The 72,089-nt window shown below is 45.6% G+C and overlaps 1 protein-coding gene, 1 pseudogene and 1 gene segment (V, D, J or C); 2 read left to right on the top strand and 1 right to left on the bottom strand.

The window, feature by feature from the left end:
- The first annotated feature begins 21,201 nt into the window (after positions 1–21,201).
- On the top strand, positions 21,202–33,696 carry LOC118618486. The segment is given in 8 exon segments: positions 21,202–21,253; positions 21,356–21,488; positions 21,643–21,782; positions 23,804–24,115; positions 24,914–25,231; positions 28,410–28,724; positions 32,219–32,545; positions 33,590–33,696. Coding segments are annotated over 8 exon segments (1,704 nt in total).
- Positions 33,697–44,976: 11,280 nt separating this feature from the next.
- LOC118618679 (signal-regulatory protein beta-1-like) lies at positions 44,977–69,656 on the top strand. Its single transcript, XM_036245080.1, is given in 5 exon segments — positions 44,977–45,140; positions 63,563–63,913; positions 66,808–66,816; positions 66,819–67,127; positions 67,945–69,656. Coding segments are annotated over 5 exon segments (1,143 nt in total). The 5' UTR covers positions 44,977–45,058; the 3' UTR covers positions 68,337–69,656.
- On the bottom strand, positions 55,745–56,442 carry LOC118618680 (annotated as a pseudogene).
- Positions 69,657–72,089: the final 2,433 nt, after the last annotated feature.

Below are 72,089 nucleotides of genomic sequence, written 5' to 3'. Positions count from 1 at the left end.
ACCACGCCCCGCACAGTGCAGTGTAACCCCTGGGAAATCATTCAGGACCCAAGCTCCGGGGACCGAGTTATTTCATGGCCCAATCAGTGCAGGGGTATTCATCCACCTCCTCCGTCTTGCTCCCTTTCTCTCTTGGCTCAGGGTTTGGCTTACTCATTGGCCCTGTGCCTCCACATTGTCTTTGCATTATCTGATCTTGTTAGGTCTTTCAGCGTTAATGCATTGTATGTCCCAACTCCCTGTGATCCAAATTCAAACTGGCAGCCCTGATTGGTGATGATTAGTTTGGTTCATTGCACTCAGCCTTGCTGGGTGGAGCTTTTGCACCAGGCTATCTCATTGGCTGCTGTGGAGCCTATATCTTCACTGTCTTTGAGTCAGATGACCTCTACTCCAATCAGCTGTTGCAGCAGTTGTGGAGGTGTTATTGGTACAGAATATAAGGTCCACAATAGGAACGGGCAGCAGTAATAATGACAGCATGGTGTATTGATTAAGGTGGACTGAATCAGACAGCCAGGGCTCAGGTTCAAACCCAGCCTCCAGCACTTATTGTGACCTTGGATAGCTTATTCAACCTAAATGTACCTCCCTCTCTACCTCTCGAGGTGGAGAATAATAGTGAACTACATCTTAGGGTTGTGATGATGAGTATATAAGCTAATCAATGGAACAGTTATAGCACAGTATTTAATTAGGGCTCACAAAATGTTAATTCTTACTGTCCTAACTACCAGTTGGATAGTTCATCTCACTAAGTTACGTGCTTTAAAGAAACATTCTCATTCCGTTCTTCACAAAATGCTGATGAGATAGGTTGTCTTTTCAGTCGCATCATACGGATGGGAAAACGAAAGTACAGAGGTTACTTTGCTTGTCCAAGAACCCTCAGCTAGTGAGGGATGGAGTCAGGATTCAGGCACAGGTGTGTCTGGCTCCAGAACCATTGTTCTGAAACACTGTGTCCCTGACAGGGCACCGATGTGTAAATGCCCACCTTGGGCCGCTTCCTCTGTGAGGCTGTGGGCAGAAGCCCCCCTGAAGGTTCGGCAGTCTCCCTGGCCCTGCTCCCAGCTCTCTGTATCCTACAAGGGGTTAATGCCTAGTTTCCTAAATGCAATCTGCTCAAGCGGGACTGTGTGCCTCACCAGCTCTGGTCTGCAAGGCAGTTCCTCCCCTGTCCTGTGCAGTCAACACCTGGATAAGTGAGTGGAGTGTGGCTTATTCCTCCTATGTGACAGGCACAGAAACTGAGACTCCACGAAAAGATGGAACCAGGATCTGAATCCAGATATGTCTGTCCCTTTTCCCTCCTCCACCCACCCCCTTGCAGGCCAAAACTGAACCCCAGGGGATCTGGGAGCTCCTATAAGTCCTTAAACAGAGTGACGTAAAGGCCAGAAGAACCTGGGTTCAGATCAGAGAACCTCAGAGCTGGAAGGCACATCATTTACGGCCAGGAGGTCACTGGGCCTTACTCTGACCACTGCTGAGCAATGTCGCCAGTTCTGCAAAGTCGCCTACTCATGGCCTGAGGTTCATTCAGGGTTTAAAGGAAATGAAATGACATGAATTTCTGGCGCCAGTTTAATTTCATGGAATACACCTGTCTGATGCTGGGGCTTGATGCGGGCTTCCCGACGGAAGGGGCACAGGGAGGGCAGGGCACCTGCAGGGCACTTGCCTCTTCTGATACACATGCCATGCAGGGCCTTTCCCGTGCCCCAGGGTGGTTACCAGTTACAGTCCCTGGGCTTCGCCTGTGGGTGGCTCAATACATCTCTGGAATTTGACAGACAAGGATTTGAATCTTCACCTTATACCTACGCACTGTGTGGCTTGGGACAAGTGACTTAACCTCTCTGGGCTTCCGTTTCCTCATCTGTGATTCCCTTTGATGGAGTTACTGTGAGGATGGAGTAAGATATGCTGACGTAATGCTTGTTTCTGAGACTGGCATGTGGCAAATGCTACTATTGTTATTTTAGGCATTAAAATCCCATGGCCCCATATAAAAAACTTCACACACTTGCTGTTGGCATGGGAATGACTAAAATAATCACCTTTTAGGAACACAAAGAAGTAATTATAGCTCGGCTGGAGTGGCTCAGTGGATTGAGTGCCATCCCATGGACTAAGGTCCTGGTTTGATTCCCTGTCAGGGCACATGCCCAAGGTTGTGGGCCCCATCCCCAGTAGGGGGCATGCAGGAGGCAGCCGATAGATGTTTCTCACATCGATGTTTCTGTCTCTCTCTCTCTCAAAAAAAAAAATCAGTAAAAAATATTTTTAAAAAAGTAATTTTAAGGAAAGATTATTTTGGTGACAGTGTGGAGGATATATTAGGAGGCACATGATTGGAAATAAAACATGTTCATTAGGAATATGTTGGCTGTTAGTAGCAAAAAATCCAACCGTGGAACAGATTTCGAGTTGTTCCTTAATATCCACTCTCCTCTTCTTCCTTAGTCAATAGAACCGTTAAATTTCAGCTGCGTATATAGCAGCCAGGGTTGAAGATTATATATTCCCTCCCACATCCTGGGTATGGCCATGTGAGTTCTTGCCAATGAGAACTATTTTGCGTGACTTCTAGAAAATGTCTTAAAAGGGAGGGTATACACCTTACTCCTCTCTTTCACCTTGCTGGCTGGAACTGAGATGTGGTGACAGGATCTCAAGCAGCCATCTGGGAGCACGGGGTAAATGAAAGACAGATGTTGATTCTGTGACTCTTCATCCTTTGAGAGGAAGAGTCTATTTGAAAGAGTCCATTTCCCCTCCACTTGACTCTGGACTGGCCTGTGACTTCTTGCATCAACAGAGTGTAGTAAAAATAATGCTCTGCTGGCTCTGGGCCTAGCCCCTAAGAGGACTGGCAGCTCCTGCCAAGGCCTCTTGGATCCACGAGCTGCCATGGAAGAGGTCAAACCACACTATGGAGAGGCCCTGAGACTACATGGAGAGGGAGAGCAACCCCTTCGAGCTCAGCACTGCAGTCATCCCCACCAAAGCACCGGGCATCTTGATCCTTCAGATGAGCCCAGTCTGAACACAACCAAGTGACTGCTCAGTGCCTGCGGATCAATCAGAAGGTTGCCCAGCGGAGCCCTGTCCAAATCTCTGGTCTACAAAATTGTAGAAAATAATAAAATGGTTGTCGTTTTGGGGTACTTGGTTATGTAGCAATAAAGGACCAGAACCGACCATAAGGTAAAAGCTGTTTGCTGAGGATCTTGCAACAGTGACACTGGTTCTGATCTGGTCACGACCATGTTTCTCGTTACATAAGAAAGGGAGACACTATTTGTTTGAGCCTTGATGATACCTTGGGCTACCGCTCAGGGCCTCAGTTTCCCTACAATTGTTAAATGGACCATTAGCTCCTTTCCTACTACCCCCAAAGGGCCAGAGAGGACAGAGTAAGAATCAAGAAGAGGAGGCCTTTCTTATGTAATATAAAGAGTACTTGTACCCAAAGAGACCGAATGACATGCTCAAGCTGTTATAATATATTTAATGTGTTCATAATGGCTGTGAACTTGTCATGAGACAATTGTAAAGGATTTTGGAATCAGATACATTAAGGCTCAAGGCTCATCTCTGCTACTTTCTAATGTGACAAATTGGGTCAGTCACTAAATCTCTCCAAGCCTTAGTTTCCTCATCAATAAAACACAGGCGATGCTATTTCCCTTGAAGAGTCTGCGTGAAGATTAAATTAAATGAGATTAATTCATCTAAAAGCTAAATATTAAATATCTCTTATGTGCTTGACCAGACTCACTCCTGATATTGGTGGGACCTGGGGGCCACTCACTCCCAGATCTAAATACTTAAAAGCTGCAAATCAAGCTAATACACTGTTTTAAAAATGTCCTCTTTCTCCTCTATGAATATAACTTCAGAACAACCTGGAAAGCCAGGTTCAATTTTGAAACCTCAGACTCTTCAGACAGCTTTGCTGAAATGCAGTGAGGGAGAGCTGGCCTCATATCCCCTACCCCTGCCGCCTGCAGATGGCGGAGGGCCAGAGAGAGGCCCTTTAAAATGTGGGACAGGGCAGGATCCCCCTTGCCTGGATCTAAGGGTGGGCCTGGTCAGGCCTGTGCTGGGGGGGAAGTACATCAGTGAATAAAGCAAACACCATCTCTGTCCCCTGATTGCAAGGGACTCACTTCAGTCTGGATCTCAGTCTCACCCCAATCTTAGCTGATCTGATATCGCCAAATCTGTGTTGGAGACCAAGGGTTGGGACTTGGTGAATGTCAACATAAATTTCCTAGAGGCCAGGAGATCAGATGAGAGGGGGCATATTCAAGACCTGACTGACAACCTTTCTCCTCCGAGCCAAGCCTGGCAGAGCTGAAATGGCCTCCACCATCTTGTCCAACCCATTCATCCACACAGCCCCTTCAGCAGTTGTGACAACAAAGTGACTTCCTGTCACACCTGGAATAAAAAGCTCCTTGCCAAGACCTGCAAACTCTGCTCCATCAACCTCTGGTCATCGCCATTCTTCTCGCCCATCACTCCAGCCGTTGCTCCCTTGACCCTCCTTGTGTTTATGAAACACATAGAGTCTGTGCATGCTGCCCACCTCAAGGCCTCGCTCTTGCTGTTCCCTCTGCCTGGAGCACCCAACTCTTTGCATGTCTGGATCCTCTCCTCATTCAAGCCTCAGCTTAAATGGCCCCATGAGCCCTAGCCAGTTCGGGTCAGTGATTAGAGCATCGGCCTGTGGACCAAAGGGTCACAGGTTTGATTCCCAGTCAAGGTCACATACCTAGGTTGCAGGCTCGATCCCCGGCCCTGGTTGGCGTTGTGCAGGAGGCAACCAATCAATGTGTCTATCTTCCATTGATGTTTTTCTCTCTCTCTCCCTCACTTCCTTCCACTCTATCTAAAAATCAATGGAAAAATATCCTTGGGTGAGGATTAACAACAACAACCACCAAAAAAAAGGCCCCATGACATAGAGACGGTCACAGACACCCTCTTGGGAATGGCTCCCTTCTAGGCAGTGCTCTCTTTATAATGTCACCACTTGACATCCTTCTTAGCAGAAGTGGTAGAGTGGAGTGATTAAGAGGCCTCACTTGGAGCCCAAATGGCTAAGTCTAAATTTGGTCTCCTCCATCGACTGGACACTTGAGTAAATTCCTGTTTTACCAGGAATACAGATGCTCCTCGACTTACAATGGGGTTACATCCTGATAAACCCACCGTAAGTTGAAAGTATTGTAAGTCAAAAATGCATTTAATCCACCTGACCTATGGAACATCGTAGCTCAGCCTAGCCTACCTCAAACCTGCTCGGAACACTTCTGTTAGCCTACACTTGGACAATTGTGTTGAGGTTTTCATCTAATTGCCTTCTTCTTCTCACCAGAAGCAGGAGACACAGATGGGCATTTTATAGACATGATGGGATGTGAAAACAAAACACAATATTCCAAAAATGCTGTCTACATGGTAGTATCAGTTGTTTATCCACATGATCGGGTGGCTAACTGGGAGCAAATATTTATCACTGGCCTAGGAAAAGAAATCAAAATTCAAAATTCGAAGTATGGCTTCTAATGATTGTGCATCACTGGTGTACCGTGGTAAGTCAAGCCATCAGAACATAAGTGGGGACCGTCTGTATATTATTCAATTTCTCATTTCCCCTGAATAGATGCTTCAACTTCCATTTTCCCATCTGAGAAAAGGGGTGATAATTACTCTCTCTCATAGGTTTATTGTGAGATTAAAAGAGCCAATGAACATATTTATAGCATTTAGAACCTAGATGGGCACAGGCAGTACATTTTTTTGCCATTGTAGTACCACTTGTTATTTGAAATTATCTTGTCTGCTTATTTCTTTACTTTGTTGTGTCCTTTCTCTCTCTGAAAGGCAAACTCCCCACAGCAGCCTCTTTGTCTGCCTGCTCCCTGCTGCCTCCCACGGTGCCCGGAGAAACGGATTCCAGCAAGGAGCTGGCACTAGGCTGAGCCCTTATATACATATCCTCCGTGCAGACGGGGAAACCGAGGCAGGGGTGGAGGGGCCTGAGCTAGACGCCTGCAGGGCGCCCGGGGCCAACGCTTGGGGGGTGGGGGTGGGGGGCAGAGTCGCGCTGCAGCGCAGGCTCCCGCGGCCGGCGTTTTTGTCCCTGCGCGTTTGTCTCTCCAGGCCGGGCAGACGCCGAGGCGGCAAAGCAGCCCGCAGCCGGTGGCAGCTGCGACATCAGCCTCTTGGTCCGCTATGCGCGAACAGGCATTTGCACGAAAACAGGAACTCCGTTTGCAGGAAGGACCCGCTCGGGGGTGCATCATGCGCTTCAGCGCCCCACAGCTGTGCACCCCTCCCGGGCCCGGGAAGGCAGGGAACCCGCCGGCGGAAACAGCCGTCTGGGCGCGCGCTTCTGCCGACTCATCACACTGTTTACCGAGGCTTGGGAGCGGGGCCTCGGGACACCGGCCCCTCGGCGCGGGGCAGCGGAAGGAGCGGGGCAGCGGCGGCTCCGGGTCCCGGGCTCAGGTCCCAGCCCTCTCCTCCGCAGCCCAGGACCTCGACCTCCGCAGGTGGGGGTGGGGGACATAAATGTCACCAATGTCACCAGGCCTATCTCCACTGGAAAGCAGTTTCCCTGAGGGGTGCGTGCCGGCACGCAGAAGGGGCTCAGTGAATTTGGGCCCCGATTTTCCTCAGCCACCCCTCTTTTCGAATCCCTCCCAGCAGTTGTTGGAGGCAAGATAAACTACGTGGTAAGAGCAGCGGTTCAGGAGCCAGGGTAACCTGGATTCAAATCCTGTTCCACCACTTGCCAGCTGGTAGCCATGAGCAAGTGACTGCCTCTTGAGGCCTCAGCTCCCACATCTGCAAAACGGGGATGAAACAGCCCATACGGTGCTTTAGCTTCAATTTCACAAATCAAGTGCTTAGTTTATTCTTGCAATCGCCACTTCCAGTTTACAGATGTGAAACAGGCACACGGTAAGGAGCTTTTTCAAGGTTGCTCAGAGGGTCAATGACAAACCCTCCAGGTCTCCTGAGTATAAGGATTGTCAGTCTTCAGCAGCCTGAAGGGCAAGTTCACCAAATAGTTTTGTAGAGCCCAGTGGGGGCGAGGGGCAAGGAACTAATAGTCATCTCTCTCCTCTTCCTCCATGCTCCCCCACCCCACCCCTGGAAGATGCACAGGTTTTCCTGGGGACAGGAAAGGTAACAGCTGGTTGCTTTAGTGCCTGGAAGGGTTTTCTCCCAAGTTGAAACCCTTTATTATCATCATCATCATCATCATTATTATTATTATTTAAATTTTTTACCTTATTTTTTAATTGTTGAAAGGATTACAGATGTCCCCCCTTTTCCCTCATTGACCCCCCTCCCTCCTGCTCCATCTTAAAGTTTAATCTTTTACACTTTAATTTTAATTTTTAATACAGAAAAACCGGACCCTTTCCGCAGGAACCAGCCTGCTATTTAGGGCAGACATAATCTCTCTGCAGTTCTTTGCTGGGAAGGCAGCCTCACGCTGCCCTCCAGTGGCAGGCGAGGTTGTGCCGCTGCACAAGCTGAAAAACAAGGGAGCCGGAGAAGGGAGCTTCACTTAGCACCTGGTGGGGGCTGTCTGGCAGAGGGAGGGAGAAACCACAGCGTAGCCCCCCCACACCCAGTCCCCGCTATTCGTGGTGCAGGTGGATCTTGGGAATCATGGGAATCGAGAATAATAGACTGAATTTGAAAGGCACAGCAGTTTTTTCATTCTGCTTTTATTTATTTCTGAATAGATAACACATTTACATGATTCAAAAGATTAAAAAGGCGGTACAGTGAAAAGGAAGTCTCCCTTCCACCCTTATTCCCCAGCCACCCAGTTCCCCTTCCTAGACAGAGGCAGCCATTGTCATGTTTCTTGCACATCCTCCAGCAGAAAGTCTATGAGAATAAAAATGTTTTACAAGCTCAATATGGAATTCGTTCCATGTTGATTTACATCGAGCTGCCCCATTCTTTTGAACAGCTGCATAATATTCTATTGTACGAACCTCATAATCATTTGATCGGTCTTCTATTGATGAGCTTTTAGGTGGTTCCAAATCTTTTGTAATCATAATGTTACAACAAATAACCTTGTACATATAGTTATGCCCAGGTAGGAGTGATTCACTTAGCTATTGTTGTATAATGGAGAAAAGGCTTTAAACAAAAAGCTTTTATTATTGCTCATATGAATCACTGGTGGCCCTGTTGACAAGGGCCAGGCTGGGCTCATTTACTCTTGGCTCCTTGTGTCTGGATCGAGGGCAGGATATCTGGGGGTTGGCTTGTCAAGGAAGAATGGGTCAATCACATGTCTGGGAGTTGGCTGGCTACCATATGGAGTAGGAAGGGTGCCTGGGCCATGTCTCTCATCATCCCACAACTTGCAAGGCCACTTGAAATTCCATGACTGGCGCCATCTTTTATCACATTCTGTTGATCCAAGCCCAGATTCAAGAAGTGCCATTCCAAGGGAGCAAAGTCATCTTGCAAAGGGCATGACGCAGGGGACATGAACTATTGTGGTCATTAAAAAAATACATTTAAACAATGTTTTCATTTCATAATAATTAGTTTTACGGAAAAGTTTCAAAGACTGTACAGAGGTCCTATATACCTCTGTACCCAGTTTTCCTCATTGTTAATATTTTATATTACTGTGATACATTTGTCACAACTAAAGAACCAACAGTGATACATTACTGTCAGCTAAACTCCATACTTTATTCATTAGTTTTTCCTTAATGTCTTTTCTCTGTTCCAGGATCCCATCCAGAACACCACATTGCATTTAGTTATCAGGATCCCATCCAGAATACAATATATTACATTTAATCATCATAGCTCCTTAGGCTCCTCTTGGCTGTGACAGTTTCTTAATTACCTTGTTTTTTTTTTTTTTTTGACAACCTTGACAGATGACCAGCACTCCTCAAATAATCAAGTTTTCTGTAGAAAGCCCATCAATTTGAGTTTGTCCAGTGTTTTTCTCATGATTAGACTGGAGTTATGAGACTTGAGGAAGATCACAGAGGTAAAATGTCACTGTCAACATTCAAGAGGACATGCCATCAACAGCACTTATCATTAAGGATGCTACCCTTAATCAGCCAGCTAAGATGGAATTTGCCAGGTTTCTCCAGTGGAGTGTTACTTCTTTGTCCCCTTTCCATCGTGCTCTCTGTAAAAGGAAGTCACTGTGCATAGCCCACACTCAAGAGGTGGAGAGTTAGTTCTTCTCCACCTCCTTGAGGGGGAAGTATCTGCAAAAGTTATTTGGAATTCTTCTTTTTTTGTTGTTGTTTATTATATCATGTATTATATGAATGTGGACTCATGGCTATTTATTTTATATTTTGTGTCATCATCTACATACTATGTTATTTATTTTGTGGCCCAAATTGTTCCACTGGGATAAACGTTGGTTCCTGTGATATATTCTCACCATGTCCTTGCTTTCCAACACTTACAAGGTGCTCCAAGCTCATCTGGTATATTTTCTGCCCCTGCCCTGGATCAGCCATTTTCCCCTCACTCCTTTTCTTGGAGAATGGGATTAGAACCCAAGATCTGGGTGCTGGGTATGCTTGTTGCTACTGGGGTTCAGTCTCAGTGGACAGAACTAGGAGTTACACACATGTTTACTAGCTTGCGTATACACATGACTGTAATTATTTCTGTATCTATCCACTAATATCTGTATTAAGTGGAACATGAGTTTATGCTAATGCCTCCAGCTCAAAGGCATTCACATGGTTCATTGCTTCCTTCTCCCTTGCTGATCTGTAACCTCCCACTTCACCAGTGAGAACCTGACTCCCAGCATCAGCCATCCGCTACTTCCTTGGTCAGTTCTGGTTCACATGTACAGGAGTTTCAGAACTGTCAACCCACACACCTGTGGGTGGCAACTTGACCAGAGTACGGTGCTTATAGACAGTTCTTTTAGTCTTCAGTCTTACTGTTTCCAGTTCTTTCCAAAGTTATGTAGGTCCCCACACCTTTCAGTGAGATTACGTCATACATTTGTAATATAGTTAGATTCTTTTCTAAAATCTGCATACTTTAAGATTCAGTCTTTGTGCGGTAAAGATCTATGAGTTTTGACAAATGGGTAGTCATGTATCTGCCCCTATGGTGCCATGCAAAATAGCTTATGATTCTGAAGTAGCCTCTGTGCTTCATCTAGTCAACCACCTCTCTGTCTCTTCAAACCCCTGAACCCCACTGATCTGTTTTCATTTCCATTGTTGCACCTTTTTCTTAATCATATAAATGGAATCAAACGATATGCATTTAAGAGTCATCCATACTGTTGTGTGGATTCATGGTTTGTTCTTTTTGATCGCTGAATAGTATTCTATAGCATGGACCTAACATTATTTACTCATTCAGCTATGAAAGGACATCTTATTTGCTTGCAGCTTTATTAGAAATATAAAGAAAGTTGCTGTAAGTATTTGTGTGCATGCTTTTGTGTGGACATAATATTTCTAATCAGTTGGGTAAATACCTAGGAGCACAATTGCTGTGTTGTGTGGCAAATCTATTATTAGCTTTATAAGAAACTGCCAAACTGTTTTTCAAAGTAATTGTACCATTTTTTTTTTTTTTTTTCAGTTCCACCATCAATAAATAACAGTTCCTTTACCTCAGTGCCCTGGGCTTCAAATTCCTTTGTATCCTGGTTTCCTCCCCTCTGTTTGGCTCTGGAGCTTCCCGCGTACTGGTCCTTTGAGTCTGTGTGGGACACCTCTTTCAGCTGTAACCACTGTTAGTATACTGGAGCTTTATTGGTGTGGTGGTCGAGTGGGGTGGAGGGAGGGTGTTCTCTAATCTTCTCATTAAGTTTTAGGCTTTTAGTGGGCTTGCCTTTCGTCTCAGGGGTGTGGCCTTTTGGGAGTGTTTGTTCCTCCTCTACCCCCTCTTCTGGTCCCTTCTCCAGCTACAACACCCTGGCCTGTTTCCTCTACTGTCTGTGGCTCTTATTCTGCACCCGCCTTGGGTAAAACAGGAAGTCTGGAGAGGTTCCAGTTCCTTTGCCTGAGCTGTGATAATGTCTCGGAAGTGTCCTCTGGCCAAGTCCTATCTGCTGGAGTTTAGGGAGCAGGGTCTGGGAGGGCTTCACAATGCTCTGCTTTGCCTCTCTCTGCCAGTAACATGGGGAGCTCTGTCAGATCCTCCGCATCGGAACCCAGTGAGGTTCCTGGAGGAAACATCTGCAAAAGTATGAGGTCTGCCCCACTCCCCCATGACTGGGGACCCCAGGGGCTCCTGACTCTTATGCTAGTTTCCATTGGGCCCTCAGCAATTCGTAAGAATGATCACTTAGGTGTCCCCAGCGATTTATGGCATTGCTGCAGGGAAGCCAGTCTGGGGGGGTATCTCTTCGGGTGCATCTGACGCCCCCGATGTTTGGGCAGCAGTTTGCTCTGCAATCTCATTTCCCTGATGGAGTCAAGGAGAGTCACTGATTTTCAGTTTGTCCAACGTTCTCTGTTGTAAAAACAGGAGTAATGGCTTTCAACCTCTTTACATGTCGGAGTTGAAACCAGAAGTCCCTATTGTGACCATTTTTATATCAATCTACCACAGCGAGTAAGAAATATTAAGGGTCACAAAATCATAAGACTATAATCTTGGAATCATAGACTTTAGCACATAAACTCAGAGTTTTGCGACTGAGAAATGATAAATTCTAAGAGTAAAAATTCCCCAGATTGAAAATCTCCATGGACTCCCCACTTCTTCCAGGCTGACGTGACATTAAAGGTTTTTCATCTCTGTCCTGTTCCCCCTCTCCAGCCTTACTTTCACTGTCTAACTCACCCCCCACCAAATCCTGTCCCCCCACTTCCCCCTAGAAAACGAATTTGACATCACACTTGGGGTTCCAGCCAAGTATTGAACTAATTGGGATTCCCTGATGCACCGTGGACATCGCCTAGAACATGGCAAACCTCAACAATCACTTGTTAATCTAATTAGTGAATACAATTATAAAGCTCCTATCATAGCATGTAGCACCTAGAAGTATGAACAGGGGCCAATCTCCATCATGTACCTAATTGTGCCTGATACTCTTCTAAGTACTTCATTTGTGTTGATTTGTTTTATTTTCATCACTTTATATGTAGGTACTATTATTATTACCATTTTGAAGATGAGGAAACTGAGGTACAGAGAGGTTAGCGACTTGCCCAGGTTACCCAGGTGCTAAGTGTCAGAACTGGTCAAATGTAGGGAACCTGGCCAATGGGTTGTAACCCGAATGAAACTCACTCTGCCAGGCGCTGTGCTAAGGCAAGACGCCTGATGAACAGGATCTCTAATCTCATGGTAATTCCCATTTAACACGTGAAGAAACGGAGGTCCAGACAGGTTAGGTGAATTTCTCAGGGTCACACAGCGAATGAAAGCTGAAGCTGAAGCTCAGATCAGATCTGCTTGGTCCACACCCTCTCTTTTCAGCATGGCTTCTGGGCTGTCCCTTGAGGAAAGGAGAGCTCAGCCCCCATGTTGAGCCATCAACCCCATTCTTCCTCCAAGTCATAGGTCAAAGGTTCCTTCTGCTGTGATGCTTTCCCTGTCCTCTCCCTCACCCCACCCCGGCAGTCCCTTCCTGCTTGTGACTCCACCCCCACCTCTGCCTCAGGTGGTTTGGGTTCAATCAGGACTCTGCTGGGGGACCTTGGTGAACCCCTGTGTCACCATTTGAGCCATGATGGTGCTAAGAAAGTACCTGCCTCATAGGATTGGAAAGACACACCAATCGTAGCCACGTGCTTACGGAGCACTTACTACTCTGTATTGTAATTACCTGTTTACATGTCTGTCTCCAACACTTGACTGGAAGGCAAGAACTGATTCTGATCTATCTCTTTGCCCCCAGCACCCAGTATGGCTTAGAAGAGGTACTAAATAAATGTGAAGTAAAATAATAAAAAATAAATAAATGAATCTTAGACTCCTAGTCTCATAATTTCATACATAAAATCTAAGAACGTTGCCTCACATAACTGCAAAGTATGGAAGGATCTTAGAGATCAACTTCCCAAGGCTTTCAATCTTTTTGACAACCTCCCGCAGTTAGTAATACACTTTATATTGCCATGCAGTGTGAGCGCACACACGTACACACACACACACACACACACACACGCGCACACACACACACACTGAAAGTGTCAAAAAACGGCCTTTTCCCTTACTATGTGGGATAAATTCAGATCGCTTCTCTTTCTCCTCCCTTATCTTTTCCATTTTTAAAAGGGCTGGTTTAGTCTCTTGGCCATTTGTATGTCCCCTTTGGAGAATTCTCTATTCAGATCCTCTGTTCTTTTTTTTTTTAATCCTCACCCGAGGATATCTTTTCATTTATTTAGTACCTCTTCTAAGCCATGGGATGGGGAGAGAGAGAGAGAAACATCAGTGTGAGAGACACATAGACTGGCTGCCTCCTGCATGACCCCAACCAGGGCCAGGGACTGAAGTACAACCGAGGTACGTGCTTTTGACTGGAATTGAACTTAAGACTCTTTGGTCCTCAGGTCAATGTTCCAACCACTGAGCCAAACCAGCCAGGGTCTCTGCCTATTTTTTAATTGGACTGTTTGTCTTCCTTTTGTTGGGGTGTATGAATACTTTATATATTTTTTATTATTTAAAAAATTATTTTTCTTTATTGATTTTTTAGAAAGAGAGAAGAAGGGAGAGAGAAAGAGAAATAAAAACATTGATGAAAGAGAACATAAATTGGCCACCTCTTATGCACCCCCACTGGGAATCGACCCCACAACCTGGCATGTGCCCCGACTAGGAATCAAACTGGTGACCGCTTGGTGCATGGGTTGACGCTCAACCACTGAGCCATACTGGCCGGGCTACTTTATATATATTTTAAATTAACCCCTTATCACTATGTTTTCCCATACAGTGGGTTTTCTTTTCATTTTGATGCTGGTTTCTTTTGCTGTGCAGAAGCTTTTTAGTTTAATGTAGTCCCGCTTATTAATTTTTTCTTTGTTTCTCTAGCCCTTGACAATTATTGGTGAAAATTCAACAATGCGTGATGTCTGAGATTTTGCTGCCTATATTTTCTTCTAGGATTTTTATGGTTTCACAAATTACATTTAAGTCTTTTATCCATTTTGAGTTTAACATATGAAAAAATGCTCATCGTCACTAACATCAGAGAGGTGCAAATTAAAATGACTCTGAGGTATCACCTCACACCTGCCAGAATGGCTGCCATCAACAAATCATCAAAAAACAAGTGTTGGCAAGGGTGTGGAGAAAAGGGGACTCTAGTACACTGCTGGTGGGAATGCAGACTGGTGCAGCCACTATGGAAAACATTATGGTGTTTTCTCAAAAAACTAAAAATGGAACTGTCATTTGACCCAGTGATCCCACTTCTAGGAATATACCCTAAGAAGCCTGAAACACCAATCAGAAAGAATATATGTATCCCCATGTTTGTAGCAGCACTATTTACAATAGCTAAGATCTGGAAACAGCCCATCAGTAGATGAGTGGATAAAAAAGCTGTGGTACATTTACACAATGGAATACTATGCAGCTGTAAGAAAGATCTCTTACCCTTTGAGATGACATGGAGTATTATGCTAAGTGAAATAAGCCAGAAAGACAAGTTTCACATGATCTCACTTATTTGTGGAATCTAATGAACAAATTGAATTGATGAAAATAGATCCAGAGACATGGGAGTACGAAACAGACTGACAAACCTCAGATGGAAGTGGAGTAGGGGAGGGAAGAGATAAACCAAAGAACTTATATGCATATATGCACAACCAATGGACACAGACAACAGTGCAGTGAGGGGGTGGGGGTGAGGAAGAGTGTGTCAATGGGGAAAAAAGGAGGGACGTCTGTAAGACTTTCAACAATCAAGATAAATTTTTTAAAACATAAAATAATCAGCCCTGGCCGGTTTGGCTCAGCGGTTAGAGCGTCGGCATGTGGTCCAGAGAGACCCGGGTTCGGTTCCCGCTAAGGGCACGTACCTCGGTTGCAGTTTGTCCCTGGCCCTGGTTGGTCGTGTGGGTGGCAGCCACTCGATGTGTCCTTTTCAAGTAGATGTTTCTCTCCCTCTCTCTCTTCCTCTCTCTCCCTCCCATCTATCTGAACAAAAAATGGAAAAATGTCCTCGGGTGAGGATAAAAAAAATCAAATCAAATCAATCAATCAATCAAAAGGCTGATTTAGTTTCATTAAATTGATTTCATGACCCATGATTGTGTTCTATGCTTTGAAAATAACTTCTCTAGTCCAACTGTTCAGCCAGAATCTCTCTCAGCATTCCTGATAAGAGTGCTATACTTGCACACCCTGGGAGGAGAGTTCCCTGCTCAGAAAGTAGGAGGTTTCACTACTGGACAGCATTAATTGTTAGAAAGTCCTTTCTCTTAAGATGAAACAAGCTTCCCTGTGACTTCCCCATTGTCCCCTCTGGCTTGCTAGTCTCTGTGGCAGCATATTCCCAAGCTCACCTCACCTCACTGCCTTTCCCTTCTTCCTCCTGCTCCCCACACACCTGCCCACTGAGTGCACAGAACCCCGCTGTGGGCCTGGTCTTCACCCATCACCTATTATTGTACTTGTTTGCTTTGTGGGGATGAGCGTCACTGTAGCCAATCCATCCACAGTGACGGAAGTATTCAGCTCCTGAAACAGGGACATCTGTTGGGACTGGCTGGATATCAGAGTCCGGAGGGGTGGTAGGAGGGTGGTCCTACTGACATCGGGGACCCAGATGCCACAGAGGGGTTCAGCAAGGATTCTCCGTCCTGGCACACAGCAACCTGGGGGGCCTCCTGCCCACCCTCCCCGACAGGCTGCCAACTCATGTCTCTGCACGCATTTCCTCACCTCGGAAGGCCAAGGTGGCACCACAGACCACATAAACAGCAGTGTCCGGTGCAAACTCAGAATGCATGGCTTCTTGCTCAGTAGTGTGTCCAGACAGTGACTGGAGAGCAGTAGCTCAAGCATGCGTCCCTCTGAGTGAGGGTCTTTGCAGCTGCAGGGGTCATACGCTCGTGATGCCACCCTGGCACTTTGCAGACAGCAGGCTCAGTGGAGGTTGGGTGAGCGAGGCCTAGGCTGGGGCCCCAAGGCCAGGATATGAACCGAGGCTCATGAATATTCAAGGAAGAGGGTCTTTAGTGATCACCTGGCCCAAACCCCTGGAACTGCAGTTGTAGAATCTGAGGCCCAGAGAGATGACCCAGTGTCATCTGCAAACTGGTGGCTGAGTCAGATCACATCCCAGCCCAGGGGCCCTCCCTTTCTTTCCCCTCCATTCTTTCCTGAATTGGTCTCATCCGATGCAGAGTCTTTAGAAACCTTTCCTGTGCTGACAACTTGCAAATGTCTCTCTCTCCTCACCATCCCTGTCTCTCCCCCAACCTCCAGACTCCGGTGTCCAGCTGTCTAGAGCTGCAGTGACCTCTGGCTTCCTCTCCTCTCCCTGCTTCCTCTCTGACCCTCCTCCAAAGTCACCCCAGCCACCAGAGTATGAGTCTTTAATTTGCAGATTGGATCTGTCACACCTCTGTTCTCAGCCCACTGATGCATTGCACACAGATTGCAATCTAACCTCTTCCCCCAAGGCCTATAAGATCAGGCCCTGTGGTTTCTCCCATGATTGGCTGCCCCACTCCTTACGGTGCCCCCACAGTGACCTTGCTGTTGCTCAGACCACGCAGCTCACGCCTACCCTGTCTGCCGCATCCCTTCTCTGGAGCACTCTTCCCCAGACCCCCCATTCCTCCCCCCTCCATTCAGGGCTCAGTTCACCACCCTCCCCCACAGGTCTTCCTGAGCACCTCGTGCCAGACTCACCCCGTCGCTCTCTCCCCGGAGCCTTCTTGATCTGCCTTTGTACCAGTTAACCCTCCCTGAAATTATACTGCATATTTGTTTCTTTATTTCCTGGCCTCCCCTCTAGAAAGTAGCTCAGGTAGCTTCCTTGAGGGTAAGGACCTATCTTGCCCGCTGCTCAATGGCCCAGTGCCTTGAAAGGTGCTTGGCACGTACTGGCGCTCTCTCCTGACCAGTAAGCTGATAATGAAATGACTCCATTTAGCAAATGTGTTTGGAGGCTTTTCTGTGTCAGGTGCTGTGTTAGGCACCGAGGACTCAGACGTGGAGCAAGTGGACAAGCAAGGGTCCCTGCCCTCAAGGAGCTGGGTCACCGTTTTAGGGAGAGACAGAGCTTTGGAGAAGCAGCAGGGATGGCTTGTCCAAGCTGAGTCTGAGCCCCGTCTAAGAAGATGGGGTGAGTGTGAAAGATAATAGGTCCTTGCAACAAGTTGGATTTGAGATGGCAATTTGTCATTTAGGGGTCTTGACAGCCCACCCCCCCCAAGAAAGTCATGTTGGAGGAGTTAACAGGTGGAAGAAGTATGAAGGGGGGGTTGCATTTCTTGGGATAGAAACTCACATTTATTTAGCTCCATTTTTATGCTAGGACTTAAGACCTTAAATGCATAAGACTCAAACAGTCACAGGCAGATATCACTAGCCTCTTGCTGCAGATGAGGAAGCTAAGGGCCTGTGGCTGGTGCAACCACTTCATTGAACTGAGTACACTTTGCAGGGTTGTCAGCCTGGACTGGTTTTGCATTGATGTCCCTTTTCTGAAGAGCCTGGACCTCTCTGTCCCTCAGCCTCTCTGTCCCACAAGAGGCTCGTACTTGTGATGTGGGCTCTGGAGACCTGGGCACAGACAAAGCTGAGCGTGCAGACTGGGTGAGATCCACCCTGCTGACACTGGAATCAGGAAGAAGGCTGGCTTGGCTCCACCCAGAGAGGACCAAGCCTTACCCAGTGGGCATGTGGTCCAGCCTGGGTGAGCCCGGTGGGTACCTTGGCATTGAGACCACTTCCCAGGGAATTCCAATCTTCCCGCTTCTCTCTGGGTTTTCTGGCCTCACACAGCAGGTGAGCCATAGCAGCCTACCCGCTGCAGCCCACCCTGGAGGCCCCAGTCCCCCTCTGCTATGTAAACCGTCTGACTGAAGTTGCAGGGGCCCTGGAAGGCCCAGTCACCGCCTCCAGGAAGCCTTAGGAAGGCTTTCTCATTGGCAGGGCTTTCTCCTTTTCCTTACCCCCATAATCCTTCTTGCTTATTTATCCAAGCATCCATCCATCCAATCCACAAACATTCACCGGCACATACAATGTTCCTGGTACTTATTCACAGAACTGAGCAAGAACATGGTCCCTGCCCTCACAGAGCTTACTGTCTATTAAGGGACATTATGCACTAATTGCCAATTAAAATTAAATTGCAGACCTGGCCGGTTTGGCTCAGCGGTTAGAGCATCGGCCTGCGGACCAGAGAGTCCCGGGTTTGGTTCCCGCTAAGGGCACGTACCTCGGTTGCAGTTTGTCCCCGGCCCCAGTTGGGGTCATGTGGGCGGCAACCAGTCGATGTGTTTCTCTCACATGGATGTTTCTCTCTCTCTCTCCCTCCCTCCCGCTCTATATGAAGATGAATGCAAAAATGTTCTCAGGTGAGGATAAAAAATAATAATAATAAAATAAAATAAAATTGCAGCTGTGAACGTTGCTATGCAAGAAAGGTACCTGAACCTATGGGGGGCGTCAGGGTAGGAAAGACTTTCCTGAGGAAGGAACACTTCACCCAAGACCACGCTATCCAGTGCGACAACCGCCGGCCACGTGTGGCCACCGCGCCTTGAAGTGTGGCTAGGGCCACGGAGGAACCGAATTCAATAATGAATAATAATTTTATTTAATTTTAATTACTTGAAATTTAAATGTTAAAACTCAATCAGTATAAAAATATGTGTGTGCTTTGTTGGTAAACACAACCGTATTGCATTGTCGAGACACATTTCACGGCAACTATTGAAAATTTCAAAGGCTAAAGAGAAAAATAAGAGAAGCTATCACAATATAGCTATATTGTTTACATGTTGACATGATACCATTTCAGATTTTGGGTTAAACAAAATATATTAGTTAAAATTAATATCACTTTTTTTTTTTTTTTTTTTTATCCTCACCCGAGGACATTTTCCCATTTTTTTGTTCAGGTAGAGTGGGAGGGAGAGAGAGGAACAGAGAGAGAGAGAGAAACATCAATGTGAAAGGAACACATCAAGTGGCTGCCACCCGCACGACCGACCAGGGCCGGGGACAAACTGCAACCGAGGTACATACCCTTAGCGGGAACCGAACCCGGGTCTCTCAGGACCGCAGGCCAGCGCTCTAACCGCTGAGCCAAACCGGCCAGGGCAATATCACTTTTTTTCTTCTTACTTTTTCCGTGTGGATGCTAGAAAATCTAGACCTCTCTACGGGATTCACTCTATTTCTTTCTTTTTAATTTTTTTAATCCTCACCCAAGGACATTTTTCCATGTTTTATTCAGATAGAGTGGGAGGGAGAGAGAGGAAGAGAGAGAGAGAGAGAGAGACATTGACGTGAAAGGGACACATCGAGTGGCTGCCACCCACACGACCAACCAGGGCCAGGGACAAACTGCAACCGAGGTACGTGCCCTTAGCGGGAACCGAACCCGGGTCTCTCCGGACTGCAGGCCGACGCTCTAACCACTGAGCAAAACCGGTTAGGGCGGGCTCAGTCTATTTCTAAGACAGAACTTGACTAAGAGCAGAAAGCCCTCTCGGAGGAGTTAACAGGTGGGAGAAGCGGAAAGGGTATGGATGGGAAGTCGCATTTCTTAGAAAGGAAACGCATTTATTTAGCTCCATGGTTATGCTCAGACTTTAGACCTTACACGCATAACAAACACTCAAACATAACAGCCCCAGGCAGACATCACTCGCCTCTGGCTACAGATGAGGAAGCTGAGGGCCAGGTTTGACCAAGGTCCCTGGCTGGTGTGACCACTTCATTGAACTGTCTGCACTTCGCAGGGTGCCAACCTGAGCCGGTCTGATTTTTCTCTGAAAGGGCGGTTTCAGCTCAGCTCTGGATTCCTCCTGCCTGCCCCTCTCTGTTCCTACGGCAGAGTCTACCCCTCCGGACACTTCGGGAAAGGTGCCCTACAACTGTGCAGGAACGGATGAAGCTACTCTGTGTCAGGCTGTTTAAAGCCCAGGCTGGCCCTGGCCGGTTTGGCTCAGCGGTTAGAGCATCTGCCCGTAGACCAGAGAGTCTGGGTCAGTTCCTGCTAAGGGCACGTACCTTAGTTGCAGTATGTCCCCAGCCCTGGTTGGGGTCGTGTGGGTGGCAACCACTTGATGTGTCTCTCTCACATCGATGTTTCTCTCTCTCTCTTCCCCCCTCTCTCCCTCCGGCTCTATCTGAAGATAAGTGCAAAAATGTCCTCGGGTGAGGATTAAATAAATAAATAAATAAATAAAGCCCAGACGGAACCAGTTGGTTCCAAATGTCCCTGTCCCAGCATAGTGCCAACATCACACCCTCCCTCCCGCCACAGCTAACCCTCCCCCACCCCAGGTTCCTGCTGAGGGGTCTGGAAGGGGTGGCTACAAGTGGCCTTTTGTTCCTCCTTTCTCAGAATTGGGTCCCAGGTGCAGATCCTTGTGTGTGTGTGTGTGGGGGGGGGGTCCCTGTGCACATGTGCATGTGTGTAGGGGTGCCCTGGGCACAGCCCTCTCATGCATGCTCGGATCCAGCTCGGCCCCTGCAGTCCATGCAGCAGTCTGTTTCTTCAGGGGCTGCCAACAGGATGCTCTAAGCCTGGCCACTCTCCTCCGTGGGGCGGGGGCTCAGAGAACCTCTCCCCTGCAATTCTGCATGGGGGAAGTTCAGGCTGTTCCCCTGCCCCCCCCCCTTTCAGTTCCTTCTTCTCCTGCTCATAGCAGCCTGTCCACTGCCTGCCTCAGGAGACACTCGGAGAAGCCGCCCTCCTCTTCCTGCAGCCCCTCCCCCTCTCTAGGAGTTATCTTCTCGGGGTGCCTCGCTTGGCTGAGTGTACGGCAGTCTTCATTGGCAATCATTTTCCACGGGAAAACAAGTTATAGACCAACAGTATTTACGTCAGGGCTAGCAATTGGAAAGCCTAATAGAGTAGAAGGGTATGGGGGTTCGGGAGCAACCAAGGGGTGAAGCCAGGGACATGATTGTTGTGCTCACCGTCCGCCTCTCCGCAGCTTAGAGCCGAGTGGACAATTCTGGGCGATGGGACAGGTCCTGGTGACAACGTGGCAGCACGGGGAGGTGATGCGGCAGGGTTTGGCCCCTCAGTCTGTGCAGTATATTTGTTTTATTTGGTTGTAAGTGTCCGGGCTCCCTTCACCGGTCCTTCCCAGGCCACATCCCGTCCATCCTGCAGTCGCAAGAGCCATCGGGGCCAGGCCAGAGCAGGCCCTCGCGCAGGCCCAGCGGGAGGAGGCTCCCCCTCTGCAGCGCAAGCTTGAGGGAGCCGCCTTCCTGCTCCAGCTGGCGGCCGAGGCAGTCAGCACCAGGCTAAGGCAGCAGGTGCCTCCCCGCCGGAGACCTCAGACCTGAGGGTTTGGGGTTTGGAAGGAGCCTGGGCCACAGCAACCACTTCTCTCACTGCTCCAGGCCGGGGCGGGGTGTCTGGGAGCCACGGGCCCGCCCAGGCTGTCTGGAGACCAGGCAGCGGCTCCTGGGCTACTGTGGGCCACATCTGGGGCTTGGGGCCCGCACGGACCAGGGACGCCGTGAGCCTCCCGCCATGACCGCCACACTCGGGCAGGCCCTGGGCCTCCTGCCCGCCCTTCTGTTGGGACTCACAGGTGAGTTCGGAGTGCCGCCTGCAGGAATCCCCAGATCAGGCAGGGAGACCCTGGGGGCTCCACATCCAGCCACTTCGTGTAGGAGGGGTGAGGAGGGGGCTGAGACCCAGGGGACCAAGCTGAGCTTCGTTCCTGCCCCCAGGGTGCTGGTTTGCATCTTTCCCTCATGTGGACCTCGTGGGAAACAGCTGGCGGGCGCTCTGGGGGTCAAGAAGGGAAAGATGTGACACAGGGCGAGGAGCTGGGAGGAAAGTCAGGGGGTGAAAGAGGAGCCCACCTCTCACCCAGCTTCTTTGATGTCGGCTCTGGTCTAGGTGGCCACCAGGTCTAGGTCAGAGACGGTGTGAGGGTGGGAAAGCAGAGGGAGAGGGGAACCCCGAAGTGATGAAGCCTCTGGCATTGTGGGAAGAGAGCTGGACCCACATTCAGACAGACCTGCTTAACATCCCTCCGTAGCCACTCACAGGCTGTGTGATCTTGAGCAAGTCACTAGACCTCTCTGAGCCTGTTTCCTCTACTGGAAAGTGGGACAACAGTCCAGCATTCCTCAGTTGGGATATGGATGAAGGTGAGCACACACACCTGAAAGTTTCATAAACCACAGGGCGCTGTGTGCGGACGGGGTGATACTCATCATTAGGGTCTACTCAGAAGAGCACGATGCAGAAGGTACCACAGCTCATTGCTAAGAGGACATGCTCCTAAGGCCCGCGGAGCTGCCTTCCATCACCCTGTGTTGTCATTGCTGGTTTACTGGTCCCTTTCCACACACACCTGACCCGATGGGGGCAAGGGTCCTGTCCGACCCATCTCTGTGTCTCCAGCACCCAGCTCACATACGGACTCAGAGCAGAGGCTCAGGGGATGCAACAAAGACTTGGAGAGGTCTTGGCTCTCAGATCTCTGCAGACTGTCCTGGGGAGTGGGGCTGTCTAGTCCTGCAGTTGTCCTCAGACGACTCTAGGAGACAGACCCTAGGTTAGAAGTAGAAGTACTTTGTCTTAGTCCTGGCCTTGTGAGGATGGACGAAGCTGCCTCAGGTGGAGAGAGCTCCCTGTCACTGGAGGCAAGCAGGCAGAGGATGGATGCCCTTTGAGGCGGGTCCACTGTTTGCCTCAGGAGATTCCTGGAGGAGAAGGGCCAGGCATCCTTGCCCGCGGTCATTCCTCACTTCACACTCATGTCCAAAATGGAAATCTGATTCTTCACCATGCCTCTCCTAGTCTGACCTGGTCCAGTTTCTCCCTCTCAAAACCTAGAACCGCCATCCACCCAGATGCTCAAGAGAAACCTGGGAATCATTTATCCACAGTTCATTGTGTCTCTCATTTCCCAACCAGTCCATCACCAAGTCCTGTAGGCTCTATCTTCCAAATATGTCTCGGTTCCCTCCATTTCTCGGAATCCCAGCCTGGGCACTGTGACCTCACCTGATGTCTGCAGCAGCCTCCTCGCTGCCTCCCTGCTCCCAAATGCCACCTCCTGTCCGCTCTCCACACAGCCCCTGTTCTCATCAGTGAGACCACCTGTCAGTGAGCTCCTCTGCTTCAAATCTCCCATGGTGTCCCATCAGAGCAGGATCAAGAGTCACCATCACCCACAAGGGTCTTCTCCATTGGCACCTCTAGACCTCTTCAATTTTAAGCCCACCAAGCTCCTCCTGCTCGAGGTATTCTCACCTGCTCTTCCCACTTTCTAGAATGTTATTTCCCTGCCCTTTCGCATGGTTGGCTCCTATCCATTCCTCAGTTTCAGCTCAAAATGTCACCTTCACCCTTCAAGAATAAGTCCTCCCAGCATTTTTGATCTCTGTACTCTTTGGGTTCCCCTCAAGTCTCCGAGCCCCAGTTTCAATGATATATGTGCTTGTTTACTTGTTATCATCTGCTCTGTAAGCCCTGAGGCTAGAACTACACACAGTACACAGTAGGCCCACGAGGCCTCACAGGACAGGCGCCTCGGACGGGCTGGAGTGCGGGACGTGTCGCTCTCGGTGTGCAGACAAATGCTCCTTTTCACAGCGGGGCAGCCCTTCATCACGCTGGTGGGCCCGGCTCAGAGGACAGCCCCTGGGAACTCGGTGCCTTTCAACTGCACCGCTGGCGCCTTCAGGTCCCAGGACATCAATGTCACTTGGATGAAGGACGGAGATGAGCGTCCAGCCTCAGTTCAGCGCCTCGTGACTGATGACAAAGGCAATTACTCTGTCACCAGTAAGGTGTGGGTGACACTGGTGCGCCAAGATGTCTCATCAGAGATCACCTGTAAAGTCACCCACAGGGACCTGGCAGAGCCCCTGCACAAGACCATGAACCTCTCCCAAGTGCTACGAGGTGAGTGGGCATTAGGGTTGGGGACATCGTTTTTCCTGGCAGCATTGGCTTCCAAGTCTTCCACCTAAAGCCCCATTCACGAGTGGGAAGCTGAAGTTCCTCATTGGCACGGCTGAGCATGCAGTATAGCCCTTAAAGGCACAGGTTCCAGAGGCTGACCATCCAGGTTTAATCCTCTGCACTACTTCATGGCTTGTGCCTCTGCTTCCTCTTACAATGGAAGTAAAGTGAAAACCTACCTCCTAGGTTTCAGGTGAGGGTCAAATGGCTTATTCCTTATAAAGCACCTAGAATAGTACCTGGCACACAGTAAGTTGTTTATGGATGTTCATTATTATTATCTGGCCCAACTTTCCATTACAAACATATTTGTTCCATTAATATAATTGTTATTATTAATTTTAGATATTTATTATTCATTCAACAAATGAATATCGAGGACGGGCCAGGCACTGTCCTAGGTGCTGAGGCTACAACATGGATAAAATTAAGTCCATATCCTCCTGGGCATTATATCTTAGTAATTCTTAAAATTGTATTTCATGATATGAAATACTTCATGCATACAGAAAATAATATCCCAGACACCCATGTACCCCTACCCATATTTAATGACTATTAATATTTAGCTCCATTTGCCTTACATTGAGCATACAGGAAAAGAGATATTTCTTTTAAAAAAGTAACTAATGAAAGAGATCTTGTGGCTGGTTCCTAGGAGAGAGAAACACATGGGGCAGGCACGCAGGTGTCATTTTAACAGATGCTCTCTTTCCGCCCCTCCGCTCCTCGGTCTAGTTGTCCCCACTGTGAAGATCAGCAACCAGCGCTCGGAGGCATCTGTCTCCCATCAGAGAGTGAATCTCACTTGCCAAGCGAGCCACTTCTACCCCTCCCACCTGCATCTCACCTGGATGGAGAACAGGCACACGGTCCAGACCGTGCTGTCCCCCCAGGTCACGAGAAACTCAGACGGGACCTACTCCCTGGAGCACACGTGGCAGGCAGAGGCCACGCTGCAGGGGAGCGAGTTTGCCTGCTGGGTGGTCCAGGACGATCAGCCCCCAGTCCAGGCCAACATCACCCTGCGGGCTCGGCCACCCAGGACGGATAAAGGTGAGTGTAGCCTGCGGCCCAACCTCTCTGCGCAGCACGGCTGAGAGGGTCAGGTGTGAACACACGGGCCATCCGCCTGGGGTGCGGGCAGCGCTGTCAGGGACTCAGGGCGGCACCGAGAAGGAAGGAGGACACCCTGGGCTGGAGATGGAACTCTCAGGCATGCGCCGCTCCATTCCCTCCCTCCCTCCCTCTCCCACACCCTCACCAAGAAGGGATGGGACTTCCACTCTTCAGGTAGCAAGTTCTCTGCTTCCACACGTGACTGCAGGAAACAGCAGACATTTCTCTGCTGGGCGCCACAGACTGGTTCGGCTGGAAGTTTCTGGAAGTCAATTTTAATGCGAGGCAAGACAGTTCGCTTTCTCTTCTCCTGTCCTTGCTTCTTTTTGCCCCCTCTTCTTCCTCCTCCTCACCCCTCCTCCTCCTCTTCCAGCGCCTTCTCCCCGCGCCCCATCCGAACCCCCTTTCTCGTCTAGCTCACTCTTTATGTTCGCTGAGGACTTTCTCCACCAGGGGGCGGTGCCGGCTAGCGGACCAGACCCGGAGACCAGCGCGGCTTTCCTGGACAGCTTGCGGGAAAGATAGGTGGGCGGGGGTTGGGCAAAGAGGCGGGAGTGGAGAGAGGGAGTACTGTGATTGGCCAGGCTGGGCCGCGGGCTCAGCCGAGTGTGGACCGACAGCTCTCAGAGCCACAGGGAGAGCGGAAGGACAGCCCCCCCACCCCCCCGCCCCGGAAATCCGAGCGCCCGGCGGTGCGCGGTGTGACAGCCCGGCCGCTGCGGGGGCAGAGAGGCAGGTGCGGGTGGCCGCGCAGCGCCGTCTGGGCTGGGGCGCCGACCTGCGCTCCGTCTCCTCCTGACGGGATTCCCCTTATCTGCCTGCTGTAAGACTCCAGAGGGAACGAGCCCCCCACCCTTCCATTTCTACGTGCCCTGGTGTTTCCTGTCCAGCAGAAATACGAAAAACGTTTCCCAGAGGGAGATGCAGATTTGAGTGAAAAACTCCAGCCCGGTCCTTTCCGATCAGAAGCAAGTTACATTATTTCTTTATGGACTCACTCTGAGTTCGTTCCTGTCTTATTTTTCTCCTTCGCCTGCAAGCAGTGTATTTGGCCCACTGCTGCCAGTTAACCCCCTGAGAACATCACTTTGATTCCACCTCTGCCTTGTGCAGCTGCTCCAAGCGTCCTTTGGTCTGGAGAGGGGAAAGGCAATTTCCTTTCCTGGCGTTTGATGCTAGCATATCTTTGCAGCAAACCCCCCAGTCTGGCCCAGAAAACCCTTCTTCAGCAGCCCTCATGCATTCCCAGCTCTGTGCCCCTGTTCACATAGGGCTAACACCTGCAGAGCACTCACGCACCAGGTGTCCTCACTGTGCACCAGGTGTCCTCACATGCACCAGGTGTCCTCACATGTACCAGGTGTCCTCACTGTGTACAAGTGCCCTCACTGTGTACAAGTGTCCTCACACACACCAAGTGTCCTCACTGTGCACCAGGTGTCCTCACATGCACCGGGTGTCCTCACATGCACCAGGTGTCCTCACATGCACCAGGTGTCCTCATTGTGCACCAGGTGTCCTCACATGCACCAGGTGTCCTCATTGTGCACCAGGTGTCCTCATTGTGCACCAGGTGTCCTCACATGCACCAGGTGTCCTTATTGTGCACCAGGTGTCCTCACACACACCAGGTGTCCTCACATGCATCAGGTGTCCTCACATGCACCAGGTGTCCTCATGGTGCACCAGGTGTCCTCACATGCACCAGGTGTCCTCATGGTGCACCAGGTGTCCTTATTGTGCACCAGGTGTCCTCACTGTGTACAGGTGTCCTCACACACACCAGGTGTCCTCACATGCACCAGGTGTCCTTAGTGTGCACCAGGTGTCCTCACATGCCTCATGTGACGAACGGCAGCCAAGAAAGGCAGCAGACAGCTGTCTCAGGGATCTCAGAGCTGAAATCAGAAGGCAGGGCTGTCTCTTCACAAATTCAATGTGCTTTTCTGTATTTGTCTCTTCCATCCTGCTTGAGAACACAAATCCTGGTTGTCTCAAGTCTCTTCTCAAATCGACCTTAAATACCCTATTTTTAGTATTTATTTCTTCCACATCAGTCCATATCATTCCAGTCTCACAATTTCTTCTTAAACTATGGGTCTCCTGCAAGCCCTGATGGAGGTGTATCTGTTTCCATCTCTCCTCCATGATGAAACTCAACCCTTGAAGCAAACGCTGGCTCCTGGGTTTGGAGGTGGCCGAGGTGGGAGTCCAATGGATCAGTGTCACACCGCAGGGCTGCCACTGGCCATCTGTGACCTCAGGCAACGCCCTGCCCTTCCTGAGCGCAGTCTCTCTATCTCTTCAATGACAACTGTGGTGCCTGCTGGAGGTCTGTTTCCTGACCCCGGCTTGACCACGGGTGCTCTGTGATGCCTGTTTTGTGATCTCCATGGTGCGCAGCCCAGAGCTGGGCTAACAGTGGGAAAATGTTGTATGAGGATAGACCACTTCTAGGGTGATCAATATGTGCCACAGATTCTACACTACTGAATTTACCCATTAACTCTGAAAGTTAAGAATCATCCCCATTTTGCAGACAAGGAAACTGAGGCTTAGGGAGTTGAGTTGCCCAGGCTCACCCAGTGGAGGACCTGGGAGTGCAAACTTGGGTTGAGCGTAACACCAAAGCCCGTGACCCTAACCTCTTCTCTGTGCCACCTGCTTTCACATCATGGCCTGGCCTTAAGCAGTGAGGCGCCCCTCCCTTCCCCGGGACTGAGGGCAGAGCCGAGCAGTGGTCATGGGCAAGGACCCTGCAGAACCTCAGCTCTGCCACTGACCAGCTGTGGGCCCTGGGCAAGTTACCTAGCCTGTCCTCCTGTGGTTTTGGGGAGAACTTGGTGAGTTAGGCAGAGCCCATCAGCGGGGTCGTGTGACATGCGTGTTACTATGAGACGTGAGTGGCAGTTGGCCTTCTTACACAATGCTTGGGTCCTTCTGTAATTTCGTCTGGTTCTAATATCAGCCTCAGAAACAAAGTCTTTTTGGAATGCACCCTTTAGATGCCATGGAGAAGGAGGAAATGAGGCTTCTTGATAGAGATGCTGAGGATTTGTTCTCATTGGGATTTGGGCACCTTTGTGCTCTCTCACAGAAGGGTGTTTTCTTGCAGACAAGAGGAGCGGCGGCTCCTCTTACATCTTGCAAGGCCCGCTTCAGCGATCTGAGCCGGGCACAAGCATCCGACTGACGTTCATGTCCTCCGGATTCCCCACACAGCAGGTCATGGTGACCTGGCTTAAAAACAGCCTCAAGCTGCCAAACCCCCAGACCAGCGCCCACCTGGGTGGAGACACTTACAATGTGACCAGCAGCGTGCTCGTCACCCTGCAGGCTGACGACATGCTCTCCCACGTGCTCTGCCTCGTCCACTACAAGTCGAAACTGATTTGGCAGCAAGCAATCACCCTGGACCAGTACCTCCGTGGTAAGGAGTTTGTCTTTGTTCAGTTGGCTGGCTGGGTTGTGGGTGTCTCTGAGCCCCAGTTTCCTCATCTGAAAAATGGCCCATCCCTCACTTGCTTATGGCAAAGATTCAATCCAACTTACCTGCCGCACACATGCTTTGCTCATATTAACTACGCAGAAGTGGCAATTGCTGTTGTTATTTCTTCTTATTATTACTCTTCACACCACCTCTCAGAACTCTGTTTTCTCATCTGTAAAATGGAGACAAAATACCTTCCAGGAATAAACAATAAATTTTATTTTATTATTATTTTATATGAAGAGGATGTAAAGGGCTTTGACACTTCTAAATTTAATGTCTTCTGATCATTACTCATACCTGTTTAAGGGTCCAATTTTTCATGATATTTTTGGTCGGTTTTCCTGGCCTGAACCAATTTTGACAGGTGTGTAAATTCAGTGAGGTCATATATATCATGCCTGCCTGCAAGGAGTCTTAGTGATCGCCCCGTTGTTAATGGCAACCCTACAGCCTAGAGAAGGCAAGTGAGTGGTCCAAGGTTGCACAGCAGGAAAATCAACCCCTTACATGTATATAGGACTTTAAAGTGTACAAAATATTTATTTTGTGTGCTATCATCACGGAAGTAAACACACCATTTTACAGACTGTTGATACTAACGTCTCGAATGAGCACAACACGTGGTCAGAAGGCACATTCATGCGGGTGGCATTGAATGTGCACGGCTGCCCGGCACTGTGTGTCCCAGCGAGGTTTACGGAAAGAGCCGAGGGTCAAAGCAGTGAGGGCGTTCTGAGTTTGTACAGCTGGCGAGTGGGGGGCGTTTCCTGTGGACTCTGGCTTTTGACTGCTGCTCACCAGCGGTGGGATCTCCTGCTGGAGACCTGAATTCTCTCAGCTTCAGTAGTATCGTCTGTAAAGTAGGGAAATGATCTTTCAGGGGGTCCTCCTTAGCTGAGTATTTGTCCTATAATTCCATGCATTTAGGACAGTTGTGTAGAGAAGCAAATATAAAAATGCAAGTATTCAAAAATGAATTAATTACTTACAAAACGAGCCCCCACTCAAGACCCCTCCTTGCTCAACACCGCGTGCATCTCAGGTTGGGTTTCCCATCACAGAAGTGTCTTTGCGGGGTCTTTATTTGAGTTCCCCTGAAAGCAGAGCCTGCAACCAGGACTTGGGTGCAGGTGGAATAAGGGATGGGGAGATCGAGATAGGGAAGGCCAGACACCCAAGAAAATGGGGAGATATTGAACTGGGTGTCCTTATGGATGCCTGAGGCTCAGTGCCACTGAGGACTCTCTAAGGAACTGTGTGTTCTCAGGGTGGTCTCACAGAGGAGGAGAGGCCGGGATGGGCCTGGACGAGCCGGGGGTCATTTCGTGGTCAAGGAGGAGTCTCGAGGCAGGGAATCAGGGAGGTGTTTCAGGAAGTGGCACCAGCCAGCACCACTGCCAAGCCCTGAGGAGGTCGGTCGGTCGGCTGGCAGGGCCCTGTGGAGCCGGAAACCCTCTGCTCTAGGAGGCGGGTCTTGCCTTGATTGAAGTTGGCAAACGTCAGACCACACTGTGCACACAGAATCCACGTCCACTGAAAGTGAAATCAGATCTGGCCAACGTTATTTCAGAAAGTCGGTGCAGATGTTGTCAGGGAACTTCTGGGATCACAGGCAGAGCCTCTGAGTGGCTACAGACGGGGACATCTGATGACTCTGCGGGCATTCAACTGAACATATTCATTTAGAAGAGGCCACCGTGAAAACTGACAGAACACTCAAATAATTTTTCAACTTTTCCCGTCAATGATTGTGCCTGAGTGAGAGATTTAAAATGAAGGGCTGTTGGTGTTGTGGTACGTGATTCTGGGAAAAATCACGCCAAATTCCTTACACTCCCAGTACTTGTTCCTTCTAACAGTTGGTGCAGAATTTTTATTATATTCTATACCTAATTTAAAACATAGATTAATAAAATTATTTTTACGATTGAAGTATTTTTCAAGATAAAGTTTCAATCAATTCCGTTTTGACAGTTTCTATGACATTGGGCCCTGCTTTCGCATAGGTTTCTTCTAAGTGGCTTTTTGTTTTGTTCTGTTTCTGATAACAGTAGCTTTCTGTGCTTCGTGAGGATTGAATGAGACAGCACATGCACACTCCTCAAACACGTCCATTCAGTGCTGTGCCCAGGTCTCTATTCTTCACACACTGCCATGGACACCGGACAGCCAGTGGAACGCGCTGGTGGCTGCCATGGGCCGTCTGAGCATCTCCATCCTTGTATTGGTCCTTGCTTGGTGGTACCTTACCCTGGACTGTTCTCCATAGGTACCACCCCGGCCACCAGGCCTTCACCATCCTGGGTTTCTCCATCTCAGGGTCCTCTCTCGTGTGCTGAAGGGGAAAGACTGAGTATAGATTGTGGCCTTCTGGGGACGATGCTTGCTGTGGCTGTCCTACCCATTAGCATCATTATTGATAGAATTCAATGGGTCTGGGTGGGTTGAGTATGGAGAAGGGGTATTTTGGGGCCAGAGGCCCTCAGTTCCTTAAAATTGTACAACACAAGGAGTTACTCTCTCTACTCTAGGCCAAGAGCTAAAGTCTGTCTTCATTAGCCCGGTGAGAGCTGATCTCACTTTAGACAATTTCATAATTTAAGAGTCCTGAATACAGAGGGGAAGTGACTGTGCAAGGCCTGGCAGTGTGCTGTGGTGTCTGCGGGGACCGGAATCTGCACCTCCCATCCCTTGGAGTAGGGTTAGAACTACACCATGCCGTGTGCTCAGATGAAGTATACTGAGATATTTCATGGTTTATAGTATTTAAGAATCCTCCAAATTTTTCTCATTCTACTGCACAGCTGAAAGTCTGGTTGAAAAAAAGGTCTAGAAGTTGTTAGATCAAATTTTCAGAAGCCAGGAATCTTAAATTCTATAGTCTTGAAGTTTGGGTGTCGGAATAACATGTGGTAAAATATACTCTCTCTGCCATAATCCCAGCCACTTGTGATCTCATGCAAATTGTGACGGGCATGTTACTTAGCCTCTCCAAATCCATGCTTCCTCCTATGTAAAACCTTAGTATCTTTGAGTCATAAAGCTTTAGAGTGTATGAATCTTCAAATCTTAGCATTACCAAGTCACAGATTAGTCAGCTGGTTCATAGATTCTTAAATGGAATTCAGATTTCATCGTTTCATCTTTAATGCCTAAAATGGAAAAGAGAGGAAAGGTTAGGATGGCTTTCATCTTTCCCATTCATTCTTCCATCCATGCATTCCACCCACACATGCATGCATGCATCCATCCATCCAAATCTGCATTCACACTCTCATTAATCACGCATTTACTTATGCATGCGTCTGTTAACCTATATCCAACTCCTCCTCTGTGACAGGCCCTGGGAAGAACACCCATCTTCAAGGAGCTCTCAGGCTCCCACAGTAGATTTCCTAGAGTAATTGTCTGCTTTCTCTGGGTTGTATCAGTTTCTCCTGCAGTGACAGTATCCCAGGCTTCACACTTCTCAGACTTGGTGGCCATTACTTGCCACGTGCAGAGATTCTATCCACAAAGTGTAAACCTCACCTGGCTGGAGAACTGCAACAGGTTCAAGGGAGCTGAGCATTCCTCGCTCAAACAGAACAGCGACGGGACCTACTTCCTGGAAAGCTTGCAGTGGGTGAACGTGTCAATGCAAGGATCTGAGCGGGTGCTCACCTGTATGGTACAGCATGACACACAGCCTCCCATCCGGGCCAGCCACATACTGTTCCCAGCAGCCCACACCACGTACAAGCCCACTGAAAGCCCAGGTAAGCACACCGCTTCTCCTGTGAGCAGCTAGGTCACCTCTCTCTCCTGAGGGTTAGGATTCCAAAGGCATTGGCAGGGGAACTAATTGAAGTCTTGCCCAACTTAAAAGTCTGTGACTCCCTGAATAACCAGAATGGTTTCTGGCCTGCGTCTTCTTTGAGATGTGACCACCCTGAAAGGTTCTTCCATTTCTGAGGAAAGAACAATCTCCCAGCTCAGACTCCTTGAAAATTCCCGAGAGAGTTCAGCTCAGGATGCTCACCTACTAGTTACTCTGAAATGGTCTTTAACAATGATCTCTTGTTAAAATTGTGTCTTTGGTTTATATGAAGAGACGTGCCCATCAACCTTACCCTGTGAACCTCATGATGTCTACTCTAATGACAAAGCAGCCTTTTCACTTAATTCTTGTCCAGGTACCTAAGCTCTCCCTGCTCCAGCTTACTCATCTGTACATGAGTGTAATGTAGTGTCGATGGGTCAAAGGGAGGTTCCTAACTAATAGAGTTCTTGTGAGGATTAAATTAATTAATATATGTAAATGCTACATATATGTCTACAATAAATATTATTTGAATTCTAACAAAGTCATTGTAAAATTTAGTTTACAGTGATTATAGCTTTGTAAACTCAGGGAACTGAGTCAATTTTCCTCTCAGAGCCTCAGTTTATTCATCAATAAAGGCTGCTAATGATACCAACCTCCTAAGATTGCATAAAAGTTTAATTTAAATTACCGCATGGCCTTGAGGACACCGAGCTTTATACCTCTAGAGGTTGGTACCTCTAGACACTGACACATTAGCTGGTGTGTGACAGGTGTTCCAAATCAATGTTTGTTGAGTGAAATTTAAGGTGAGGCTAAAAGGTCAAGATTATCACTTATTTCCTGGAGGAAGCTGAGTGTAGAGAAAAGAACGTGGGCTTGGAATTGATAGAATTGGGTGCAGTTAGTGGTTCTGAAACTTCCTGGCAACATGACATCAGAGGTATTTAAACTCACAGAGCCCCAGAGATGTCTCCTTCTGCCCATTGTTATTTAGGTCCAGGGATGTCTGCCATCATTTTTGTGGCTCTCCTCCTGGGCCTCAAGGTGCTGCTGCTGACGGGTTTCACAGTCACCCACATCTGCAGGTGGTGTGACCTGTAACAGGTGAGTTGGGGGCGGGCCTTCGTCCTTAGGGAGGGAGTTTGGGGCCATTGTCAGGAGCTGGCAAGAGGAGTCCAGGGCATGCCCACAAAGTCACATGGTCCCCACAAGGGTGACGTAGCTTCAAGAAAAGTTTGTGAGCAGTGATTTCCTCCAAATGTCTCCTGGAATTCTAAGAGTTTTAATTCTCATACATTTGGTAGTGACCTGGAGTTTGAAGGTTTTCAAATTAAGTTCCTTGGGACCCCAGAGGCGAGAGATTCAAGGTGTAGAGGTGGGATGAAGGGCAAAGCTTTGAGATCCAAATTCCAAAGAGTCCCCCAATAAATTACTATATATTAATCCTCATCTGAGAATGATTTTCCATTTTATTTTCAGACAGAGTGGAAGGGAGGGAGGATGATAGAGAAAGAGAGAGAGAGAGAGAGAGAGAGAGAGAGAGAGAGAGAGAGAGAGAGAAGAAGAAGAAGAAGAGAGAGAAACATTGATGTGAGAGAGACATGTTGATTGGTTGCCTCTCGCATGACCCCGACCAGGGCCGGGGACTGAACCACAACTGAGGCACGACGTGCCCTTGACCAGAATTGAACCCACGACTCTTTGGTCTGCGGGCCAACGCTCCAACCACTGAGCCAAACCGGCCAGGGCAAGAAGGTATTGGCAATATCAACTAATAAAACCTATGTGAGGGATGCCGATGCTGCCTAGCGTCTGCGATGAATGTGGGTCCAGAAGGGAGTTCAGATCTCAGAAAGAAGTGTTGGGGTGTAGTTTTTAGGGGCTTCATTTCTGATGTGCACCATGAACCCAGGCCAAATAGAATGCCTGTCACTTAGCAGATGCTCAATAAATATTTGTGAAGCGAATGATTTTCCCTACAGCTTCTGTCTGCCCTCGGACACATTGCCTCCTGCCTTCTCCAAAGCGTTCCACTGGAGAGAAGCAGCAGCAAGGACCTGCAGGTTACCCGAGACCCCTCACCCTCACCCTGCCAGCCCCACCTGCACCAGGACCATGCTCCCTCCACACCCCCTGCGATGTTCCTTCTCTCTGATAATAAAGCGGAGTCAAGGATGGACTTTGGTCATGGAGACTCCAGATGTCTGGACCTTGATGCGTTGAGCTTTAAACTGGTCCTGCTCCTCCCCAAACAGAACCAAGCAGATGAAGAGAACAGGTTTCCATCCTTCCCTGGTCATAAGCAACTTTTAATATTCAGAGTAAATTTAAATTTTATCCAGAGCTTTTGCAAGTATAACTATATTTTAATAAACAGATATTTGAAATCATGACGTTGACTAAACATTTTACTATTCTGAAATATATAAAGAATATTTAAGGTATCCATGGACCTGTCGTCTGTCTTTGTAAAATATTCACATTGTTGCCATTATGTTCTCTGTTCCTTTTGAAAACAGTACTAAATTGCATGTTTATCATTTTCTGGCATAATTTTATACTTTTTTACAAGATATATGTAAACCCTTAAGCAATATTTAACATTACTTTGCATGTTTTAAATTCTATATAAATGCTATTATACTGTATACAACATTCTAGAACTTAATTTTTTAGGCTTAACACTTTTGTGTGTTTTAATACTGTTGATATATGTAGCTCTATTTTTTAATTTTCTACTGCTTTACAGTTTTTTATTGTAAGATATGCTATAATTTATCTATTCTTCTCTAGATGGAATCGAAGCTTTCTCTAATGTTTTGCTGGTGCAACTTTGCAATAAACATTATATTTTTGTCTCCTTGGCATGTGTGGAGAGCCCCTCCTGTCCTTGAGTGCACCCCAAGTCCCAGTGTTGGTATCATTTGGGAGCTTTTGTTTTACAAAGAAAAGTTTTGCGTTTTTTTTTTTTTTAATCAAATTTTACTCTTTCCATTTATGCCTTTGACCTAGCCATGTTTTTCTGGTGTGTGTGTCTATGGGTATTATTGGTGGTAGGGATCTTTTTCTTTTTCCATTATAGTTGATGTTAAATGTTATTTTATATTTGTTTCAGGTGTACATCATAGCGGTTAGACATTTATATAATTTAGAAAGTGATCCCCCCATAATTCTAGTACATACCTGACATCATTCATGGTTATTACAATATTATTGACTATATTATATTCCCTGAGCTGTACTTGACATCCCTGTGATCATTTTGTAACTGCCAATGTGTGCTTCTTACTCCCTTCACCTTTTTCGCCCAGTCCCCTGACTCCTCTCCTATTTGGCAACCATCAGTTCGTTCTTGTTTTTCCACAAGGATAACTTACCCAGCGCTCAATGTCCCACACGGCCACCTTTGCCATATGTCAAGTGTCCATAAATATGTGGTTTTCTTGATGAGCTCTCTGTTCCATTGAGCTACTTGCTCTCTCTCTCTGTCAGAATGAGCCTGTCTTAGTTAGGGCAGCTTTACAATAAGTTGGAGCCTCTTTGGGGAAAACCTTTCTACCTTTTCTTGTTGGGCTAGTCCTCACCCAAATGCATTTTAGAACGACTTTGTCAGGTTTCATGAAAAATCGTTTTAGAATTATTATCTAACTGCACTGAATATATACAGTATTAATTCAAGCAAATTGACATTTTCAATATTGAGTTTTCTCCATTCATGGTATACTATACCTCTATTTATTTAGTTTTTTTAAAGACTCATTTTTTTTCATAATTCACAGATTCTGTATTTGTAAATTTGCCTTCTTGGTAAAATTTACTTGTAAACTCCAAATCAATTCTGAAGGGACTTTCACAGTCATTCACAGACATCACAGGGTGGTGAAAATTTGAGTCTCCAGAAGCCAGAAGTGCACATTCCCAGCTGAAGTCAAACCAGGTGACACCGCTTCTAGTTTCAACTCTCCTGCTAGGAACAAGTGTCCTTTTCACAGTCTATTTAGTGCCACATTCCCCCATTTTGTGCTTTTTCTGTTGAAATGGCCCCCAGAGTGCTGAAGTGCTGTGTTGCATTGTGCAAGCGGGCTGTGATGTGCTTCATGGGGAATACATGTATCTTCAATAATCTTCATCCAGCATGAATTTCAGTGCCATTGACCACTGTGTGTTCTTCTGCATGTGCTTATGAACATTGGGGTCTTTCTGAGGTGGAGTCAGTCTGGCTGTGGCTGCTTCTTTAATTCTGTAATTGTAGGACTTCCATTCAGCTCTATTTCAGGCAGTTCTGAATGATGGTTGTTCTGTAGTTTAGTTGTAATTTTGATGTGTCTTTTTTTTTTTTTCCTTTCCTCCTTAATACCATTTTTGTTATTAATTAATTTTTGTTACAGATGTTTCTCCTTTTCCCCCCACTGATTCCCCCTCCCCTCCCCCTGCCCTATCCCTAGTTTGTTGTCCATCTCCACTGTTCATGCACACATGCATATAAGTTCATGGTTTATCTCTCCCCCACTAGCCCCTCTTTAGGGGATTGTCAGTCTGTACCCCACTTCTGCATCTCTGGGACTACCCCATTCCTCAGACTGTTATGTTCATTATATTCCAAAAATAAGTGAGATCATATGAAACATGTCTTCCTCTGTTTGGCTTGTTTCACTCAGGATGATACTTTCCAGGTCCCTCCATGTAGTCTCAAAGGATAAAAGATCTTTCTTTCTTACAGCTGCATAGTACTCCATCATGTATATGTACCACTGCTTTTTTTTATCCATTCGTCTACTGATGGGCACTTGGGCTGTTTCCAGATCTTAGCTATTGTAAATAGTGCTGCTACAAACATGGGGGTACATATATTCTTTCTGATTGGTGTTTCAGGCTTCTTAGGGTATATTCCTGGAAGTGGGATCACTGGGTCAAATGGAAGTTCAATATTTAATTTTTTGAGGTAACACCATATTGTTTTCCATAGTGGCTGCACCAGTCTGCATTCCCACCAGCAGTGCACTAGAGTTTCCTTTTCTCCACACCCTCGCCAACACTTGTTGTTTGATGATTTGTTGATGGCAGCCATTCTGACAGGTGTGAGGTGATACCTCATTGTTGTTTTAATTTGCACCTCTCTGGTGATTAGTGATGATGAGCATTTCTTCATATGTTTCTTAGCCATTTGTATGTCCTGTTTGGAGAGGTGTCTATATAGTTCCTCTGCCCATTTTTTAATTGGATTCTTTGTCTTCCTTTTGTGGAGTTGTATGAGCACTCTATATGTATTGGAAATTAACCCCTTATCTGATATATCATTGGCAATTATGCTCTCCCATACAGTGGGTAGCCTTTCCGTTTTGATGATTGTATCTTCCGTGAAGCTTTTGAGTTTGATGTAGTCACATGTGTTCATTTTCTCCTTTGTTTCTATTGCCTTAGGTGATATGTCAGTAAAAATTCTGCTGCGTATGATGTCTGAAATTTTGTTGCCTATAGTCTCTTCTAGGACTTTTATGGATTTATGAGTTACTTTTAAGTCTTTTATCCATTTTGAGTTTATTCTCGTGTAGGGTGTAAGTTGATGGTCTAGTTTCATTTTTCTGCAAGTAGCTGTCCAATTTTCTCAGCACGATTTATTAAAGAGGCTGTCCTTACTCCACTGTATGCTCTTGCCACCTTTGTCAAATATTAATTGAGAATATTGCCTTGGGTCCATTTCTGGGTTCTCTGTTCTGTTCCACTGGTCTATATGCCTGTTCTTGTGCCAGTACCAGGCTGTTTTGATTAGAGTGGCTTTGTAGTATAACCTGAAATCTGGTATTGTGATCCCTCCAACTTTGTTCTTCCTTTTCAAGATTGCTGTGGCTATTTGAGGCCCTTTTTTGGTTCCATATGAACTTTTGAAACAATTGTTCTAATTCTGTGAAGTATGCCGTTGTTATTTTGATGGGGATTGCGTTGAATCTATAGATTGCTTTGGGTAATATAAACATTTTAATGATGTTAATTCTCCCAATCCATGAACAGGATATGTGCTTCCACTTTTTTATATCTTCCTCTATTTCTTTTTTCAATGACCTGTAGTTTTCTGCGAATAGGTCCTTTATTTCTTTGGTTAAGTTTATTCCTAGGTATCTTAATTTTATTGCCGCAATGGTAAATGGGATTGTTTTCTTAGTTTCTTTTTCTGTGAGTTCGTCATTGGTGTATAAGAATGCCATCGATTTCTTGACGTTAATTTTGTATCCTGCTACTTTGCCAAATTCATTTATTAAGTCTAGTAAACTTTTGATGGAGTCTTTGGGGTTTTCTACGTATGGTATAATGTCATCTGCAAATAATGACAATTTCACTTCCTCTTTTCCAATTTGAATCCCTTTTATTTTTTCTTCCTGTCTGATTGCTGTGGCTAAGACTTCCAGTACTATGTTAAATAAGAGTGGAGAAAGTGGGCATCCTTGCCTTGTTCCTGTTCTTAAGGGAAATGCTTTTAGTTTTTGCACATTGAGTATGATGTTGCCTGTAGGTCTTTCATATATGGCCTTTATTATGTCTAGATATGATCCCTCTATTCCCACACTGCTGAGCGTTTTTATCAGAAATGGATGCTCAATTTTGTCGAAGGCTTTTTCAGCATCTATTGATATGATCATGTGGTTTTTATTCTTCATTTTATTTATGTGGTGTATCACATTTTGGATTTGCGAATATTGTACCAGACTTGCATCCCTGAGATGAATCCCACTTGGTCATGGTGGATAATTTTTTTGGTGTATTGCTGGATCTGATTTGCTAGTATTTTGTTTAGGATTTTGGCATCTATGTTCATCATGGATATTGGCCTATAGTTTTCTTTCTTTGTAGTGTCTTTTTCTGGTTTTGGAATTAGAATTATGCTGGCTTCATAAAATGAGTTTGGAAGTCTTCCTTCTTCTTGAAATTTTTGAAATAGTTCGAGGAGAATGGGTATTAGTTTTTCTTTGAATGTTCGGTAAAACTCCCCCGTGAAGCCATCCGGGCCTGGGCTTTTGTTTGCTGGGAGAGTCTTGATTACATCTTCAATTTCTTCTGTAGTTATTGGTCTGTTCAAGTTTTCTATCTCTTCCTGATCCAGTTTTGGAAGACTACGTATTTCTAGAAATTTGTCCATTTCGCTTAGATTGTCGAATTTGTTGCCATATAATTGTTCATAGTACTTGTTAACGATCTTTTGTATTACTGTGGTGTCAGTTGTTATCTCTTCTCTTTCATTTCTGATTTTGTGTATTTGGGTTCTCTCTCTTTGTTTCTTGGTGAGTCTATCTAAGGGTCCATCAATCTTGTTTATCTTTTCGAAAAAACAGATCTTTGTTTTATTGATCCTTTGAATTGTTTTTTTGGTCTCTATGTCATTTATTTCTGCTCTGATCTTTACTACTTCCTTCTACTTGCTCTGGGCTTTTCTTTTTGTTTGCTCTCTATTTCTTTATGTTGTGAGGTTAGATAGTCTATTAGAGATTTTTCTTGTTTTTTGAGGTAGGCTTGTAGTGCTATGAACTTCCCTCTCAGAACTGCTTTTGCTGCATCCCATAGATTTTGTGTCTTCATTTTCATTGGTTTCCAGGAAGTTTTTGATTTCTTCCCTGATCTCGTCAGTGACCCATTCATTGTTTAATAACATGCTATTTAGCTTCCATGTGTTCAAATGTCTTTGTATGTTCTTCTTGCAATTGATTTCCAGTTTCATGCCATTGTGATCTGAGAAGATGCTTGATATGATTTCAATCTTCTTGAATTTGTAGAGACTTAGTCTGTGCCCTAACATGTGGTCTATCTTTGAGAATGTCCCATGTGCACTTGAGAAGAATGTGAATTCTGTAGTTTTGGGGTGTAGTTCTCTGTAGATATCTATCAAATCCATTTGGTCTAGTGCTTCATTTAGAGTCTCTGTTTCCTTGCTAATTTTTTGTCTAGAGGATCTATCCAGTGATGTCAGCAGGGTGTTGAAGTCCCCTGCTATGATTGTATTGCTATCAATTTCTCCTTTGAAGTCCTCCAGAAGTTTTAAAATATATTTTGGTCCTCCTATATTGGGTGCATATATGTTTATCAAGGTTATATCTTCCTGTTGGATAGATCCTTTCAATATTATGTAGTGGCCTGCTTTGTCTCTAGTTATGGCCTTCATTCTGAAATCTATTTTATCAGATATGAGTATTGCTACCCCATCCTTTTTTTCTTTTTCGTTTGCTTGGAAGATTTTTTTCATCCCTTCACTTCCAATCTATGTGAGCCTTTTGCTGTGAGGTGGGTCTCTTGTAAACAACATATAGATGAGTCATGCTTTCTTATCCAATCAGCTACTCTGTGTCTTTTTATGGGAGCATTCAGTCCATTTACATTTAAGGTGATTATTGATATGTACTTATTTATTGCCATTTTTGTTTATTGTGGTTCTATTTTTCTTCCCATTTCTCCTGCTAATTACAGCAGTCCTTTTAACATTTCTTGCAGTGCTGGTTTGGTGCGAATGTATTCCCTTAGCTTTTTTTGTCTGGTAAGCTCTTTATTTGACCTTCTATTTTGAATGATAGCCTTGCGGGTAGAGTAGTCTTGGATTCAGATTCTTGTTTTTCATGACCTTGATTACTTCATGCCATTCCCTTCTGGCCTGTAGTGTTTCTTGTGAGAAGTCAGCTGAGAGCCTTATGGGGTTTCCTTTGTATGTAACCTGTTGCTTATCTCTTGCTGCTTTTAGGATTCTATCTTTGTCTTTAATTTTTGGCAGTTTGATTACTACGTGTCTTGGTGTGGGCCTGTTTGGGTTCTTTTTACTTGGTGCTCTCTGTGCTTCTTGAACTTGAATGCCTTCTTCCTTCACCAAATTACGGAAGTTTTCTGTCACTATTTCTTTGAATATATTCTCTAACCCTTACTTATTTTCTTCTTTTTCAGGGACTTCTATGATGCGAATATTATTACGTTTCCCATTGTCCCACAGTTCTCTTAAGCTGTCTTTCTGTTTTTTAATCGTTTTTTCCTTTTTGTTTTCTGATTGGTTGATTTTTTCTACCCTGTCTTCTAATTCACTGATTTGGTCCTCAGCTTCCCCTACTCTGCTTTTTAGACATTCCAATGTGTTTTTCATTTCTGATATGTCATTCTTCATTTCTTCCTGTTGGTTTTTAATTCCCAACTGGTTGATTTTTAATATTTGTATGTCTTTCCTCATGGCGCTCATATCATTATATGTGCTGTTGAGCTTCCTCAACATCATGGCTCTAAATTCTAGTTCTGTTAAATTGCTTAACTGCACCTCATTTATCTCATCTTCCTTAGAGGTCTCTTGTTCTTTCATTTGGCTTTTGTTTCTGTGTTTCACCATTTTGGCTTTCACAGTGGGCTTTGGAGCCTGCCAAATTTTTCCTGTGGGTGTTGGTGTTCTGCTCTTTGTGGCTCCCTCTCCTGGGTTTGGATGAGCCAGGGAGGACCCACTTCAAACACCACCGTCAAGTCTTAGCCTTTCTGGTTAGTGTTGCTAGCCCAGGGAATGGTAGTTATCCTCTAGCTTTTTTTTTGCCTGGAGGCTATTAGTAGAGGTCACCTGAAGACCCTTGGTTTCTGAGTTGCCTGAAAAACTCCCTCAGGTGCTCAGTGTAAGAGGATTTCCCTAGGGTGGGGCAGCTGCTGGTTGTTAATGGGCCTCAATTAGCATTTCAATGGCCACCAGGTGGGGTTGAATCTCTGAGGGAGGGGCCTCCGCCTCGCCTCTCCCCAGGGCCCTGGGAAGGAGTAAAATTACCACAGTCCTGTGTGGCTGCACTCAGCGAAAGCTCTTAGCACCCTCCAAAACCCCAATGTCCCCACACAGTTCCAGTCCAGTCTGCCTTCCCTCTGTCGGAGCCCAAGGTGAGTGGCTGCTGCCAATTTAGCCTCTGTCTAGACTCTGCGTCATGGAGCCGCCTGAGACTTTTAACCCGAGGGCGCTGCTTCCAGCCAAGGGCGGCCGCGGCCACAGCCGAGGGCGTTGCACTCAGCAGAAACCTCAGGACTAAGCCGTGGTAGCGGGACACTGCCGAGGTGGCAGCAGCTTCCAGCAGAGTCCCCTGGTCCCCGCGAGTCTGTGCAGCACCAGCTGATGGCTTAGCAGGCAGCAGAGTTTGCAGGACTCAGGCGGGGTCACAGCCGAGGTGGCAGCAGCACCTTCCCGCCGAGTCCCCTGGTCCCTGCCCAGGCCACTGGGGACCATGGGCTCCCAGCCCCTCTCGCATCCTCGAAAGCCTACCAGGATTGAGTCGGTGTCCCTGGTTATGTGGTCCTCCAAGGTGTCTTTCGGTTGCCCCTTTCTGAAGATTTGCGTTTATTTTTGTTGTAAATCCAGTTTGGTCCTGGGAGATGGTCTGTGTAGCTCCATTCACTCTGCTGCCATTTTTTTCTATTTGATGTGTCTTTTTTAAGACTTTTAATTCACAGTTTCATGTGATCCCCACCCCATAATGTCCTTATGCATCTCTAATTAGAGCTATCTTTAACACTTCCTAGTTTATAGAATCTTTTATAACCATAATTACTGTTTTCAGTCATTTTTTTACTGCCCTTTAGGATGATTATTGATTTTTTTTTGTTAATACTCATCAGAGCATATTTTTTCTATTTTTTTTTTTTTTTTAGAGAGAGTGGAAGGGTGGGGGGAGAGAGAGAGAGAAACATTGATGTGAGAGAGACACATCGATCAGAGACACCTCCATCATGCACCTCAACTGGGGCCAGGGATCAAACCTGCAACTCAGGTACATGTCTTTGACCAGGAATCAAAGCTGAGACCGTTTGGTGCATGGGCCAACGCTCTAACTACCAAGCCACACTGGCCAGGGCAGGTGGTAATTGATTTTTATCATCAATCTTATAAGCAGATTATAAAACTCTTACTGCCGTTAATAATAGTACAGACATTCTTTTTCTGTGTAACTCTTACCACATTAATCTAGTTACCTAGAGTTCGTTTCTACCTGTGTCAAAGTCACATATGCACACAGTTAGAGAGTGAACTAGTTCCACAGGTCTACACATGAAAATGGAGTCTCCCTAACCTCACATGATTTTCCCCCTCTCAGTGGCAACCATTTTCATCTCTTTAACTAATTATATTAGCATTTGCTGCCATACCTAATATAGCATGCTTCTATTTCACTTCTGAATTTCTCACTCCTAGGTGCTATTTATGGGCTTCCCACCAGGACATTGGGGACATAGGCTCTCTTACCCCCGACCTCGTGCACACATGACCGCTCTCTATCCCCATCACCCTACTATCACTACGGTAGAATTCTGAATGACTGAATAGTCAGCGTCTGTGTTATAATGACCATGAGATGGGTGTTGACAGCTGAACCTTGTAACATTCCCAGCTTTGCTATGTTGATCCCTGTATGTTTCTGTACCCACCACCATGACCAGGATGCAGAACAATTCCATGACCACAGAGTCCCCCTGTGCTGGCCCTTTCTAGTGACCCCACCCACTGTACCAGACCTCTCAAATGCCCATGTGCTCTCCACTCTGCAGTTTCCAGAATGTGATATGAGCGGAATCATACAGCATGTGACCTTTGAGATGGAATTTGTTCACCCAACATAACGCCTTCGAGAAACTTACAAATGGTTGACGTGTAAATAATTCTTTGTTTTTATTGACGAGTGGTATTTCCTTGTGTGGATGCACCATTTGTTGAACTGTTCTTTTATAGTGGACATTTTCATTATTTCCAGTTTTGCTATCACAGAGAAAGCTGCTATGAACACCACGCACAAATTTCCTTGTGGACATAACATTGCGTGTCTCTGAGAAAAACGCCTGGGGGTGTAACTAATGGGTCTTAGAACCCACTTCTTCTCCCCCAAAGAAGTCAGGAACATATACCTTTGGTTGGATGGAGGCACCTACCAGTTCTGAGGTGCACCTTACACTTGGGCTTTTACCTGTTAGAGCAACAAAGGGTTAAGCAGACCTGGTTCCATCCTGACGTTGACCAGCTCTGTGAACACACTTCCTCCAGCTGAGCAGCTCTTGCTGAGGCTGGTGTGGATGAGGCCACCAGCCAGATACATGCCAGGATCCCGGGCTTGGGAGCTTGGCACACAGCTCACAACCACGACCCTTCTTGTCCTGGGCCCCCGAGTGAGGATCTCACGGGCTGAAGGGCCCAGTGGAGAGCGGAGGCCCCAGGCTGGGGGAGGCACTATTTCCTGTCGGCCTGTCCAAGTCTGTCGGAGAACTAAGATGTGTAACTGATAACACTCTGGTTGCTTCCCTGACTGATTCTATTTCACAACCTACAAGCAGGAACTGTTTAGAATGTTGAGGTGGGCACAGAGCCACAGCCCTGTCACTCCATGCTGGGCGCTTCCTCTTATATCCTGTGAGGTGGGGCTTCTCTCCCCGCACAGAGCAGATCCGGGCTGCCCAGCACACGTTTGGACAGAGCAGCTCCTTGGCCTCCAGGATGCCCGTTCCTGCCTCCTGGCCGCGCCCTCCTCCTTGCCTGCTGCTGACTCTGCTGCTGACTCTGCTGCGGGGCCTCTCAGGTGAGCACCTCTTGGGGTAGAATCCCCTCTCTCTGTCCCTGGACCTTTTCCTGCCCCTGAACCTCCCCATGTCCCTGGACTTCTGGCACCTCCAGATAAATGAGTGGGACACCAGACCTGCCTCAGAAGGTCAAGGACAGGGTGATCCCCGAGAGCATGAAATCAGGGATCCGAGCGTTTTCCCGGTGGCTCCATCGCCTGCACCTGGTTACCAGAGGTGTCAGAACAGATGATGCTTCAGATCATAACAGCCAACTTAGTGTGTATTAACTCTTCTAATCCTCACAACATCCCAGTGTGAGAACTACTACTATTATCCCCGATTTACAGATGCGGAAACTGAGGCAGAGAGTAACTTGTCCAGCGTCACCTATGTAAGGCCGTGGAGCAGCTGAGATTCAAGTCCAGGCCACCAGCTCCAGGCTCATTCTTTTTTTGTTTTTTGTTTTGTTTTTATGGTACATGACCCTAGTGGGAACTGAACCTGGGAGTCTCTGGTCCGCAGGCCGATGCTCAACTGCTGAGCCAAACTGGCCGGGACCAGAGCTCATTCTTTTAACCACGTGACGCTGCTCAGCTTCTCAGTGGAACTAACTGCAGAGAAGTCAGAACACAGAGAGGGAGACAGAAGGAAGTTTTCGCTCCTCAGTCCACTCAGACACATCAGAGTTCAAATATTGTATGTTGCAAATGTTTGTGAATGATGTGTGCATGGTTCTGATGTGCCAAGTATGTTACCAAACATGTAACATGTTTTATAATTTCATTTAATCCTCAAAATAACCTGTATTCTATAATGCTGGGACACACTTTTATACATATTTGTCATGCATGGATCTCTGCTTGTGTGCACTTTCACACACACATACACACACACCCATTTTAGAAACGGTTTTTCTTATTGTTCTCTTCAAATCATTTTCAGTCTACCCAAATTAACAGGAATGGATGTTTAGTTTTCTCTCTCTCAGATACGCTCCCTTTTTTCTGCTTCTCCAAAGCTACTGCTTACCCTGCCACAAACTCTTACAATAAGCAAAGTTGTCTTAGTAAAATGAGTAGAAGTTTCTGCATTACTGTCTTAAGGTCCACTTCCACGTTACATAGGACTGAGGAAGAAAGAAAAAGACCCAAGTTAAAGCAATTCCTGCCTCTATGTGCTATGTCATAATCATATCCATGTCTCTACCTCTGTATCTATCTCTACATCTATATCATATCCTCTAACGGCAATTGAGTCCTCATGACCTCAAACAAATGGAATGAATAATGTTTTCAATTTCCTGAACACTCACCATGTACCAGACAGGGTTGGAAATGTCCACAGCTGTCATGTATGGGATTATTATAGCGAAGAAAATAACTTATACATATAAAAACAAGACACAGAGAGGCTCACTGTCACTCAATGCTAAATAGTGGAGCTATCATTTAAATGCAAGTCTGGCCCTGGCCCGTTTGGCTCAGCAGTTAGAACATTGGCCCGTGGACCAGAATCCCAGATCAGTCCACTCCTGCTAAGGGCACGTAGCTCAGTTGCAGTTTGTCCATGGCCCCTGTTGGTGTTGTGTGGGTTGACAGCCAGTCAATGTGGCTCTCTCACATCGATGTTTCTCTGTCTGTCTTCCTTTCTCTCTCCCTCCCACTCTATCTGAAGATAAATGTAAAAGTGTCCTCAGGTGAGGATTAAAAAAAATAAAAAATAATGCAAGTCTGATTCTAAAGCTTACAGTTGTAACGTAACCCACTTGCACCCCATGAGATGAGAAGTTTCTGCCGCTGGGTGGGGAGGGCATGTGTGGGAAGAAGGTTTGGGGTTTTCTGCTCCTGGGCTCTTCTCCTTCCTGCATATATGCAAGTTTTGCTTTTTAAAATTTCCCCAAGTCATCACATGAGAAATTCAATTTCTGACATAACTTTCACAATTTACCCACCTAAATAGTCTTCAAGTTCTCAGTGAGGGTGGCACTGGACCATTCCCACAACAGACAAGTATAGACCAGGAACGGTTATAGCAACTCGAGTGAATACCACTAAGTGAATAAAAGAGAAGAAGTCGTTCCCCTCATGGAGCTCACGCCCTCGAGGGGAAATAACAGGAAACAATAGCCATAACCAATAAATAATACAGCTCATTGGAAAGTGACAAGTGTTAAAGGGAAAATGAAAGCGCAGCTGAGTAAGAGAACTGGGGGACTCTGTGAGGTGAGATGTGCTTACACAGGGTGTCTGGGTGGGCACCCCGAGGACAGGAGGTCTGAGCCAACATTAACAGGAGGTTGGGAGTGAGCCGTGCAGTCATCTGGGGGAAGAGCCTCCTGACCAGAAACAGCACATGCAAAGGCTCTGAGAGTTGAAACTTTCTGTTCAAAGACTTGGGTCTTTGGAATGAGTAAAGTGGTTGCTATTTTAAGGTTTGAAAAGAGATATGACATGATCTGACATGAGATTTAAATTAGTCTAGCATGTGGTTGACAATAACTACAAAGGGGCTTGAATAGAAGCAACTAGAGCATTTCAGAGGTCTTTGTTTTCATGCAAAGAAGAAACAGTCACTAAACAACAGACTTCCCACTAATCATCAGAAAAAATGCAAATGAAAACCACAGTGAGATATGACCTCACACCTGACAGGATGGCTAACATCAATAAATCAACGAAGGACATGTGTCCCTCCAAGATTCATTCCTGCTTTACACATTATGGTCTGAGCTGTTCCGCTCAGGCGAGGATGTAGAGAACCTCATGCACTGGTGGTGGGATTGCAAACTGCTGCAGCCACAATGGGAAACTGTATGGAGGTTCCTCAAAAAATAAAAGATCGGACTACCAGATGTGACCCAGCAATACACTTCTGGGTATTTACCCAAACAAATCCAAAACACTAATTCAAAAAGATATTTGCACTCCTATGTTTATTGCAGCATTACCCATACTAGCCAAGATATGGAAGCCACCTAACTGTCCATCGACAGATAAAGAAGATGTGGTACATGTATACAACAGAATATTACTCAGTCAGAAAAAGAAAATAAAATCTTACCCTTTGGGACAACATTTCATGCTAAGTGAAATAAGTCAGACAGAGAAAGACAAATGTCATATGATTTCACACTGCATTTGAAAATAAACAAAACAAAAAAGGAACAAACTCAGATACAGGGAACAACCTGGTTTGCCAGATGGAAGGGACTGGGTGAGAAAGAAGGGATTGAGGAGTACAAATTGCCGATTACAAAGTAGTCACAGAAATGTAAATGGCAGCACAGGGAATCAGGTCAATAATATTATAACTATGTATGGTGCCCAGTGCATACTAGACTTATGGGGGGATTGCTTTGTAGATGTCTAACCTCTATGCTGCCCACCTGCAACTAATATACTATTGAATATCAAATGTCAGTGAAAAAAAATTTTTTAAATTAAATATGAAAAGAAGTGACTCACACCAGGTCAGTAGCCAGGAGAGACGGGAAAGATGGGGAAACTGGGTGCACGCTGAAGGGGAGCCACAGGATTTCTGATGCACAGGATTCGGGGTGGGAGAGAAAGACGCCACGTGTTTGGAACCTGAGCATCTGGAGCGATCAAGGTGCCTCGGGGGAGACACAGAGGGCTGGTTGTCCGGGGGAGGCTCGGAGTTCAGATTGGACTTGTTTCCTGTGAGATGTTTATTTCCATCCAAGGAACATGTCGAGTGACAGTTGGACAGACAGACAGAGTTCAGGGGAGAGGCCTGGACAGAGATGAACGTGAGATGTATAGACGCACAGAAGGCAGAGCTTTGGTCATTCTCTGCTCCTCTCCAAGCTCTGACCCCTCCTCTCTCTTCCCTCCTCTTCTGCCTCCAAGATCCATTCCTGTTTTACACACTTTTGTCTCAGCTGTTCAGCTCCCCCCACCCTGTCTTCTTCTCCAGACTTAAAACTCAAACCACTGATGTTCTTGGCACCAAAGGACCTGCCCGGTGACAGCACGTGGCCTCCTTAGAGGCGTGTGTGGCTACAGACAGTGCTGAGTGGGGGGTTCCACCAGCTCACACTCTGCAAAGGCGACCCCCAACTTTTCCCTGACGAGGAGAAGCTAAGAAATGGACACAGGGCTCATCTGAGGCGCCACAGCCGCCTCCCCGCTGATTTAAATCTCGGCCACCGGAACCCAGGCCTGTTTTCAGGTCTTCAATTAAGAAGGACATGTTTTGTTTTTTTTCAGTGTGTCCAGAAATTGGCTAGTCACTGAGGCAGTAAAATCAAAATGGGAAATTTTGCACCTGCAGTTAAATGATTGACCCCAAGGAAGGAAACTCGCGTCCCTTCAACTCACCACTCATTGTCCAAAGTCATCCACGCCCCCCCATTCCTTCGAAACACAAACGTAAAACTCTGCCTTTCCTTTTCTTCTTCTTCTTCTTCAAACTTCTACACAGAGTGATATACTTGTTTAAACCCATATATTTTTGTGGTGAAATATACATAACATAAAATTTATCATTTTAACCATTTTTAATGATACAAATCGGTGACATTAAGTACACTTGCAAAGTTTGGAAACCATCACCACTCTAAATTCCTAGAATGTTTTCAACATATTAGCAGAAACTCTGGACCTATTAAAAAATAACTCCCCAGCCCTGGCTGGTATGGCTCAGTTGGTTGGAGCATCATCCTGTACACCGAGAGGTGGTGGGTTCAATTCAAGTTCAGGGCACATGCCCAGGTTGTGGGTTCAAACCGCAGTCAGGGCAGGTGCAGAAGGTAACCGACCAATGTCTCTCTCTCTCTCTTCCTCCCTTTCTCCTGTCTGTCTGTCTGTCTATCTATCTATCTATCTATCTATCTATCTATCTATCTATCTATCTCTCCCTCTCTCTCAAATCTATTTTTAAAAATTGAAAAAAATATAACATAACTCTCCATTTGTTTCCTCTCCCACCTCAGCCCTTGTAACTTTTATTCTACTTTTTATACCAATTAAGTTGCCTTTTCTAGGTTGTTCATATAAATAAAATCATATATTTGTTCATTTATATTTGAGGTTTTTCACTTAGCATAATATTTTCAAGGTTCATTGAGTTATAGGACCTATCACATCATTGATTTCTCCGGCTGAATAATATTCCACTGTATGTTTATTTGCCCCACACTGTGTTTACCCATTCACCTGTTGATAGATATTTGGGTTGTTTCTACATTGCCTATTCTGAATGATGCTGCTACGAACATGGATGCACAAGTGTCTGTTTGAGCCCCTGCTTTAATTGTGGGAAGCATATACCTAAGGTGGAATTGTTCGAAAATTTATATGTTTCAATTTTTAGGAGCCCACCACTGTTTTCCACAGTGGCTGCATCATTTTTATATCTTTACCAGCAATGAACAAGGGTTTAAATTTCTGTACATCTTTGCCAACATTTATTTTCTGTTTTTATTTTTATTTCTGTTTTGTTTTGGTAATAGCCATCCTAAAAAATGAGAAGGGGAGTTTCACTGTGATTTTGATTTACATTTTTCTAACAACCAATGATGTGAGCATCTATTTGTGTGCTTACTGATCATTTGTGTATCTTCTTTGGAGAAATTCTATTCAAGTCCTTTGTCCATGTTTCAGTTGGGTTGTTAGATATTTCTGTTGAATTGTAAGGGCTCTTTATATATGCTGGATAGAATCCCTTTGTGTAGGCTTTGCAAATATTCTTTTCCCATTCCTTGAGGCGCTATTTTGCTCTTTTGATAGTGTCCTCTGATGTACAAAAGCTGTTAACTTGATGAAGTCCCATGTATGTATTTTTTCTTTTGTTTCCTGTGCTTTTGATCCAAGAAATCATCAACAAATCTACTGTCATGAAGAGTTTCACTCATGTTTTTTTCTAGAAACTTTATAGTTTTAGATCTTACATTTAGGTCTCTGATTCATTCTGAGTTCACTTTTTTTTATAAGATGTAAGATAAGGGTCCAATCCTATTCTTCTACATGTGGCTATGTTAGACTAGCATCATGTGTTGAAAAACTGTCCTTTTCCATTGTATGGTCTTGGCATCCTTGTGGAAAATTGTTAGACCATGTATGTGAGGGTTTATTTCTAGGCCTGCTGTTTAGTTCATTGCCTTAAACATCTATAATTAATGTCTGTGCCACACTGCTTTGACTGCTGTAGCTTTGTAGTAAATTTTTAAATCAGGAAGGGTGAGTCCTCCAACTATGTTATTTTTCAAGATTTTTTTTCATTATTTGGAGTCTCTGAGATTTCAGATGAGTTTTAAAATCAGCTTTTCTATTTTGGCCAAACAAAAAATAGGAATTTGATAAAAACTTATTAAATTTGTAGATTGCTTTTGTTATATTGGCATCTTACCAATATTAAGTCTTTCAATGGATGAACATGGGTTGTTTTTCTATTTATCAATGTCTTTTTACATTTCAGCAATGTTTTCCATGTTTCATTGTACATGTCATTCACCTCAATGGTTAAATTCAATCCTAAATATTTTATACTTTTTTTTAATCCTCACCGAGGATAATTTTCCATTGCTTTTTAGAGAGAATGGAAGGAATGGAGGCATGGGGTGATAGCGAGAGAGAAACATCGATGTGAGAGAGACAAATTGATTGGTTGCCTCCCACATGCTCCACACCGGGGCTGGGTATGAACTCGCAACCCAGATATGTGCTCTTGACCGGCAATCAAATCCACATCCTTTCAGTGCACAGGCTGACTCTCTAACCACTGAGCCACATCAGCCAGGGCATATTTTATACTTTCTGATGCTATTGTAAATGGATTTGTTTGCTTAATTTCCCTTTTGGATTGTTCATTACCAGTGTATAAAAATGCAACTAGTTTATGTGTTGATTAGTATTCCACAAGTTTGCTGAAGTCATTTATTTGCTTTAACAGAGTTGTATGCATGTGTGTGTAATCCATAGAGTTGCTTCCAATAAAATCATGTCATGGGCAAACAGAGATAGTTTTACTTCTTTTCCAATTTGTATGCTTTCTATCTTATTTATTTTTTTGTCTAATTGCTTTTTCTGAAACTTTCATTTGAAGAGTTGTGGCAGAGGTGGGCATGCCAGTCTTTTTCATTATCTAATGGAAAAGCTTGCATTCTTTCATATCAGCTGTGGGTTTTTCATACATAATTTTTATCATTTCATGGAAGTTTCATCGATGCCTTGTTTACTGATCATTTTTATCATGAAAATTGTGGACCCCCATTAAATGCATTTTTTTATCCAATGAGATGATCATGTGAGTTTTATTCTCTTCATTCTATTAATGTGGTATATTACATTGTTTGATTTTCATATGTTGAACCATCCTTACATTCCAGAAATAAATCCCAGTTGCTCATGGTGTATAATTCTTTTAGTATGCTAAAGGAAGTTGGTTTGCTAATGTTCTATTGAGGATTGTAGCATCAGTATTCAAGAGATATTCATCCATAGTTTCCTTATAGTGCTTTTGTCTGGAATTTGTATCAAGATAATAGTGCCCTGAGAATTAGTCTCAAGATGACTCTGAATAAGGTAAGAAATCTTCCTTCCTCTTGATTTTATTTTGGTAGAGTTTTAATAGGATTCGTGTAAGTTCTTTTTTAAATGCTTGGTAAGCCCTTGCCAGATTGGCTCAGCAGTTGGAGCGTAAGCCCGCGGACCAATGAGTCGTGGGTTAGATTTCGGTATACGGCACATACCTTGGTAGTGATTTATCCTCAGCCCTTGTTGGTGTTGTGTGGGGGGCAGCCACTCGATGTGTTCCTTTCACGTAGATGTTTCTCTCTTTCTCTCTCTCCCTCCTACTTTATCTGAGCAAAAATGGAAAAAATGTCTTCGGGTGAGAATAAAAATGAATGAATGAATGAATGAATGAATGAATGAATGAATAAATATGTTTGGTAGACAAAATTAACAAGTGAAACCAAGTGGTCCTGGGCTTTGCTTGTTTTTGTTTGTTTGTTTTTATCATCACCTGAGGACATTTTTCCATTATTTGTTCAGATAGAGTGGGTAGGGGGGGAGAGAGAGAGAGAGAGAGAGAGAGAGAGAGAGAGAGAGAGAGAAACAAACATCAATGTGAAAGAGACACCAGGGCTGGGGACAAACTTCAACAGAGGTACATGTACTTAGTGGGAACAAAACCTAGGTCTCTCTGGTCCACTGGCCAACGCTCTAACCGCTAAGTAAAACTGGCCAGGATCTGGGCTTTGCTTTTTTGGGAGATTTTTTTTTTATCATTGATTTGATCTCTTTACTAGTTATAGATTTATTTAGATTTTCAATTTCTTCACAATTCGATCTTGGTAAGTAATGTGTTTCTAGAAATTTGTTAACTTTATCTGGGTCATCTAATTTATTGGTGTATAATTAATTATAGTGCTCTATTATAATCCTTTATATTTGTATGAAATTGTTAAGAATGATCCTTTTTTTCTTTCTGATATTTGTTAATTGGGTTTTCTCTCTTTTTCTTTGTCAATATAGCTAAGGTTTGGTCAATGGTGTTCATGTTATTGAAAAACAACTCTTGACTTAATTATTTCTTAATTTTTTTATTTTATTAATTTATTTTTGTTACAGATGTTTCTCCTTTTATTACCCATTGACACCCTCCTCCCTATCCTCCCAAATTCATCCCCAGCTTTGTTGTTTGTGTCCATCTGTCATGTGTACATGCATATAAGTTTTGTGATTTATCTCCTCCCTCCTCCCCACCCCCTCTTCTGAGGGTTGTCAGTCTGTACCTTACTTCAGTGTTTCTGGGTTTACCCTGTTCCTCAGACTGTTATGTTCATTATATTCCACAAATAGGTGAGATCATATGATATTTGTCTTTCTCTGCTTGGCTTATTTCGTTTAGGGCAATACTCTCCTGGTCCCTCTATGTTGTCTCAAAGAATAAGAGATCTTTCTATCTTACAGCTGCATAGTACTCCATTGTGTATATGTACCACTGTTTTTTTTTTTTTTTATCTTCACCAGAGGACATTTTTTCATTTTTTGTTCAGATAGAATGGAAGGGAGAGAGAGGAAGAGAGAGAGAGAAAAACATTGACATGAAAGGGACACATCGAGTGGCTGCCACCCGCATGACCAACCAGGGCCAGGGACAAACTGCAACCGAGGTACGTGCCCTTAGCGGGAACACAACCCCGGTGTCTCCGGACCACAGACCAACACTCTAACCGCTGAGCCAAAGCGGCTAGGGTATGTGCCACTGCTTTTTTATCCACTCATCTACTGATGGACACTTGGACTGTTTCCAGACCTTAGCTATTGTAAATAGTGCTGCTATGAACATGAAGGACATATATTCCTTCTGATTGGTGTTTCAGGCTTCTTAGGGTATATTCCTAAAAGTGGGATCACTGGGTCAAATGGCACTGCAATTTGTAATTTTTTGAGGTAACAACATATTGTTTTCCATAGTGGCTGCACCAGTCTGCATTCCTACCAGCAGTGTACTAGAGACCCCTTTTCTCCCCACCCTCACCAGCACTTGTTTGATGATTTGTTGATGGCGGCTATTCTGACAGGTGTGAGGTGATACCTCCTTGTTTTAATTTGCGTCTCTCCGATGATTAGTGATGTTGAGCATTTCTTCATATGTCTCTTGGTCATTTGTATTTCCTGTTTGGAGAGGTGTCTATTTAGCTCTTCTGCCCATTTTTCTTTTCTTTTTTTTTTTAAAAGACAATTCACTGTACACATTTTATTTACAGTTTTGTACACTGTCTTAATATGAATGGGACCGCTTTTCTACTTGAGCCATTTTTAACCAAAGCAAAATAACCTAAGTAATACAAAGTGTTAAAATACAGCACAAAGATACAAAAACAGACATACTAATTCTAATTAGGAATGTAATTATGATGTTACATTTTTTTATAACTCACAATTATGTTTAGGAAATCACACAAACATCGATCACTGATTTGAATGAAATGTATAAATTTATAGCAAGCTTTGTAGTTACAAAAAAACAAAAAATTACCAAGAGAATGCCCAAAATTAATATTTATTCCACCTTTGTGTCATATTCCTGGATCCTTTGCCAATATTACATGAGAACAAAAGCAAAACAAATGAAAAAGTGAAATCAGAATCACTAATGTCATCAAGTAGGGGAACAAATAAATTAAAATCTAGCAGCCATCAAGAGTACAGCAAAGTCAATGCTGTAAAAAGAAACAAAGAAAATCGCTAGAAAACTGTATGCATCATACTCTTTCAAACCAGCAAAATATGCTCCCGCATACAATGGGACATAAACAGAATTCTTTTCCTGTAAGGTAAAGAAATGCAAGTTCTTTTTTTAACATTGTGGATGGGCAAAATGTGTTTGTAGTTGTAATTCTTCTAAGCTATTAAAGAGTGGGCCAGAAAGCACATTTATGGATTCTGGTACTGTAATTCTTTGATTGGGTAAGTGGACACTCTAGCAAAAAAAAAAAAAAAGAAAATGAACACAGAAGTACAAGACAAAGGCGAATGAGACTTCTCTTTTATCTTTGCAACATTTAGATGGAAATCAAATTTAAATGCAGTCCACTCTGCTTTTGAAGAGGCTTTGGTTCAGCTCCCAAATCTTGATTGCTTGACGCAGTCTCCTATGAGAATTTTCAGAAGGTGTCTTCTTAAACAACAAACCTATTTTTAGTGGTGGAGCCGCTCTTAGTAGCTGTGTCTGCATGGGACTGATAACCAATCACTATCTTTGGAGGAAGTCCTAACCTTTCCTTGTATACCCTCCCTATATGTGTAACAGCTTCTCTGTTTTCACATTCAGTAGTCCATATTGCTATCTTATCACCTTTAGCTCTAACATTAACAACAGCTCCACATACATCATTGCTGTAGTCATCAAAAGATTCTCCAATAAGGCACAGCAGCTTAAAAACAAAACTGTCTCTAGCCAAAAGCGATCGAGGTCACTTCGTCTCTGCTGTTTGTTTAATGTAATTAGCCATCTTCCTCCTCGTTTGTTTTTCTCATCTTCCCACATAGGTTTAATACCATCCTTGAAGAGTGAGTAGTCCCAGCCAGGCATTAAATTACTAGACAACTGGATATGGTTGTACAGAGCCCAAAAGTCTTCAACAGTATCAAACTCAGAGATCAGCCGAAGGTTTGCTTGCCAAGTATTGCTTTTATCATTTTAAAAAAACCAGAGTGCCCATCTGTTCTGTAAAGGATATTTAATATAATGTTCTGGGTTAGCAACCTCCTGGTTAGTTTCTGTTTTCTCTTCTTCTGTAGGCGGGGGATTAGGAGTAGGGGTGGTTTCCGGTTCCACAGTCACCATCTTAGATCGATGTGATCGCACAACCGCTCCTGAAGGGGGGGGTCTTCTGCCCATTTTTCAATTGGATTCTTTGTCTTCCTTTTGTTGAGTTGTATGAATAATCTCTATATTTTGGAAATTAACCTCTTATCTGATGAATCATGGGCAATTATGCTTTCCCATACGGTGGGTTCCTATGCATTTCAATGGTTGTTTCTTTTGCTGTGCAGAAGCTTTTTAGTTTAATATAGTCCCATGTGTTCATTTTCTCCTTTGTTTCTGTTGCCTTAGGTGATGTATCATTAAAAATTCTGCTGCATATGATGTATGAAGTTTTGTTGCCTATATTTTCTTCTAGGATTTTTATGGATTCACGGGTCACATTTCAGTCTTTTCTTTATTTTGAGTTTATTCTTGTGTATGGTGTAAGTTGATAGTATAGTTTTATTTTTTTGCATGTAGCTTTCCAATTTTCCCAACACCATCTACTAGAGGCTGTCTTTATACCATTGTATGCTCTTGCCACCTTTGTGAAATATTAATTGAGCATAATATCTGGGGTACATTTCTGAGTTGTCTGTTCTGTTCCACTGGTCTATATGCCTGTTCTTGTGCCAGTACCAATCTATTTTGATTACAGTAACTTTGTAGTATAACATGATATGCGGTATTGTGATCCCACCTACTTTGTTCTTCTTTTTCAAGATTGCTGTGGCTATTATTCAGGGTCTTTTTCGCTTCCATGTGAACTTTTAAAGCATTCTAATTCTGTGAAATATGTCATTGGTATTTTGATGGGGATTGCAATGAATTATAGATTGCTTTAGGTAGTACGGACATTTTAATGATGCTAATTCTTCCAATTCATGAACAAGGTATGTGCTTCCACTTTTTTATATCTTCCTCTACTTCTTTTTTCAATGTCCTGTAGTTTTCTGCAAATAGGTCCTTTACTTCTTTGGTTAAGTTTATGCCTAGGTATCTTAATATTTTTGCCACAATGGTAAATGGGATTGTATTTTTAGTTTCTATTTATGTGGGTTCATCATTGGCATATAAGAATGACGTTGATTTCTCATTAATTTTGTATTCTGCTACTTTGCCAAATTCATTTCTTAAGTCTAGTACATTTTTGATCAAGTCTTTAGGGTTTTCTGTGAATAATATTGTGTCATCTACAAATAATGACAGTTTCACTTCCTCCTTCCCAATATAGAACCCTTTTATTTTTTCTTGATGTCTGCTTGCTGTGGCTAAGACTTCTAGTACAATGTTAAATAAGAGTGGTAAAAGTGGGCATCCCTGTCTTCTTTCTGTTTTTAAGGGAAATGCTTTCAGTTTTTTCCCATTGAATATGATGTTGGCTGTAGGTCTTTGAATCATGGCCTTTATTATGTCAAGATATGATCCCTCTATTCCCACATTGCTGAGCATTTTTATCAGAAATGGGTGCTGGATTTTGTCAAATGCTTTTTCAGCATCTATATATATATGATCATGTAGCTTTTATAATTCATTTTGTTTATGTGGTGTGTCACAATTTTTGATTTACAAATATTGTACCAGCCTTGCATCCCTGGGATGAATCCCACTTGGTCGTGGTGAATAATTTTTTTGGTGTATTGCTGGATCCGATTTGCTAGTAATTTGTTAAGGTTTTGGCATTTATGTTCATCATGGATATTGGCCTGCCGTTTTTTTGTTTTTTTTTTTCTTTGTAGTGTCTTTTTCTGGTTTTGGAATTAGAATTATGCTGGCCTCATAAAATGAGTTTGGAAGTCTTCCTTCTTCTTGAATTTTTTGAAATAGTTTGAATGTTCAGGAAAACTCCCCCATGAAGCCATCCGAGGATGGGCTTTTGTTTGCTGGGAGAGTCTTGATTACCTCTTCAATTTCCTTAGTTGTCATTGGTCTGTTCATGTTTTCTATCTCTTCCCGGTCCATTTTTGGGACACTATGCATTTCTAGAAATTTGTCCATTTCGCTTAGATTTTTGAATTTGTTGCCATATAATTGTTCACAGTATTTCTTAACAATCCTTTATATTTCTGTGGTGTCAGTTGTTACTTCTCCTCTTTCATTTCTTTTTTTTTTTTACTTTCCTTTTTTTAAATTTAATTAATTAATTAATTTTTGTTACAGATGTTTCTCTTCTCCTCCCTCCCCCCACTGATTCCTCCTCCTCTTTATTTCTGATTTTGTGAAGTTAGGTTCCCTTTCTTTGATTCTGGTGAGTCTAGATAAGGATCCATCAATCTTGTTTATTGTTTCGAAAAACCAGCTCTTTGTTTCATTGATTCTTTGAATTGTTTTTTTCTTTTCGTCTCTTTATCATTTACTTCTCCTTTGATATTTAATATTTCCTTCCTTCTACTTGCTCTGGGGGTTTTTGTTTGTTTGTTTGCTTTTTAGTTCTTTAAGTTGTGAGGTTAGATAGCCTATTAGAAATTTTTCTTGTTTCTTGAAGTAGGCCTGTGGTGTTATGAACTTCCCTCTCAGAATTGCTTTCACTGAATCCCCAAAATTTTGTGTTGTTGTGTGCTCATTTTCATTGGTTTCCAGAATGTTTTTAATTTCTTCCTTGATCTTCTCAGTAATCCATTCATTGTTTAATCACATGCTGTTTAACCTCTACCATGTGTTCAAATGTCTTTGCATGTTCTTGTAATTGATTTCTAGTTTCATGCCATTGTGATCTGAAAAGATGCTTGATATGATTTCAATCTTCTTGAACTTGTAGAGACTTAGTTTGTGCCCTAACATGTGGTCTATCTTTGAGAATGTTCCATGTGCACTTGAGAAGAATGTGAATTCTGCAGTTTTGGGGTGTAATTCTCTCTTGATATTTATTAAATCCATTTGAACTAGTGCATCAGTTAGAGTCTCTGTTTCCTTGCTAATTTTTGGTCTAGAGGATGTATCCACTGATGTCAGTGGGGTGTTGAAGTCCCCTGCTATGATTGTATTGTTGTCAATTTCTCCTTTGAAGTCCTCCAGATGATTTTTAATATATTTTGGTCCTCCTATATTGGGTGCATATATGTTGACCAAGGTTATATCTTCCTGTTGGATAGATCCTTTCAATATTATGTAGTGGCCTTCTTTGTCTCTAGGTATGGCCTTCATTTTGAAATCTACTTTATCAGATATGAGTATTGCTACCTGCGCTTTTTTTTCCTTTCTGTTTGCTTGGAAGACTTTTTTCCATCCCTTCACTTTCAATCTATGTGAGTCATTTGGTGTGAGGTGAGTCTCTTGTAAACAACATATATATGAGTCAGGTTTTCTCTCTCTCTCTCTTTTTTATCCTCGCCCTAGGACATTTTTCAATATTTTGTTCAGATAGAGTGGGAGGGAGAAAGAGAGAGAAAAACATCGATGTGAAAGGGACACATTGAGTGGTTGTCACCAACACAACCCATCCAGGGCCGGGGACAAACCGTAACCGAGGCACGGGCCCTTAGCAGGAACCGAACCCGGGTCTCTATGGACTGCAGGCCGACGTTCTAACCACTGAGTCAAACCAGCCAGGGCGTATTTGAGTCGTGTTTTCTTATCCAATCAGCTATTCGGTGTCTTTTTATCAGAGCCTTCAATCCATTTACATTAAAGGCGATTGTTGATATGTACTTATTTATTGCCATTTTTGTTTAGGGTCATAATATTTTTCTTCCCATTTCTTCTACTAATTACAGCAGTCCTTTTAACCTTTCTTGTAGTGCTGGTTTGGTGCTAATGTATTCCTTTAGCCTTTTTTTTTTTTTTTTTGTCTGGGAGGCTTTTTATTTGACCTTCTATTTTGAATGACAGCCTTGCTGGGTAGAGTAATCTTGGATTCTGATCCTTGTTTTTCATGACCTTGATTACTTCATGCCCTTCCATTCTGGGCTGTAGTGTTTCTGTTCAGAAGTCAGCTGATAGCCTTATGGGGGTTTCTTTGTAGGTAACCTGTTGCTTATCTCTTGCTGCCTTTAGGATTCTCTCTTTGTCTTTAATTTTAGCATTGTAATTACAGTGTGTCTTGGTGTGGGCCTGTTTGGGTTCTTCTTAGTTGGGGCTCTCTGTGCTTTTTGAACTTGAATGCCTTCTGCTTCACCAAATTAGGGAAGTTTTCTGTCACTATTTCTTCAAACATATTCTCTAACCCTTGCTCATTTACTTATTTGGGGACACCAATGATGCGAATATTATTGCATTTTTTGTTGTCTTACAGTTCTCTTAAGCTATCTTCCAGTTCTTTAATTTTTTTTTCCTTTTGGTTTTCTGATTGGTTGATTCTTTTCTACCCTGTCTTCTAATTCACTGTTCTCGTCCTCAGCTTCCCCTACTCTGCTGTTTAGTCTTTCCAATGTGTTCTTTATTTCTGCTATGTCATTCTTCATTTCTTCTTGGTGGTTTTTCATTTCCAGTTGGTTGAATTTCCGTGTTTCTATGTCTTTACTCATGGTGTTGATGTCCTTACTCATGCTGTTGAGCTTCCTCAAGATCATGGCCACAGTCCTGCAGGACCAAAACTCAGCAAAAGCTCTGAGTGCCCTCCAAATCCCGAGTGTCCTCATACAGTTCCAGTCCAGTCTGCCCTCCCTCTGCCAGAGTCCAGGGTGAGTGGCTGTGGCAATTTTAGCCTCTGTCCTGGCTCTCTGAGCTGTGGAGCTGCTTTGGAGTTTAATCCCGAGTGCACTGATCACAGCTAAGACCACTGTTGTCTGTGGGCTCTCAGCCCCCCTCTGGTGTCTCTGCAATCCTACCAGGATTGATTCAGTATCCCTGGTTATATGGTCCTCGCAAGCTGCTTTTCTGTTGCTTTTTCCCTGACGATTTGTGTTTATTTTAGTTGTAATGCCAGTTTGCTCTGAAAGATGATCTGTGTAGCTTCCATTCACTCTGCCGCCATTTTGGAATTCTTAATTAATTTTTCACTGTTGTTTTCTATTCACATTCTATTTATTTCTCCCCTAATCTTTCTCTTCTTTCCTCTGCTGCCGAAGGTTGGTGGGTTATTTTGCTCTTCTTCTTCCTTTTTGTTTTATTCCTCACTCAAGGATATTTTTCTATTTATCATTAGATAGAATGGTAGGTAGAAAGAGTGAGAGAGACAGAAAGAAACATCAATGTGATAGAGCCACATTGACTGGTTACCTCTGTGTCACACAACCTGACCAGGGCCAGGGATGAACTGCAATGGAGGTGCATGCCCTTGATGGGAATGAAATCTGTCACTCATTGGCCCATGGGCAGACGTTCTAACCACTGTGCCCAAATGGCCCGGGCTTTTCTATTCACATTTTATTTATCTCTCCTCTAATGTTTTTTTCTTCCCTCTGCTACCTTAGGTTGCGGGATTATTTTACTCTTCTTCTTCTTCTTCTTCTTTTTTTTTCCGTTTTATTCCTCACCCAGGCATATTTTTCTATTCATCATTAGAGAGAGTGGTAAGTAGGGAGAGTGAGAGGGACAGAGAGAAATATCAATGTGATAGAGCCACATTGACTGGTTGCCTCCATATCACATGACCTGACCAGGGCGAGGGACGAACCGCAATGAGATGCCTGCCCTTGACTGAATTGAACTCAAGACTCATTGGTCCGTGGGCCAGTGCTCTAACTCGGAGCCAAACCGGCCAGTGCTATTTTGCTCTTCTTTTTCTAATTTCGTAGGGTGTATAATGAGGTTATTGAGTTATTATCTCTTCACATTTTTAATGTATGCATCTACAGCTACAAATTTCCCTCTTTAGCACTGCTTTACCTGCATCATAACTTTTGATATGTTGTGTTTTCATTCTCTTTTGCATCAACATATTCTCTAATTTGCCTTCTGATTTCTTCTTTACGTGTCTTATTTTAAGTGTATTGTTTGATCTTTTTATATTTTGGAATAATTTATTTTCCCTCTCTTACTGATTTTTATTTTTACTTTGCAAACTGTTTCACCAGTGCACTGCTTGAATAGTTCTTCCAGATTCCAGTAAGTTGCCTTGTCATTCATTCTGTGTCACAATGCTACATACACAGGTTTCGTTTGCTGCAGCAACTGGTTTCCTTAACAGTCAGAAAAGATGTGTGTGAGAGAACAATGTCCCCACACTCCCAAAGAAGTCCATGTCTAATAATCAGAATCTGTGAACATTTTACTTTATTTGACAAACAAGACAAAGAAAGATTTTCAAGAAGTGATTAAGTTAAGACTCTTTATATGGAAAGATTATCCTAGATTATTAGGTAGGCACACTATTATCAAAAGGGTCCTTATAAAAAGGAGATAAAAAAGTTGATTTTAACAAAGGGCAAGTGACAACAGAAGCAAGAGGTTATAGAAATACAGAGATGGGAACCAAGAGAAAAAGAATGTGGCAGCCTCTAGAATTTGGAAAAGCGGAGAAGTTTATACCAGAAGAAATGCAGCTCAGCTGACACCTTGAACTTCTCCCAGGACACCGTATTTAGACCTCTGGCCTCCAGGACTTTAGGATAAATATCTGTTGTTTCAAGTCACTAAGATTTTGATATTTTCTTAAAGCAGCCTTAGAAACCTATTCTAACATGATTATACTATGGAGAAAATAAATGTAAGAAATTCGTAACATTGTTTTACATCTTATTTGAATGACACATTCAATGTGTGTTTTGGGGGCTCTGCACATCCCTGTCACTCAGGTCCCCAGGCTGATGGAGCAGACCCCATCATGACTTGTGGATCTCTGTGGAGAGAAGGTGCAAAAGAGGTTCTTACAGTTAGTGAATATCCCACAAAATGCATTCATCACGTCTGCTCACAACTCAGTGGTCTAAGGACCTCTCATCGTCACACCCGCAACCATCCAGAAGTGCGACCCCCCATGTACCAAGGAGAGGACAACAGAAATTCTTGGGGAAGTATGACACTTCAGAGATGATTCAGCAGTTAAACCCCCTCTCTGCCACATCACTTTGACCTCTCTGTGCCTCAGTTTCCTCATTTGTAACAGTCTCATGTGACAGACTCACTGTGAGGGTCACACGTATGACATATGCCATGTGCTGAGCTCAAGGCCCGCTCAGGGTGTGCACTCGGTCAGTGAAGCTGTTGTTGGTAAACACCTGACAGAACCTGCAGCTCACACATGGACGGATAGTAACTGCTCTGTGCTTCCCTCCAGCAGGCGCAGAAGAGGAGCTGCAGGTGATTCAGCCTGAGAAGTCAGTGACCGTCGTAGCCGGAGAGACGGCCATTCTGACTTGCTCTGTGACCTCCCTGCTCCCCATTGGGCCCATGAAGTGGTTCAGGGTGACAGGATCAGGCCGGGAGCTCATCCACAGTGTCAAAGAAGGCAGCCTCTCCCCCCGAGTAACACTTGTCGCAGACACCACGAGGAGAGACAACATGGACTTTTCCATCCGCATCAGTAACATCACCCCAGCAGACACAGGGATGTACTACTGTGTGAAGTTCCGGAGAGGAAGCCCTGACACGGAGCTCAGGTCTGGAGCAGGCACTCAGCTCACCGTGAGTGGTGAGTACAGTGTGGGACTAAGGTCCCTGGTGTGTGATAACAGTCAGTGAAAATGCCCTCAGTTCTGTGAATCAGGTGCCATGGTGGGGTCTTGTAGTCGTGATCTGATTCATGGTCTGGTTGCACCCCTTCTGCAGATCGGGGAGGTCGAGGCCTGGAGAGGTCAGGCTATTTGCTCAGGCCCCATGGCTGGTTAAGATGGGGAAAGTCTGGAACCATGTGTGCTTGGCTTCCTAGCTCCGGCCCTTCCAATCCCATCCAGCCCCGTGGTTCCAGGGTGAGGGGACTGAAGGTGAGAGTGACTTGCCTGTCACAAGCCAGACCTCACCCCTGCCTCCAGAGAGTGCTCCCCTCAGTGTGGCCCAGTCTCCTCCTTACTGACGCCTACTGGGCACCTGCTGTGAGCCAGGCTGTGCTCTGGGTGCCGGGGGAGCTGCAGGGAACAAAGCCAACAGGCTCTTCTGCCACGACACTGCCTTCTCTCCTCCAGGACAGGGAGGGGGGAGAACAGGTTTCTTTATTTCATCCTCTGCAACATCACAGGAGAAAAATTCCCAAGAGCCACAGACTCACTGTTGACTCTGGCAGCCCAGGTGGCGTGTTGCCTGTGTGTCTGTCCAGAAAACCCACCTGTGATTCAAGGATGCACTGTCACTGAGGCTCTGGGTCGAGTTTGCTCTGAATGTCCTGCACCCAGGGAAGAGGTCCCCATGTGGTGACTCGGGAGTCGCCCCATTTAGGCAACATAGATGCTCAGTCAGGGTCTTCTACCACAGGCCCAGGATCTTCGTTTTAAATCCTACCCCTTGAATTTCAGCACAGGAAGGTCCTGTAGACCATCCTGCCCAATCTCCTTTTACGGATGGGGAGTCTGAGGCCAAGAGGGAGCAAGGAGCCTTACCCATGATCACATGGCCATTGAGGGAGGGTAATTGCAGAGTCTACTCTGATTCCAAGCCGCCTTCATTCTGCCTTGGCCTTGAACACTCTCCACCAAACAGCATGGTGCATAGTAGGCGTTGAATTAAAGCTAGTTACACAAAACCATAGAACAGGGAGCTAGAATAATTCTTCCCTCGTTTTCTCAAAGGTGAAGTTGCCCTTCGCATTCAGATCCGAGGCCCAAGGTGATTGGGAACCTCTCCCAACCTTCAGCCACATCACCTCCCAGAGCTGCCCCTTGTTCGGCAGCTGCCTCCCCCTCCAGGGTGGAGATAGCACGTTCACTGACTGCCTTCTGCTGATGGATGTGAATTGTTCCTGACCCTGAGCTATTATAACAGAGCTGCAGGGGACACCCTGTCCACGCATCACCCTACTCAAGAGGGAGATGCCCACAGGAAGCAGCATTGCTAGGTCCCAGGGTGTGTGCATTGTAATGTGTCTGAATATTGCCAAGGTTTTCTCCTAGATGTGGTAACATTTGAGTCTCCGCACAGCCCCTGGACACAGGCAGGGAAGGTGGATTATCCTGAACTTGCAGATACTATGAAACTTCAATGCCGCTCCCTTGCTGAGGCAATCACGGGAAGTAAGGGCCCCAGGGCCACTCAGATCTGCTGCCTCCTGGGAGAGTGCTCGTCCTGGTCCCCAAGCCACCGACCCGGATGGCGCCTGGCTGGGTAAGGACAGGGGTGGGGAGCGGCAGCATGCCAGATGCCGCGTCGTCCTCGTGGCATTTACACTTGAGAACATCTGTTGCCATGTTGACAGATGAAGACACTGGGGCTCAGAGAGTGGGCCTGACCTGAGCAGGTAGGAAAGGTAAGGTTGAGCCCCAAGCTTCCTGCCCCTCAGCTCCTGCCCTCTGCTAACACCACTGTGCTTGCCAAGTGGGGACAAAGCTCCCTCTCCTAAAATCTTGAATTGTTTTGTCCTTTAGCAAAGCAAACAGTCCTGTGGGGAGGTGAGTCTGGCATTACATCCCCTATCGGACAGGTGCACAGATAACCCGTGAGGTGCTGGCCCTGTTCCTAACGGCACGGCCCAGCGTATGAGAGAAGAAAGGAGGCTGTCCCTTCGCTGTGGTGGTTTTCCTTCACTGAGCATCCTGGGGACAGTGGCTTGGGGACAGCGGCCTGAGGACAGCGGCCTGGAGAGAGCAGGAGGGTCCCTGCCCCCGCACAACACCATGTGCATCTCCCTGGATCCGCAGACTGAGGAGGAGGAGGAGGCATTTCCTAGAGGCTGCTCGGGGCCTTGCCTGAGCAAGTGTGTGTTCTAGACCCAGAGCCTGAGCCCAAGCTTCCTTTTACTGCTGCAGGGTCCCCAGGCCTGGGGACTCCGACACCGCTCCTCCTGCAGAGGGCGTGGTCATGGTGGGTCCTGAAGGTGGATACTTGCTAGTGATGGTCCTGAATATTTTGGAGGCCCAAGAAAATACCCCTGGAATGCAGTAGGAGGGGACAGTCCCCTCATTTCTCTGCCTCACTTTCTCTTTTGTAAAATGGTGATAATCATGGACTCCTGTCAGGAGAGTTAATAGAATTGGAGGTGCTCTGTCTGAATCACCACCAGAGAATAGCACCCCCGAATCAGGTATTATTTCGAGGTTGTGACCCAATTCCCTTTACTGGCCTCAGTTCCTCACCTGCAGAAAATTTGTACAGTAGTTTAATAATATAATATTTATCAAATTATTGTTAATACAATCAACCAGTCTTGTGAGAAGTCACCTGGGGAGGAACGAAGATGATCTTGAACTCAGGCCTTGAATCGCTTGTGGGCCCGGCCCTCACTCAGAGTTCTCCTCTGGGGCTGAGAGTCCTCCTCTGCATGATGAGGATGGTGACACCTCCCAGCATGATGAGGTGAAGGAACAATATTGAGAAGGTTCTTAAGAGTGCGGCATGTTATCACAGTCATACCCACTGTTTATTATGCTCCTGTTACAGCCAAACCCTCTCCCCTGTGGTATCGGGTCCCACGGGGCGGTCCACACCTGGGCAGACAGTGAGCTTCACCTGTGAGTCCCACGGCTTCTCCCCCAAAAAGATCACCCTGAAATGGTTCAAAGATGGGAATGAGCTCCCAGCCTCCCAGACCACCGTGGACCCAGAGGGAGACAGCCCTTCCTACAGCATCTCCAGCACAGCCAAGGTGGTACTGGCCCCGAGGGATGTTCGCTCCCAGGTCATCTGCCAGGTGGCCCACGACACCCTAAAGGGTGACACTACCCTTCGTGGGACCGCCAACTTGTCTGCCACCATCCGAGGTAGGTGCCGATCACACCCAGCTCAGGCCCACACCTGGCCCCTACCCTCCAATCCAGCTCCTCCCCCTGCTCTGTGCTCAGGCCTGGCATTGCCTGGAATCTAATTCCTGACAGTCCTTCCCGTCACCAGGCACCTGGATGTGCCCATCACTCACCACTGTTTGATGGCAGCTGCCAGGTGCACACCCACCACATGGCAAGTGGTGTGCTTGACAATTTCATCTACTTTAGTGATAGCAACTCCTCTTACTGAGCATACGATAAACCAAACTGCTATGTGCTTGCTGATCTCATTGATTGTACTACAGTTATCTTGTTCCAACTGCATGCCAGGGGCCGTGGTGGTTGATTTCGATCATATTACCCTGCCCTGGCCAGTATGGCTCAGTGGTAAGAGCATAGCCTGTGGACCAAAGTGTCCCGGGTTCGATTCTGGCCAAGAGCACATACCTTGGTTACAGTTAGTCCCCCACCCCGGTTGGGGTTGTTCAGGTGGCAACCAATCCATGTGTCTCTCTCACATCGAAGATTCTCTCTCTCTAGATCCCTCCAGCTCTATTTAATGTAAAAAATATCATTTTTGAAGATTTAAAAAAAATAGATAAATCACATTGCCCTAATAGCAGCTACCGGTTCCCAAGCACCTGCTGTGTGCAGATTATGGTACGTTGAGATTTCATTCATATGAAAGTACCGCCGGTGTCGGAGCCTCTGCTGCATACCTGGCTCTGTCCTGGGTGGTCCCTTGCTGCGGGGGGAGCTAACCTCTGTGATCTGTGTCCCATGAGCTCAGAGCTTCTGCCCTGTGCTGTTTCAGTTCCACCCACCTTGAAGGTCACCCAGCACACTGTGTCAGGGACCCAGGAGAATGTCACCTGCCTGGTGAAGAACTTCTACCCCCAGCACCTCCAGCTGACCTGGTTGGAGAATGGAAACACGTCCCGAACAGAAACGGCCTCGGCCCGCATGGAGAACCAGGACGGGACCTTCAGCTGGAGCAGCTGGCTCCTGGTGCACCTGTCTGCCCACAGGGAGGATGTGATGCTCACCTGTCTGGTGGAGCACGACGGGCAGCCGGCGGTCACCACTAACCTCACAGTCAAGGCCTCTGCTCATCAGAGGGACCAGAGCACAGATGGACCCTCTGGTGAGGCCTCCGCTCTAACTGAACTGCTTTTTAGATTTTATCATTTTGAATGTCATGAGTAGGAATTTATGCTTATTATAGAACAATCAAACAATCTGTAGAGATAAATAGCATTTTGAAGAGAGTTCCCTTCTCCCAAACCTCAGACTCCAAGAGTCACCACGGGTAAGAGTTTGGGACTTACCTTTATAGAGCTCTGGACACCAATGTGCATGAAGGAAAGAGAGAGGGAGGGAGGGAGACCATCCTGTTCAGTGTCCTGCCTCTGGCTTTCTTCACCCCAGTCCCTGTACTCACCGCCCATGTCAGTCCCTCCCTCCTCCTGGCTCCATCTAACCTCCTCCTGGTCTCTGCTCCACCCTGGACTTTTCCGTCCGCACCAGGAGGGTCATCCCAGCAAATGCCTGGACCTACTGCTCTGTGCAGTCCCTGGGGGAGCCCTGAGGACAGGGACTTGGAGTCTCAACAGGGCACCCAAGTGACCATGAGTGGTCACCACACAGGCCTCCTTTGACCTCATGGTTGTAACAATGAACCAGCAATAATCACAAACTTCTGGTGGTAGAGTTGATGGTAATATTTCCTTTTTATTTTTCTGATGTCTGTGGGGTCAACAGCGATTACCTCTGTTCTACCTCTGATACTGCAAATCTGCCGTTTCCACTTTTTCCTTTATCAGTCTTGCTGAAAGTCTTCAATGTTATTGCGCTTTTTGAAGAACCCGCTTTTGTTTCAAGGGTTTTCTCTATGATGTCTCTGTTTCAATTTCACTGATTATTCTCCTCTTTACTTGATAAATTCCGTTCTTCCATCTGGGGTTGATTTTGCTCCCCTTATCTGAGTTATTGAGGTGGGTAACTCAGATGACTGATTTTAGACTTTTTATTTTTCTAAGCCACACCTGGGTGACTCTCTGTGCCTTGGGGTTAGAGGAGGGCAACCCATGATTTGTGACCACCGGGTCCTTCCCGCAGTCCTCAGGCCGGGGGCCAGTGTGCCTTCCCCTCCACCTCTGAGAGTCCTGGCCTGCTTGTCCCTGGCCTTACTCTAGGGCTCAGAGGTGAACCAAACAGAGAGACAGGAGACATGAGTTCCCGTCTTGCCTGGACCACCTCGGAGTGCTGTTGAGTCTCCATCTCTGCCAGGGACTCACCCAGCACTGGACTCCCAGGTGCGCTCAGGTGCCTGACCCACACCTGCTGGGTCTAAGGCTGCAGGTGTTCGGGTGTCTGGGTCAGGGGGCTGGAGCTCAGTGAGAGCCACACCGTGCCTGGGCCTCTGAGGGCTCTGGCCATTGCAGACCCGGTGCAATGGGCTTGGTGTCAGGATGCACATCGGTTTGGTCATTTTTGGTTTTTCACAGTATTTCTGGATTCATTGACCTCTGTCTGTCAGCATGGCATCATCCATGTCCGCTGGTGGAGCTGGGGTTTGTGGTTGGTTTTCCTCAGAATTTCTGGTTCTCCTTTGGCTTTCAGGACCATCAATTTCCTTCCTCCTTTTATTCTTTACCACTCAATTGTGAAACAGCAGTTTTTCCGTTATTTTCTTTATTTTGCCTACCCGGCCCAGAAGTTATATACTTTAAATTGGGCTTCTTCTTTTAGTTACATCAGTCTTTAGAAATGTTCCTGTCTCACCCTTGCACTTATGCACAGTGGTTAGAGCATCAGCCCACAAACCAGAGAGTCACGGGTTCGATTTTGGTCAAGGGCACATACCTCGGTTGCAGTTCGGTCCAGGTCGTGTGGGAGGCCACCAGTCCATGTGTCTTTTTTACATCAATGTTTTTCTCCCTCTCTCTCCCTTTCTTCCTCCCTCCCTCTCTGTCTGAGGATAAATAGAAAAATATCCTCAGCTGAGGATTTAAAAAAAAATGTCCTCGTCTCCCTGGAATAGATTCCTAATTCCACTCTAAGCACATGTTCAGTGGCTTAACACAAGACCTTTGGGTTATCCTGCAGCCCTAGAGGTCAGAAGTCTACCCCGGGTTGGCAGGGCTTTGTTTTTTCTGGAGGCTCTGGGGACGGCCACACTGAGAACGACTCCTCTTGGTGCCTCACATGAATATCATACAGTATTGGTCATTTTGTGACTGGCCTATTTCACTTCACATAATGTCCTCAAGTTTAATTCATGTTACAGCTTGAAAACAGAATTCTGATTGGAAAAGAAAGGAAAGAGCACAATGACTCGGTTCCCATTCCTTCTTCCCTCCGTGCATCCGTCTATCCATCCACGCATGCATTCACACTGTCACTCAGCATGCATTTACTTCGGCGTGCATCTGGGAACTCCTACACTGTCCTCCTCTGTGACAGGTCCTGGGCAGATGACCCAGCCGAAAGCAGTCCCAGGCTGCCACAGTGCACCTCCTCAGTCAGGGCCTGCTTTCTCTGGGCTGTGTGTGTGCCCTGCAGTGAGTGTCCCAGTCTTCACCATCCTTGGACTTGGTGGCCATTACCTGCCTCCTACAGATATTCTACCCACAGCGTGTACGTCCCCCTGGCTGGAGAGCTGCCTCATGTTCAAGGGAGCTGAGCTCCCACGTCCACGCAGAAAAGCAATGGGACATCAGCCTGGATGGCTTGCAGGGGGTGAATGTGTCCATCGCAGGGTCTGAGCGGGTGCTCACCCTTTTGGTGCAGCATGAGGCACCGCCTCCCTTCCTGCCAACCCGGACTCTCCCCAGCAGCCCATGCCACATACAAGCTCCCTGGGAGGGCATGCATGTGACCTCTGCTCCTGGGAGCTGCTGGGTTACTTCTGCCTCCTGAGTGGAGAAAGGTATTCACACTCCCAGGCCCTCGTTTGATGTCTTCTTCTGTCCATTGGTATTAGGTCCTGGGACTTCTGCCATTATTTTCGTGACTTTCCTCCTGGGCCTCAAAGTGCTGCTGCTGACGGGTTTCACAGTCACCCACATCTGCAGGTGGTGGAGCCTGTGACAGGTGAGTTGGGGGCGGGCCTTAGTTTTTAGGGAGGAATGTCAGGGCCAACTTCCTGGGCTGGCAAGAGGAGTCCAGGGTGTGCCCACAATTTCACAAACCACAGCCTGACTCAGCCTCAAGAGAAGGTTCTGAATGCTTTCATTTTCTCAGAGGCTTCCAACTCTTACTCACCGTGTCTGCCCTAGAGTTTGAAGGTTTTCAAATTACATTACTTGGGACCCTGGAAATGGTGGTCAAGGTGTTGATGCAGAGGTAGCTTCAGACCAAACTGCAATAGTTGCCCCAGAAACTCTTATATATTTCAGTTTTCATTTGGTATATCTTGGGGATGAATAAGAAAGTATTGCCAAAGTCAACCTCTGGAACCCACTGAGAGACTGGGCGATGCTGACTAGTGGCGAAGATGAACGTGGGTATAGAAGGAGGTTCAGATCTCAGAAAGAGGTGTTGGGGTGTAGGGTGTGGCGGCTCCATTTCTGGTCTGTGCCATGAAGCCAGGCCAAACAGAGTGCCTGCCACTTAGCATGTGCTCAGTAAATATATGTGGAATTAATACCAGAATGAATGAATGACCCATTTCTTTTATGAATGAATGAATGATTTTCCCTACAACACTTCCATGTGATATATTGCCTCCTGCCCTCTCCAAGCGGCTTCCGTGGGGAGAAGAAGCTGCACAAACCTGCAGATTATCCTAGACCCCTGCCCTTCCCTGTCAAACCCACCTCCGTCACGAACATATCCCTGCTCTCTGATGATAAAGCTGAGACATGGATGGACTTTGGTCATGGAGATTGGGGATGTCTGGACCTTGATGCACTGAACTTCAAACTGGCCCTGCCGCCTCCCAAAACAGAACCAGGA

Source organism: Molossus molossus, unplaced genomic scaffold (genome assembly GCF_014108415.1).
Source record: "Molossus molossus isolate mMolMol1 unplaced genomic scaffold, mMolMol1.p scaffold_m16_p_6, whole genome shotgun sequence".
Classification (NCBI taxonomy): Eukaryota; Metazoa; Chordata; class Mammalia; order Chiroptera; family Molossidae; genus Molossus; species Molossus molossus.
The sequence above is the reverse complement of the archived record's forward strand: the minus strand, read 5'-3'. Positions and strand labels throughout refer to the sequence as shown.